The following is a 70,051-nucleotide window of genomic DNA, read 5'->3' as shown; positions in this document are numbered from 1 at the left end:
CAGGGGGCATTGCCTCTAACCACAACACCATCTCCACAATGCCATCTTTGTACACCAGCTCCACTGCCCATTGCTGAGCCAGCTATAGCAATTACAGTACTAGTGGCACCAGGGAAAGGGGCCGTTATCAGAGTCACTCAGTGCAGTCAGTGCACTCAGCAGTTTCAGTAAAGAGCTACCAGGGATGGGGGCCCATTAGCAGATAAAATTCCCCGTGCACAGAATCCATGTCACCACACTCTCCCCCCCGCCTTAAAATGAACCTGGCTGGTTTGTGCCCATGCTCTACTCAGCCGTGCAAGACGAAGGCCTCTGGTTATGGCGACTCCTCACTCACGGTTTGCTGGTGGCACTTCTGCTGCAGTCTTGTTGTACAACAAATAGACCCACCTTTCATCAGCCCTGCACCCACAACGTCAATGAATGTTAAACCAAATGGCCAAAATGGTCCCAGTGGGCAACAAACATGCAAATAAGGTCTGGCTCATTCTGTCTCTTCCTCCAGTTCACCACTAGATGGCAGCAGAGAGCCCCTCTCCTCTACATTTTAGACCAGTGGTCTCCAAACTTTTTTGATCGCGCACCCCTACAGGGCCGGCTCCAGGCACCAGCCCTCCAAGCTTATGCTTGGGGCGGCATGTGGAGGGGGGCGGCGCTCACCCAGGGAGAGCGGGGCCGCGGCCGGGCTCGCCGCCCTCCCCCGGTGCTCCGTCCGGCCGGGGAGAGTGGGGCCGCAGCTGGGCTCGCCGCCCTCCCCCCGGCGCTCTCGCTGGCTGGGGAGAGTGGAGCCGCGTCCGGGCTCACCGCCCTCCCCCCGGTGCTCCAGCCGGAAAGAGCTGGGCCGCCCTCCTGCGGCGCTTTGGCCGGCCGGGGAGAGTGGGGCCGCGGCCAGGCTCGCCGCCCTCCCCCCGGCGCTCCGGCTGGTCGGGGAGAGCGTGGCAGCAGCTGGGCTCGGCACCCTCCCCTGCCGCGCTCCCCGCCAGGGGGCGGCGGGAGGCTTTTTTGCCTGGGGCAGCAAAAAAGCCAGAGCTAGCCCTGCACCCCTATCAGTAAAAGCAATTTGAGCATGCACCCCCTGCCGCACCGCAGGGCCGGCTCTGCCATTTTTGCCGCTCCAAGCAAAAAAAAGGCAAAAAGGCGCTCAGACTCCTGCCTGAACTGCTGAAGCGGCGGTGCTCCAGCGGTGCTCCTCATGCTGCACACCCTGAAGGATCCTCTTGTGCACCCCACTTTGGAGACCACTGTTTTAGACCACCGGGCTTATTGAGGTGCCCTGTGTACATTGGACGGGGAGGGGGTTTGACTGGGTTGAGCACACAGGGCTGGTGCTGTGTTTGCTGCTTTGTTATTGCCCTAGAGGGGTTCTCACAATAAATGTTTTGGTGGCCTCAGAGTGTGGCCACCAACTCTCACTGGTGGCCGCTCTGACACTTTTCCCTAAAATACTTAATTAACTTTGGGAAAAACAATTAAATATTCACAGATTCACATCCAAATCGGTGTAATTTATATTTGTAGGGTTTTGGGCAGACTCAATAACAAAAATAATGCTGCCTCCCCTCCCCCCACCAATCCAGGGCTTAAGTGAAAAGTGATAGTTGTATATTTGTTAATATCACAGCACACTTAGTAGCTACCTGGGAGGCTATGAAAAGTGATATATGATCTTAACAAACATACAAGTATCACTTTTCATAGATTGCTAGTAAGTCTACTGTGAAAAGTGATACTTGCATGTTTGTTAATATCACTTTTCCCAGCAAGCCCCAGGACCCATTGAGCTCTGGATGTGGGGGGCCAAAGGGAAGGCAGCAGGGGCCAGAGGAAATGGTGGAATGGATGTGGGCCCGGGGCCGGGGCAATGTGGGGAATGGATGCGAGGTGAGGAAGGCAGCAGTGTCCGTGTGTGTGTGGTGGGGGTTGGATATAGGACTGTGGAAGGCAGTGGGGGCCTGGGGGCAATGTGGGGGGATGGATGTGGGGCTGTGGGAGGCAGCAAGGGCCAGGGGCGATGGGGGTGGGTGATGAGCCCCACTGTCTCATGGCCAGAGCCAGGGCCTTGTGTCTGCTGCCATGCGGCCAGGACTGGGGGGGCTCAGTACCCACAGCCAGAAGCTGCCATGAAGCCGGAGCTGTGGGTCAGCGCCTGGGGCCAGTGCCTGCTGCTGCACGGACAGAGCCCGGAGCTGGATGCTGGAGCCCAGGAGTGTGTGGCTGGAGCCAGGAGTCAGCACCTGCCTCTGCGTGGCTGGCGCTAGCACTCGCTGCTATACAACCAGGACCACGGGTCAGCATCCGGAGCCAGCTCCCACTACCACGTGGCCGTATCCTGAGAACAGAGCCGTGGGTTGGCGTCTGCTGCCGTGCAGCTGGGGCAGGGGATCAGCACCAGGGGCTGGGGCCATGTGGCTGGAGCCCAGGGCCAGTGCCTGCCACCGCCCGGCCAGAACTGGGGGCCAGAGGCTGACTGAAGCTCCGCGGCCAGAGCTGGGGGTCAGCACCTGCTGCCCTGTGGCCAGAGCAAGGGGTTGGCGCCCAAAGCCCCATGCTTGGAGCCCGCTGCCTTGCGGCTGAGGCTGGGGGTTGGTGTCTGTGGCCAGGGCCTGCCACTGCGTGACCAGAGCCCGGGACTGGAGCCGGGAGCCAGCGCCCGCTGCCACCCAGCTGGAACCAGGGGCAGGAGGCTGAAGCCCTGCAGCTGGAGGCAGGGGCGGCCCTAGACTAGCTGCCAGCAACTGGCATCCTAGGAGAACCATGCAATCGGCGCCCCAAACCCCAAGGGCAGATCTAGGCTGAGGTTTTTGGTAAACTGGGAAATATTTTGTCCCTTTTTTCCTTTTAATGTTTTTAAGCGTTTTTTTTTTTTTTTTAAACAGAGGCTTAATTATTCGGTTTGTCCATCCGTCCGTCTGTCCAACCAATGTTTCTGAGATCAGATAAAATAGAGACACGAAATTTTCAGAATAGATTTGTACATGACAGCTAGATGATATTTCAGTCCAATTTCAAATAAGAATGCATTAAAAATGTTAATTATAATTTTTATTATTACACATCCAAAATCATCCATTACGCTATACTGCTTTAACTGCCATTTCCACCACATCCAATATGGAAAGAAATAAGAAAACTCTTCAATGAACTTTAACCTGTATTTACAAAACACTCTGAATAAAAAACACTCTGTGCTCTTAAAACATGACTTTTCTTGCTTTAAGTTTTGAAAATTCAGTCACAAGTTCTTTTAGATCCAGTTTTCCAGCTATTTCATGCTCTATTGACATTGTGGCAAGTCCAACAAGTCTCTCTTGCACCATTGTTGAATGCAGATATGTTTTTATCAATTTTAACTTTGAGAAGCTACGTTCCCCACTAGCTATGTTAAAAGAATGCGTAGAGCTATAAAAATGTTTGGAAAACTGTCTGTGAGTTTATTTTCACAAACAAACTTCAGGACTTCTTCAGGAGTGGAATGTTTCTTAAGTTGTCTTGAAAAAGCCTGAAGCTCACCACACAAATCTGAGGCATCAATGTCTTTTGAATTTTCATGAGTCAATGCCGACTCCCGTTTTATACAAAATTCTCTTATCTGTTTTGCTGTTTTGTTTTGCAATCTGTGAATATCATATAGAAAGCCAAATATTGACTCTAGCTGCTGCATATGTTGAAATCTTTCGTCAACCGAGTGAACAGCAGTATCAAGGACTGCGAAGTAGAAATTCACTTTGACCTTTTGTTTTGGGTTCTGAATGGGTGTGTCTCGTCCTTCAGACAAAAACTGCTGTTTCTTTTGCCGAATACGAACTGGCTCTGGTTCAAATTCTGTCGGAAAGTCTATTTCTTCAGCAAGCTCAAGAGCATCTCCCAGTGTTCTTTTGAACCCTTCAGCACTTCTGAATAGTTTTAGTTTGCAGCAGTTTTTGAATAGCAGAATGTAGGTTCAAGTTCTTTTCCTGAATCTGCTTAGTAGTGAGGTTAATCTCGAAAAGGATGTTATACCACAAAATGGGTGAAGTCACAAATTTGAACTTGGAAAGGCCATTTGCAAGAGCTTCTGCATCTGAACGTGCCGTATTGCCAGATGATCCAGTAAAGGTAGTATCATCAGAAATTTCAATCAGGACATCAAAGAGGCTTCAAAGCATCAATGCGACTCTCCCATCTTGTCTGACTAAGTGGTTTCACAGTTAGAGAATTCACATGGCGAGTCAGAATCTCCCAACGGCATGTTGAGCCTGAGAAAAACACATAAACACATTGCACCAGGTCAAACAGCATCTAGCAGCATCCAAACAGCATCTAGCAGCATCACTGCTAACCAAATTCAGAGAGTGCTTGCCTCCAAACAGCATCTAGCAGCATCACTGCTAACCAAATTCAGAGAGTGCTCACTGCAAGGAACGAATAAGGCCCTAGGATTGATTTCCATCATTCTCCTTTGCACACCACTGTCTTTACCCTTAATATTACTCCCATTATCATAGCCTTGGCCACGTACGTTTTAAACAGATAATGTCATTGTTTCAAGCTCTTGTAGAATAATTTCAGTCATAAATGCTCCAGTCATCTCCTTCAGTGGTATGAAACCCAAAAAATGTTCCTTTATGAGCACTTCAACATTATCTTCATCTACAGACTTTTCCATATCCACAAAACGAATGATCGTCATTTGTTCAACATAACTCACATCTGGTGTACAGTCCAGTATTATTGAAAAGTATTTTGCAGAATGGGCAGCGTCTACAAGTTTCTTTTTAATGGCATTTGCTAGGATTTGAATCAGTTCATTCTGCGTATTTTTTCCTAAGTAATGAACCTCTGTTTCATGATCAGTTATTTTACATAGATGCTCCTTCATGACTGGATCAAACAAAGCTAGGTATTCAACAAATTTTAAAAAGTTTCCATTACCTGGAGTGTATAATTTTTCATTTCTACCGTGGCCGCAGAATGCTAAATTTTGCCCACCGAGAACTCTCACTAAAGCAATCTGATGCTCTAATATTTGTTGCCAATATTCTTTTTCCTTGATCACACAAATTTTCTTTGATAGTTTTCCCTTTTTTCAATCATAATTCAAGTTCTTTCCAATTTTGAAAGCATTCCAAATGTTCTGTACTTCTTTCATGTGAAGAGAGAATTGAAGATATGTTTTTCCAGTACTTTGAACCATTTTCTGTAAAGTGATGTACAAATTGCCTGATTTCTAAACAACTTGCAGCAAAAGCAAAACACAAAGTCCTTCGACACAGAATATTGTAACCAGTTTTGATGAATTTCTTCCCCATTAATGAGTTTCCTCTTGTAATGCTAAGCAGAGAATTTTCTTTTATTTCCATGCTTAGGGAAGGGAAATTCATGAACTTGTTCGGGTCCATGTTCCACAAGAATTTTCCGCACACTCTCATCACATCTGGGCCATGAAGCTGGGTCCCCATACTGTAACTTGTTTGTAACTTCCTCATCCTCTCTTCCTTCTACTTCATTTATTTCAATTTCTGCATGTCTCTCTGAAGGTGAATAAATTTTCTCCACTTCCATATCAGTCTGATGCTGTGAGCTGCCTTCATCTAGAAGTAAGTTTCCATCATCTTGAGTTTCCAAACTGCTTTTTTGTGGATGTGAGCTACCCTCATCCATAGGCGCTGACTCCATCGGTGCTCCGGGGCTGGAGCACCCAAGGGAGAAAATTAGCGGGTGCTCTGCACCCACTGGCAGCCAAGTGGCGAAGCGGATCACCAGCCTGCAGAGGGCGCGCCAAGGCTGGCAGAGCTAATTCCCATGGACGACCAGCAGGAGGTGCCGCAGGGGTGAGTCCACCCTGCTACAGGCTCTCAGCACCCCCACGATACAAACTGTCCAGCAACCCTGCCTCTAAGGGAAAAGGTGCACTCAGCCCCTGTGGCCCATTCAGCCCCTTGCTGCTCTGCAGGGGCTGTCACCGAGAGGCCCAGATACAGCCTGAGGCAACAGTGGGTTTGTGATATGGACGCTGGGGTGGAACCCCACCCCCGAAGTCTGGGGCCTCCTAGGCTTTCCCATCCACCACTTGATTTCACGAGCGTCAGTGGGGGATAAAGCCCAGAGTCTGAGCTATTCTGACTGTAGCCAGCAGGGGACAGCAGAGGGCAGCATATCCCCCGCCTCCTCATGACCACAAGGACACTGACAAGAAGATTTCGAATGGCCCCTAACTTTGGGTGCCCACGTTGAGACTCCTGGGGTCTGGATTTCAGAGGTGCTAAACACCCGCAGCTCCCAGCGGGGCTCGTGGGCACTTAGGGTGCGTCTACACTGCAGTTACGTGCCCACGGCTGGCCCGGGCCAGCTGACTTCGGCTCACAGGGCTCGAGCTGAGCAGCTGTTTACTTGCAGTGCAGATGTTCTGGCTTGGGCTGGAGCCCGAGCTCTGGGACCCTCCCACCTCGCAGGGTCCTAGAGCCGAAGCTCCAGTCTGAGCCCCAAAGGCTACACTGCAGTTAAACAGCCCCTTAGCCCGAGCCCCGGGAGCTGGAGTCAGCTGGCCCAGGCCAGCCGCGGGTGTGTAATTGAAAATCAGCCCCCAGCCATCTCTGGGTGGGCACCAAAACCTGAAGCATCCAGTGCTGGCCATTTACCCCCTACTGAATCCCTGGACCTGAACTTCATGGGCGAGGCCACCTTGCCTGGCCTGCGTTTGGCTCTAGGCTGCATCTCCTGGGAGCCTGGCAGGTCCTCTAGGTTTGATATATCCTGAGGGCAGCACATGGCTCTGGGAAGGCTCAGTAATTGGATGAGTCTGTTCAATTACAGGGATCTGCTTCTAGCCAGGCCAGCATGAGGCAGTTGGTTGCGTTTTGCTTGGGTCTGTAAAACAAAACTAAATCAAAGGGGCTGGTGGAAGCGGCGCAATGAACATTTAATAAGAATCAGTGGCAGAGCTAACGGTGGGCTGGGGGGCAACCACCCCCATCAGCAGCCATTAGATATACATGTGGTGCCTTTTCAAGCCAATAGGTATAACTGAAGGTGGAACCACCAATGACCCAGTGGCCTCCTGGTTCCACCACTGCTCAAAATGTAGCTCTGCTGATGCTAAGAATCCGGAGTCTATTGAGCAGGAACATGGGACAGACAGCACCCTTGCTTGGAGAACCCATGCTTTGCAAAATGAGACATGGACTTTCATTCACCCTGCACTGAATTGCAGCCACTTCTGGGGTGGAGCGCAGTAGCTGCATAACAACATACAGCAACACTGCACAGGGATTGCTCGCCCAGCACTGAAATGCAGACATCTCTGGATGGAGCACAGCTGATGTGCAACAGCACTCAACAACACTACGCAGGGATCACTCACCCAGCACTGAAATGATGCCACCTGTGGGGTAGGAATGCAGCAGCTGTTGAACAGCCACAGAGCGACACTACTCACAGTTTAGAGCAGAGTGTGAAGAAGACTCTCACTTCCATTCGAAAGCTCTGGGGGAGTTTACAGAAACAGAACATGCTGTTAACCTGAGCTGAACAGCAGCCAGGACACAATAGATTGGGTCTGCACTGTGGGTAACCAGACAACAGCTCTGCCAGGAGGGATTTGTTCCGATTGATGGAGGGAGGGATGGGGCAGGGAGCCAGTCAAGCCTGGGGAACAAATTCCTTTTCCGGGACACTTTGCTCCAGGATCTTGGATCCCAGGCTCTATGGCCATTAATTACTGCACCACCCAGCTGGAAGGGAAGGGCTGGGACAGGTCTCTGCGCTCCATATGTCACAAGCAGACAAGGCAGAACAAACCATGTCACAGAATAAATCAATTGCATAGCCTGGACTAGAACCCAGGAATCCTAACTGCCAGCTCTCTGCTCCAACCATTAGACCCCACTCCGCTTGCAGTCAGGATTGAACCCAGGAGTCCTGATTTCTAGGACCCCCCCCCCCCGGTTTCTCTAACCCAGTGGTTCTCCACCAGGGTTACGTGTGCCCCTGGGGGTACGCAGGGGTCTTCCAGGGGGTACATCAAGAGGCTACATAAAAAGCATTAGCAAAGTCAGTACAAACTAAAATTTCATACAGACAATGACTTGTTTATACTGCTCTATATACCATACATTGAAATGTAAGTACAGTACTTATATTCCAATCAGGGCCGACAAGGGGGGGGAAGCCGGTACAAATTACCGGGGCCTGGTGATCCGGAAGGGGGCCCGGCTTCCCCGGCTTTCCCCGCTCTCAGCCCTTGCTGTGGGATCTGAAAAAATATTTTCACCGGGGCCCGAACCAGCTGTCGGTGGCCCTGATTCCAATTGATTTATTTTATAATTATATGGTAAAAATGAGAGAAAGCAATTGTCAGTATTACTGTGCTGGGACACTTTTGTATTTTTATGTCTGATTTTGTATGTAAGTAGTTTTTAAATGAGATTAAACTTGGGGTACGCAAGATAAATCGGACTCCTGAAAGGGGTACAGTAGCCTGGAAAGGTTGAGAGCCACATCTCTAACCCACTAGACCTCCCACTGCTCCCACAGCTCCGGATAGAACTCAGGAGTCCTGACATCCAGCCCCCTGCTCTAACCATTAGACCCACTCCTTTCCTGAAGCTGGTGATAGAACCCAGGAGTCCAGACTCACACCCCTGTACGTTGTGTGCATAATAGTGATGTGACTAGAACCCAATCTCTGCAATTGGACAGAGATACTTTGCAGTGTGCAGCTTTGCTTGGCTCATGGGGCCTTAATGGAGAAATTCTGTAGCCATTGGGTGCCCTCTGGTGGCTGGAGGTAGCTCAGTGGGACTTAGACATACAGTCCGTGCTGTGATATCCAGGGCTGATGAAGGCCCTTACTCAGGCAGAGCTCACTTAGGGCAGCTGGACAGTCAGCCCCATGGTGAGCTGCGGACTCTGGCCACCGGGATTGGATGCCTGCAGGGAGATGTGACCAGAAGTTAATGGGGCTGGGAGCGACCTTAGCTCCGGCAGCATCCCCTCTCCTGCTGCCAATGAGCAGCAGCAAGGGGCAAGTCTAACGACTGTGGATCAAACATAGGCCCTTCAGCACCAGAGACCCAGGCCTCTCTCTTGAGCCAAAGGAGGAGATCCCTTGGCTGGAAATCAGTAGCAGGTTGTTATCTTAAATTGCCCACTAGGGGGACACATGCACCAAGCCAGGGCAGCTTTGGGCCAGCCCAGGGTAGAGGTCCATGTAGGATGTGCCCCAGCCAGGGCCGGCTCCAGGCACCAGCGAAGGAAGCAGGTGCTTGAGGCGGCCCATGGAAAGGGGTGGCACGTCCGGGCCTTCAGCGGCAATTCGGCGGCGAGTCCCTCAGTCCCCCTCCTCCTCTTTGAGCTGCTGCCAAAGTGTCGCTGAAGAGGAAGAGAGGGAGCGAAGGACCCGCCACCGAATTGCCGCCGAAGGATGAAGCGGCGCGATTGAGCTGACGCCGAAGTGCCGCCGATCGGCTTTATCTTTTTTTTTTTTTTTCCCCGCTTTGCTGCTTAGGGCGGCAAAAAAGCTGGAGCCGACCCTGGCCCCAGCCCCCGTAGAGTTGCATCAGCTGCTGCCATATAGCTGCCAGCTCCCAGCAACCGTGATGCCCAGCAAGGCACTGGGCAGTGCATTGCTAGTGCCCGTTGCAGCTGTTCACCAGGCTATTGGGGAGGGAGAGAAGGGTGAGGATGAGCCCCCCCACACCAGGGGAAGGGCTGGGTTGGCTGGAGGGGCCTGGCTGGCAAAGTTTTGTTTGAAATGATTGACAGTTTCAATGCTCCTGGGATTTTCTCAGATTAGAAATGATGGCCCAGGTGCCTGGAGCTTCGTTACAGGAGGTCGCACCCAGTGTGTTTCTGTAAGCCGGGCCACGCATCTGCCGGGCCCTGAGCCCCCACTCCAGAAATCACAGCACCAGGAAAGGTTGATGGGAGTGGATGTGACCAGAATCATAGAATCATAGAATATTAGAGTTGGAAGGGACCTCAAGAGGTCATCTAGTCCAACCCCCTGCTCAAAGCAGGACCAATTCCCAGCTAAATCATCCCAGCCAGGGCTTTGTCAAGCCGGGCCTTAAAACCTCCAAGGAAGGAGACTCCACCACCTCCCTAGGTAACGCATTCCAGTGTTTCACCACCCTCCTAGTGAAATAGTTTTTCCTGATATCCAACCTGGACCTCCCCCACTGCAACTTGAGACCATTGCTCCTTGTTCTGTCATCTGCCACCACTGAGAACAGCCGAGCTCCATCCTCTTTGGAACCCCCCTTCAGGTAGTTGAAGGCTGCTATCAAATCCCCCCTCATTCTTCTCTTCTGGAGACTAAACAATCCCAGTTCCCTCAGCCTCTCCTCATAGGTCATGTGCTCCAGACCCCTAATCATTTTTGTTGCCCTCCGTTGGACTCTTTCCAATTTTTCCACATCCTTCTTGTAGTGTGGGGCCCAAAACTGGACACAGTATTCCAGATGAGGCCTCACCAATGTCGAATAAAGGGGAACGATCACGTTCCTCGATCTGCTGGCAATGCCCCTACTTATACAGCCCAAAATGCCGTTAGCCTTCTTGGCAACAAGAGCACACTGTTGACTCATAGCCAGCTTCTCGTCCACTGTGACCCCTAGGTCGTTTTCTGCAGAACTGCTACCTAGCCATTCGGTCCCTAGTCTGTAGCAGTGCATGGGATTCTTCCGTCCTAAATGCAGGACTCTACACTTGTCCTTGTTGAACCTCATCAGGTTTTTTTCGGCCCAATCCTCTAATTTGTCTAGGTCCCTCTGTATCCGATCCCTACCCTCCAGTGTATCTACCACGCCTCCTAGTTTAGTGTCATCTGCAAACTTGCTGAGAGTGCAGTACACACCATCCTCCAGATCATTAATAAAGATATTAAACAAAACCGGCCCCAGGACCGACCCTTGGGGCACTCTGCTTGAAACCGGCTGCCAACTAGACATGGAGCCATTGATCACTACCCGTTGAGCCCGACGATCTAGCCAGCTTTCTATCCACCTTACAGTCCATTCATCCAGCCCATACTTCTTTAACTTGGCGGCAAGAATACTGTGGGAGACCGTATCAAAAGCTTTGCTAAAGTCAAGGAATAACACATCCACTGCTTTCCCCTCATCCACAGAGCCAGTTATCTCATCATAGAAGGCAATTAGGTTAGTCAGGCACGACTTCCCCTTTGTGAATCCATGCTGACTGTTCCTGATCACTTTCCTCTCCTCTAAATGTTTCATAATTGATTCCTTGTGGACCTGCTCCACAATTTTTCCAGGGACTGAGGTGAGGCTGACTGGCCTGTAGTTCCCCGGATCCTCCTTCTTCCCTTTTTTAAAGATGGGCACTACATTAGCCTTTTTCCAGTCATCTGGGACCTCCCCCGATCGCCATGAGTTTTCAAAAATAATGGCTAATGGCTCTGCAATCTCACCCGCCAACTCCTTTAGCACCCTCGGATGTAGCGCATCCGGCCCCATGGACTTGTGCACGTCCAGTTTTTCTAAATAGTCCCGAACCACTTCTTTCTCCACAGAGGGTTGGTCACCTTCTCCCCATGCTGTACTGCCCAGTGCAGCAATCTGGGAGCTGACCTTGTGCGTGTAGACAGAGGCAAAAAAATCATTGAGTACATTAGCTTTTTCCACATCCTCGGTCACTAGGTTGCCTCCCTCATTCAGTAAGGGGCCCACACTCTCCTTGATTTTCTTCTTGTTGCTAACATACCTGAAGAAACCCTTCTTGTTACTCTTAACATCTCTTGCTAACTGCAACTCCAAGTGTGATTTGGCCTTCCTGATTTCACTCCTGCATGCCTGAGCAATATTTTTATACACCTCCCTGGTCATTTGTCCAATCTTCCACTTCTTGTAAGCTTCTTTTTTGCGTTTAAGATCAGCAAGGATTTCACTGTTTAGCCAAGCTGGTCGCCTGCCATATTTACTATTCTTTCTACACATCGGGATGGTTTGTTCCTGCAATCTCAATAAGGATTCTTTAAAATACAGCCAGCTCTCCTGGACCCCTTTGCCCTTCATGTTATTCTCCCAGGGGATCCTGCCCATCTGTTCCCTGAGGGAGTCAAAGTCTGCTTTTCTGAAGTCCAGGGTCCGTATTCTGCTGCTCTCCTTTCTTCCTTGTGTCAGGATCCTGAACTCGACCATCTCATGGTCACTGCCTCCCAGGTTCCCATCCACTTTTGCTTCCCCTACTAGTTCTTCCCTGTTTGTGAGCAACAGGTCAAGAAAAGCTTTGCCCCTAGTTGGTTCCTCCAGCACTTGCACCAGGAAATTGGCCCCTACACTTTCCAAAAATTTCCTGGATTGCCTGTGCACCGCTGTATTGCTCTCCCAGCAGATATCAGGGTGATTAAAGTCTCCCATGAGAACCAGGGCCTGCGATCTAGCAACTTCTGCTAGTTGCCAGAAGAAAGCCTCGTCCACCTCATCCCCCTGGTCTGGTGGTCTATAGCAGACTCCAACCACGACATCACCCTTGTTGCTCCCACTTCTCAACTTTATCCAGAGACTCTCAGGTTTTTCTGCAGTTTCATACCGGAGCTCTGAGCAGTCATACTCCTCTCTTACATACAACGCAACTCCCCCACCTTTTCTGCCCTGCCTGTCCTTCCTGAACAGTTTATATCCATCCATGACAGTACTCCAGTCATGTGAGTTATCCCACCAAGTCTCTGTTATTCCAATCACATCATAGTTCCCTGACTGTGCCAGGACTTCCAGTTCTCCCTGCTTGTTTCCCAGGCTTCTTGCATTTGTGTATAGGCACTTAAGATAACTCATCGATCGTCCCTCTTTCTCAGCATGAGACAGGAGTCCTCCCCTCTTGCGCTCTCCTGCTTGTGCTTCCTCCCAGGATCCCATTTCCCCACTTACCTCAGGGCTTTGGTCTCCTTCCCCCGGTGAACCTAGTTTAAAGCCCTCCTCACTAGGTTAGCCAGCCTGCTGGCGAAGATGCTCTTCCCTCTCTTCCTTAGGTGGAGCCCGTCTCTGCCTAGCACTCCTCCTTCTTGGAACACCATCCCATGGTCGAAGAATCCAAAGCCTTCTCTCCGACACCACCTGCGTAGCCATTCGTTGACTTCCACGATTCGACGGTCTCTACCCCGGCCTTTTCCTTGCACAGGGAGGATGGACGAGAACACCACTTGCACCTCAAACTCCTTTATCCTTCTTCCCAGAGCCACGAAGTCTGCAGTGATCCGCTCAAGGTCATTCTTGGCAGTATCATTGGTGCCCACGTGGAGAAGCAGGAAGGGGTAGCGATCCGAGGGCTTGATGAGTCTCGGTAGTCTCTCCGTCACATCGTGTATCCTAGCTCCTGGCAAGCAGCAGACCTCTCGGTTTTCCCGGTCAGGGCGGCAGATAGATGACTCAGTCCCCCTGAGGAGGGAGTCCCCGACCACCACCACCCTCCTGCTCCTCTTGGGAGTGGTGGTCGTGGATCCCTAGGACAGTGCATCTTTTGCCTTCCAATCAGTGGAGTCTCCTTCTGATCCCTTCCCTCAGATGGGTCATCTAGTCCACTCTCCGCATTAGCACCTGTAGAGAGAACATGGAAACGATTGCTCCCCTGTATCTCCATTGCTGGTGCATGGACGCTCCTCTTTCTTCTTCTGGAGGTCACATGCTGCCAAACCTCCTCACAATCCTTCTGTCCCTGCTGCGCCTGCTCTGAATCTTCAGAACATTGTGGCCGTAGAAGCATCTCCTGACGTCTGTCCAGGAAATCTTCATTTTCCCTTATGCAACGCAGAGTCGACACTCGTTTCTCCAGCCCTCGAACCTTCTCTTCCAACATGGAGACCAGCTTGCACTTTGTGCAGACAAAGTCGCTTCTGTCCTGCGGAAGAAAGACAAACATGGCACAACCTGTGCAGGTTACAACAGCTGATCGCTCACCTTCCATATCACCGTCCTCTTAAGAGCTTCCTCAACTGTTGCAGGAACTACTCAGAGAAACCTGCAGATGAAAGCCTCAGTGCGCTCTCCCCAAGCGAACTCCCAGGCAGACTCCCGCTGTTAGCCTCTGCTGTTCGCCGCTCAGCTGGTTCGCTGCTGACTGCCCTTATATACCAGTCAGGCCCACTCAAGGCCCAGCTGGAACAAAGCACTCCCAATTCACACTTTTCAAACAAACAAGCAAGCAATCAAGCACACGGTCAAACTGACCAACAGTCCCAGCAGCAGACACTCCGATACTCACCAACACAGCCCCCTTAATGCAGCACTTCACAGAGCTCTGATCAGAGTGAGGGTAGCAAGGGCCCTGGCTTGGGGGCGGGAGTTGGAGGGTGAGCAGCCCGGGGATAGGGAGCTAGTTGGAGTTGGGGATGAGGGGCCTGGCGGTGGCAGTAGGGGTTGGCTGGAAAGGGGGGGGGGGCAAGAGACCTGGGTAGGGTCTGCTGGTTAGAGTTGTGGGGGTGAGGGGCCCGGGAAGGGGGCAAGGGGCCCAGCGAGGGTGTGGGGAGGCTGGGTGGAGGTGTGGGGCAAGGGGGGCCAGCTGAAGGGAGAAGACTGGTTGGAGTGGGGTGAGGGGCCTGGCTGAGGGGGCTGGGTGGAGGTGGGGGGTGAGGAGTCTGGCTGAGGGGGGAGGCTGGATGGAGGCAGGCAAGAGGCCTGACTGGGGGGAGGGGGGGGTTGGTAGAGGTCGGGGGCAAGGGACACTGCTGAGGGGGGGGCACTGGTTGGAGGTGGGACTTGCATCCCAGTGGGGGGCCTGACCGCAGTGTGCTGAGGCCCCACTACCCCAACCCTGTCCTCGCTTTAACCCTGCCTGAGGCCCCCGCCTCCTGCATGACTAGGTGGGGGTTCAGTGGAGACCTGCATGGCCCTGTCACCAGGTGCCTGCCCACTGGTACCCAGGCCTGGCCCCCCATAGCCCCAGAAGTGGGGGGCTGCAGCGTTCGGCCGTCATCAGCCTTGCAGACATCGACCCACCAGCACCCCAATTGCTTTATACTAAAATCAGTCACTGAGGGGGCTGGGCCCCTCCATCAGTGACACTAGGGGGGACTGGGCCCCTCCATCAGTGTCACTAGGGGCCGTCGCCCAGTGTCACAGACACTCCCCAGAGCACGGCAGGGAGAAGCCAGGGCGCGCACAAGGGCAGGGGCAGAACCCAGGAGTCCTGACTCCAGCCCTGCCCCGCACACAGCTGAGTCCCACTTCCATCCACAGGGCTCGAGGGGGCGTGGCCCCGGGCTCGGCGGGAGGGGCTCAGAGGGAGTGTGGCGTCACACTCAGTGGGCGGGGCGAGTTCCTTGCCCCCGCCCCGCGCTCAGACCCGGAAGCGGCAGCGGCCCCGGGACAGCAGGAGGCAGAGATGGCCCCGTCCGGGCTGAAGGCGGTGGTGGGCGAGAGTGAGTGCGGGGCCGGGGGGTCTGAGCCCGGTCGGGGGCAGGGTCCGGTCGGGTGTGGGTCGGGGGGGCCAGGGGCCAGTTGGGGGGCCCTGGGAGGGCGGGGCGGGGCGCTCTAGGAGTCAGTCGGAGCAGAGAGCTCCCCACCCCCGCCTGCCTGTCACACACCAGGAGGGGGAGGAGGGTGTCTGCCCCACCACCAAGGGCCGCCCACTTTCTGTCGGGGTGACTCCTGCCCTCACATTTCCCTGGCACCCCGACTGCATCTCTGCCCCGTCACCCCGCCTGGCTGCGCAGCCTCTGACAGAGGACTCCCTAGTGGCCAATGCTGCCTGATGCCCTGTGTGTGTGAGGGCTGTTTGTGGTTTCCCCCCACCTCTGCACCCCAAAGGATGATCGGGAGCCCCCCCAATGACCCCCAGCCAAGTATTGGGTGAAAGCTGCCCCAGCGCAAAGCCGAGTTGCCAGAGATCCTTGAGCAGTGCCCAGGCTTTGCGTCCTCGCTCCTGGAGGGGCACTTCCTGCTTCAGAGCTCGCTTTAAGTCAGCTTCTTAAACTCTCTGGCCTGTCCCAGGACAGGTCAAGCTGCTGAGCTGGAGGGATCTCCGCAATAGCTAGGCAGGATCCGGGGACTGAAATCTGCTTCTGTGCACTGTTGGGTTCTTTGATCCAGGCCTCTGTGTCTTAGATTGATGGCTGGCCCCCATTGCTGTGGTATTAGCCTCACCATCTCCCGGCTATTATCCCCTTTGTGCAGAGGGGCAGTTGAGGCACAGAGAGACTCAGCAACTTGCCCAGGGTCACACAGGGAGCAGAGAATTGTGGCAGAGCAGAGAATTGAATCCATGGTGTCTCAGATCCAAAGCTCGCACTCTCAAATCCTCACCCCTGGGCCATCCTTCTTCTCTTGCAGCTGCCTCAATCCTGTCTGTTCTGTGTGGATGTTAAATGTCCTGCTGCGCTTTGTGAGGTTTTGTCCTGGTGTTCTGTGTGGAGGTCGTTGTGCTGAGCCCCAGAAGTGGCTGCATTTTACATAGTTCATAAAGAAATATAGCAATGTTTATAATTATTATTAAAGTCTCAGTCGCACCAGGCCAAGAGATTAGGCAAGCGAGCCGTGGGCTCCGAGTTGTGTATTGCTCAAGGCCGCACACAGGCAGCCACTAAACTCTGTGCCAATTTCCCCATCGCTGAAGAGGAGGTGACAATTACCCTTTCGGGTGGTGGTGGAAATTTAATCCCCTGCTGCTTCAGTCTGTATAGCGTATTCGACATGCAGGGCACTTTACAAGTGCTGGTGGTTGTTGCTTTCACCACCACTTTCTAGTGCCTGTCCATGATGGATCATCCAGGAGTGGTTTCCCATTGATGTAACATCCAGGATACAGGAGGGATAAGGATCTGTCCTCCTTATGCCATCTCCTTAAGCTCCCCTGCAAACCGTGCCCTGCTTGGGTTTGGACTGGGGAAGCACCCCAAGGCTCAAGACACAGGTAGAGGGAGACATCTGGTGATTTTTCAGGTTTTGACCCAGTTTAAGCACCACGTGGGGGGGAAGAGGAGAAACTGGCAAGAAGTTATAGGCTAGCACTGATCCCATAGTCGGTCATACAACAGATGCCTGGACAACTCATTCGTTCATCTGACACCCCTGTGAGGGAGGTGGATAGAGATTAGAGCTATGCTGGGCAGAGAAACCACCAGGTGAAGTTAGGATTTGTGAGATATTGGAAGCTGTGTGAGGCAGGGACTGTCTCTTTTGTTCTGTGTATCCAGCGTCTAGCACAGTGGGGGCCTGAGCCAGCTCTGGGGCTCCTGAGTTAGGTGCTACTGCAATGCGTATAGTAGGTATACCAGGCAAGGGAGCTCCACTGCCAGGTCTCTTCCAGAGAGCGGATTCTGACATAGCTGTGCAGGCCTCTTTCCAAAGGCTTTGCACTGCGGTCGCCTTGTCTTTCCTCTGGAAAGATCCAGTAAGATCAGCGCCTGATGCTCCAGTTAAACAGCCATCTGGGGAATGCTTGAAGGCAGAGCATTGCCGTCTTGCGTGCTTTATCACTGACATCAAATCCAGAGGCCTCTCCTTGCGTCTCAGTAGAGACTGAATACTGAGCAGCTGAGATTAGGTGCCCTACGTTGATGTAGAGAGGTGTCATGCCACTAAGGCCTTGTCTGTGTTTGGGATTTAGTTCAGCAACCAGGAGCTGGTGTGGTGGTCCTGGTATGAAACCCACAAATGAGGAGGAAAGCTGTGATTTGCACTGCTTGAAATGCAGGTATAGCACAGTTTGCTCCCATGCAAATTTTCTTGGCTATTTTTGTCTGTTACACCGTTTTCCCTTTACCAGCTGTCTTGTCTCCTTAGACTGTCAGCTCTCTGGAGCAGGGACTGGCTGCTCCTCTGTCTGTACAGTGCCTAGCACAGCACCAGTTCTTGGCTGGTCCCCAGGCACTACAGTACCCATGATCCCTAGCTCTCATCTAGTGCTTTTCGTGAGTAGAGTGCAAAGCACTTTGTAGAGGAGGTCAGTATCATTGTCTGCCTGTTACTGATGGGGAAACTGAGGCAGAGAAAGGGGACGTGACCTGCCCTGGGTCACCCAGCAGGCTAGTGACAGAGACAGGAATAGAACCTGTGTTTCCTGAATCGCATCCTGTGCTTTCTTTCCTTGACCATACAGCCTACACTTGGTCTTTACACCTGTTGCTAGTCACCAACGGCTGAATCCCAAGGATAAACCAGGCCTAAAATTTGATCTTCCCAAAATATCACACAGAGCATTTACTGACCTCTTTCCCCCCCCCCCCTCCCCGATTGGTTGAAATAAGCAAAGAGTAAATTATGGGATGCTGTATGGGCTTCAACTGTAGGGTCTCTGTAATGTTGATCTCGTGCAGTGTAACAATTACGCATGGTGCAATTTGCTTCTTGTTTGTAACCGGTTAAGGAGAAATGGGTCACACTTTGTTTTAGGACTCGGTTTTGAAAGGGTTATAAATAAGATATTTGAATGAATGGGTAACCAGTTACAGAGTCTACTGGAGTCTACAGAGTGTACTTTCACTGGGGCGCTTAGCCATCTGACACATGCTACTCACGTCTAACATGCTTATAACTTCTGTTAACCTGTTGTATGTAGAACCTTAAAATCCAGGCTGTCTGAAAGGGGATTATTTGCAGTTAGCTGTTATGTCCTTCTTGGTTTTGCTCTAACTACTTTCCTGTAGAAGAAAGAAGGGCTTAGTCAGAAGCATTAACATTAAGTGACGTCGGCTGCTAAGAGGCAGAATTCAGCTGGAGAAAAATGAGTAAGCAGCAGACAAAGTAATCCACATAGCTTAGGTTCCTGAATAACAAGAATGGACTGTAACTTTACATTCTCTCTGTTGGGGAAGGCGCGGCAGTTCTTGGAGAGCTGGGGAAAATATCTTTGTTTTTTCAGTTGTTTGTTCCCTTTGGAAAATTCCATAACTTGCGAACACTGCTGTGTTTGCTTGCAGCAGCTGTTATCAGAACCAGGTCACAAAGGGAACGAGGGGAATGGAGGGAGAGTTTGGAGCGAATGTTCCTTCCAGTCCTGTGGCTAGCAAGCAGCGAGCCTGCGGGATTCCTAGCAGTGCTAGACCCAGGAGTGAGGAGCCCGGGCTGGGTATCTGCACAGGGAAGAACATTTGTAGCCAGATGCTGGCAGAGGACGATGTGACTTCACTTAACAGGATGTCAGCAGACTGGTGCCGGAGTTCCCCTTGTCCACACAGCAAAGCATTGCACACTTGGCCAGGCGCAGCAGAGCCTGATGCACTTGCCACTGCTGGAGCTGGGAGACCCCAGGAGCTCAGGTTCTGTTGTGGGCTGGAAGGTTCGAGGATCGGCGTGAGTCAGATGCCAGGCTAGCTCTAGACTGACTGAATAAAGCAGCCTTTGAGTTCAGTGCAAGGCAGCCTTAGGGAGAGGAGAGAGTGATCCAGCGCGGTCAAACCTCACTGCAATAGGGAAGTACTAATGCCTTTGTCCGAGGCACTGGTGAGGCCTCATCTGGAGCACTGTGTCCAGTTCCAGTCACCTGTGTTCCAGGGAGATGAATTCCAGCTGGAGCAGGTGCAGAGAAGGGCTACTAGGATGCTCAAAGGAATAGAGGAGCCTGAAGGAGCCTGGCTTGTTTAGCTTAGCACAGTGCAGGTTGAGGGGGATCCCTCTCAAAATACACTGGGGGGGGGGGGGGGGGGGATGGATGCCAGGGACAGGCAGAGCTAGTGAAGCTGATGGACCGTGTTGGCCCAAGAACTAATGGGGATAAACTGGCCAGGAGTAAACTGGCTGAGCTTCCACCAGGCCCTGGAGAGGCCAGGCTGCAGCCTGCTCCATCTAACGTGGAGGACAGCCCATTTCTCCTGCTATGTGGTGGCAGCAGCACAACCCAGCTTCGCCAGGTGCCACAATCCCCCAGCAACCAGACGCCATGGCCTCATGGCATACTACTGCCTTTCTGCAGGGCGGCAGGCAGAGAAACCTGAACTCTCCTCAGCCCAGACTGTAGCGCTGTAATCACCATATGCTAGTCCCAGACTGCCTTTCCCTGGAGCTGGAGACAGAGCCTGACCGGCAGCATCTGAGCTCAGATCAAATCCTACGTCGTGACACAATACAAACAGACCGGACCTGGCTCCTCCAAGCCCTGAATTTGGGTGGAAAGAGATCTCCAGACTCTCACTCAGTTCCCCTTCTCCCGTTTGTGACAGCCACTCTGAGCAAACTCACAGAACCCCAGAGAGGTTCCCCCTTTGCTAATTACACAGGAACATCAGAGAGGCAGGAGCCGCCTGGCTCCATGAGTCCAGTACCGGCTATTGCAGGCTGCCCTATCATCCAATCCTCTTCAGAAACTGATCATGCTCCATCGCCAAGCTAGCTAGGTTCTCTCTCCCCATTGCACCTATTGGGACGCTGTTCAAGCCATCAAACCCTTAAAAATTGGGAAAGCTCCTCGCAAGGATAACTTGAATGCAGAATTGTTCAAGGTAAATCCTAAATTAGCAGCATCTATCCTGGCCTCTCTATTTACATCAGTCTGGGAAAGGGAAAAAGTGCCAGATGAGTGGACCAATGGGGTTATAGTGAAGATACCAAAGAAAGGAATCATAGAACATTAGGGTTGGAAGAGACCTCAGGAGGTCATCTAGTCCAACCCCCTGCTCAAAGCAGGACCAATTCCCAACTAAATCATCCCAGCCAGGGCTTTGTCAAGCCGGGCCTTAAAAACCTTTAAGGATGGAGATTCCACCAGTTCCTAGGTAACCCATTCCAGTGCTTCACCACCCTCCTAGTGAAATAGTGTTTCCTAATATCCAACCTAGACCTCCCCCACTGCAACTTGAGATCATTACTCCTTGTTTACTGAGAACAGCCGAGCTCCATCCTCTTTGGAACCCCCACCCCTTCAGGTAGTTGAAGGCTGCTATCAAATCCCCCCTCACTCTTCTCTTCTGCAGACTAAATAACCCCAGTTCCCTCAGCCTCTCCTCATAAGTCATGTGCCCCAGCCCCCTAATCATTTTTGTTGCCCTCCACTGGACTCTCTCCAATTTGTCCACATCCCTTCTGTAGTGGGGGGACCAAAACTGGACGCAATACTCCAGGTGTGGCCTCATCAGTGCCGAATAGAGGGGAATAATCACTTCCCTCGATCTGCTGGCAATGCTCCTACTAATGCAGCCCAATATGCCATTAGCCTTCTTGGCAACAAGGACACACTGCTGACTCATATCCAGCTTCTCATCCACTGTAATCCCCAGGTCCTTTTCTGCAGTACTGCTGCTTAGCCAGTTGGTCCCCAGCCTGTAGCGGTGCATGGGATTCTTTCTTCCTAAGTGCAGGACTCTGCACTTGTCCTTGTTGAACCTCATCAGATTTTTTTTGGTTCAATCCTCCAATTTGTCTAGGTCACTCTGGACCTGATCCCTACCCCCCAGCATATCTACCTCTCCCACCAACTTAGTGTCATCTGTGAACTTGCTGAGGGTGCAATTCATCCCATCATCCAGATAATTAATAAAGATGTTGAACAAAACTGAGCCCTGGGGCACTCCGCTTGATACCGGCTGCCAACTAGACATCGAGCTGTTGATCACTACCCGTTGAGCCCGACAATCTAGCCAGCTTTCTATCTATCTTATAGTCCATTCATCCAATCCATACTTCTTCAACTTGCTGGCAAGAATACAGTGGGAGACCATATCAAAAGCTTTTCTAAAGTCAAGATATATCACATCTACCGCTTTCCCCATATCCACAGAGCCAGTTATCTCATCATACTCTCAGTGATTGTAATAACTGTTGTGGTATCACACTTTTATCAATGCCAAGCAAAGTATTGTATAAGATCATAGTCCAACGTATATCCGAGGCAGTTGATCGTGTTCTCAGAAAAGAGCAAGCTGGTTTTCGGAAAGGGCATGGCTGTACAGATCAGATCTTCACTGTATGAAACATAATAGAACAGTGCTTAGAATGGCAGTGGCATGCAACTCTACATAAATTTCATAGACTTTAAGAAGGCTTTTGATAGCATTCACAGGACCAGCCTGTGATGGGTTGGGTCACAGAGATCCCTCTGGGACTGTCACCTGATGTGCTGAAATTACCTCCGAGCCTGTTTTCCCTGCCAGCTTGGGAGTCCAGAACCCTGCCTTGTTGAGCCAGACACGCTAGTGTTGTTCCCCACCCCCGCCTCATCAATAGAAAAGTACAAGGATTAAGATGGATTCCAGTAGCATGTGACATGGTCACATGTCACTGTAAGACCCCTAGTTTCCATTCTTCCTGGGTTGGCCCACAAGTACACAAGAAGGTTTAATGGTAAATAAACCATTTACAATCAATTGTCCTAGTTGATGGGAGCCATCAAGATTCTAAACCACCATTAATGGCCCACACTTTGCATAATTACAATAGGACCTCAGAGTTTTACTTCATATTTCTAGCTTCAGGTACAAGAATCATACATGCATACAAATAGGAGCAATATAGTCAATAGGTTATAACCTTTGTTATGATACCTTACAGAAGACCTTTTGCATAAAGCATGTTCTAGTTGCATCATATTCATTTTCATAAGCATATTTCCATAAACATATGGAGTGCAATGTCACACAGCCTGTTGCGCATTCTGCGGGCATATGGAATTCCTTTCTGTATAATCATCATCAAAAGCTTCTATTTCAACTTTTCATGCAGTGTTGATCACAGCGATCTCAGTTTTGAAGTCAAAACAGGAGTACCTCAGGGGTATGTCATTGCCATTGACTGGGTAATGCGATGTACAACAGAAGACATGCCAAGAGGCATTAAATGGATACTCTTCTCATCCCTTGAAGACCTGGACTTTGCAGATGATGTCGCTCTCCTATCACATACCCAACACCATATACAAGAAAGAACTACTCTATGCAGCACATTCAGCCAGCAAATTGGACTGAAAATCAATCGCAATAAGACAGATATCCTGACCTTTAATATTACCTCACCATCACCAGTATGGATAGAGGATTATATTCTCACCAATGTAGAAGCAGTCACATACTTGGGCAGCACCATCAGCCAGGATGGTGGAACAAGCCAGGACATCTGGAACAAAATCAGTAAAGCCAGGAAATCCTTCAGGAGCTTAAATACAGTCTGGAAATCGTCAAAATACAACACCAAAACCAAACTCAAGATTGATCAGAGCTGCTCTATAGTGCAAAATGCTGGGGAATGAGAAAGTATGACATGTCCAAACTGTCTTCATTCCATACAACTTACCTCAGAAAAATCCTCCATATCTTTTGGCTCAGAACAATCTCAAACCAAGATCTATTGACCCAGTGCAGCTAAGAGGATCTGAGCACCATCATTGCCAGGAGGCGTTGGAGACGGATGGGTCATGTGCTTCGGATGGAAACTGATTCCATCACCAGAGTAGCAATAAGATGGACACCTGAAGGCAAGCGAAAACGAGGCCGCCCGAAAACAACATGACACAGAGCTGTGGAAGCTGAGCTGAAAAACCTGGGGCACAGCTGGGGAACCATTGAAAGACTTGCCAGAAACAGACAGGAGTGTGAAGGAGCTTGGTCACTGCCCTAAATGCCAGAGGCGTAATAGGAACATGATGATGATGATGATGATGACATGCTACCAGTGTGATGCGGTGGCAGGAGGCCAGTGCTGTGTGTGCAGAGGCAGCACATTGCAGAGCAAGAGGGGGCAAGTTCTCTCTGTCTGCAGCTAGCCTTGGTGTGGCCACTCTGGGAACGCCACAGGCAGTTTTCTGGGACCCAGGTGCAAGGGGGCTCTTGGCAAACTGGCAGAGGAGAGCTAACCAAATGGCACTGATGGAACTTCCTCAGGGGCTGGTCCCAGACTGGGGAACTGCCTGCCACATGAACTAGGGACTATCCCAAACCTCCCTACCTCATGCTCCAAATGCCAGGCACCCTCCTCCGGATGGTCTTCTCCAATATAAACACACAGCCAGAACCCTACCAAAACAAACCCCTCCTTGGTACACTCAGTTCTCCCCTGGGGAGGGAGGGAGAGAACGAACCACACGTGACAGTTGTTAGTCGCAGCTCATGCAGTGCTGTGGTGATGAGGATGGGATAAGAGCCTGAATAGAACAAAGGCGCGTGAGGTTCTGGAGTGGAGCTGGCCTGTGGTATCACTAAGGGCTGATGCTGATGGCTGTTCACCAGCTCGCTCCCCAGGACAAAGCTGGGGAGATCATTATGTACGTTGCAGTCGGAATGAGAGCTGAGAAGGGCCTGCTCAAAGGACAAAGGCAGCTGTGTTCCAGTAGCCGGAAGAGAGCTATTAGATGGGCTAGTTCCTGGAGATGGAAATTGTTCAATTATACCTGTTGTGGTGCAGGGGGGAGGGGATTGCAGTGCCCACCAGCCCCTTGTGCGCAACATTCTGAGCTGCTAGTGAGCGAGGGAGAAACGAGGGACAGTTCTGGGTCTCTCTCCGCCAAGCTGCCTAGCGTTTGGGATGGGTACCTTTGTAAACTCCCATTCCCCTGGCCCTGCTTTGATGGGAACCCTCGATAGCATCATTAGTAGGAGGGTGGGGCCCGGAGGCAGTGCCCTAGAGGGAAGCCAAGCCCTACTGCTGCCCTGGAAGCAGGAGGGCGCTAGGATTTATGTGGAAGCCTGGCAGATCAGCGGCTGATACGTTTGAGGATCCAGTCTCCTGCTCCACAGCCACTGGGAGGCAGAGGGAATGTTCAGAGGGCTCTGCTGCATCTGTCTTCCCCTGGAAACAGCCCTGGGTGCAGGGGTGTGAAACTGACCGGGTCTGTGATGGTCTCCCTGATTCCCACAGGCTGCCTAATAGAAGGAGTAAAACTGGAATCCACCTGCAGTGTAGCAAAGCCCTGAGCAGCTGTGGAGAGCTGTCTCTGCAGACTCAGGAAGATGACGCTGCCTCAGAATCGGTGTTTGGGATGGGACATTTTTATCACTGTGAGAGCACAACCTGCAAGGCTACAGAAATTCATGGCTCAGGCCCCAGGTTTTCTAGGGAAAGTGTCCCCTCCCCTGCTGGAGAAGGGGGGTTTTCAGTCTCTGCCTTAGACACTGATCAGGCCCTGGCTGTGATGATAATCAGACACCAGTATCATTATCCCCATTTTACAGATGGGGGGGAAACTGAAGCACAGAGAGGGGATGCACAAGGTCACCCACCAGACCAACAGAGGAGCTGGGACTAGAACCTGGATCTCCCAAGTCCTAGTCAAGCGCTGTATCCACTAGGTCATGCTGGACTGGCAGTTTCCTGAAAATGTCCCGCTGGAGGGGGTGCTAGTGCAGGTTGGCCACTGACATTTCACCACAGTGCTGCACAGACCTGCTCTGAGCAGGAGAAATGCAGCTGCCGGTTACGCTCATACTCCCGCTATCAGTGCTCCCGTTAAGATGCCTTCAGAAGATCAGCAGGGCAGGCAGAGCCTGCATCACGCAACTCACGATGGGGCTCACAGGGGCCCTGTGACCTAATGCTCACGTCCCATCTCCAGTGCGACCGTGCCTTGGCAGGGCTTACAGAAGGGCAGCAGTTCAGGGAGGCTGATAGCTCCAGGGACGAGGGGTGCAGAACGTTGCAGTTAGTTCAGCAAGTCTCCCACGTAAACAGCTCTTGGATTTAGAAATGATGTACCACCTGCGTGACGAGCCTGCCTGTGCTCCTTTAACTCGCCTTCGGGAGCGGAGCAAGGCTATTGAGCGGGCTAATGCATACGATCAGAGGACAGCTGCTCTCCTGAGTGTTGCGAAGGGACCCAAGCCCTGGCTTCCCTTCCCGCAGAGCCTGGCCAGCCTGGTGATTAAGGCTGGAGCTGAGAGAACGGCGCTCTGGAGTTCGAGCAGCAGGATGTTGTTTTTCCCCCATTATTGACGTGGCCGCTCAGGACGACGTGGGCGCGACACCTGCCTGCTCGCTCGGCGCAGGGGACTGTCTTGCACACGCTGCTTGGATGACTTCCCTGGAGGCCCCATGAAGGGACGAAGGCGGCTGCTTTAGAGACTATGAAGGTGCGATTCGAACTCGAGCCCCTGACCAGGACAGGGGCAAATTGTTCCTCCCATTAGAGCTGCTCACTGGAGCCAGCCTGTGCTAGCATGAGGAGACACTGTCCTATGATAACTCTGCTTGCGTTAATTGCTGGGTCCACCCTGTGTTCCAGCCGAGTGGTGCTCAGGACACCTGGGATCTATTCCTGGTTTTGCCACCAACCTGCCGTGTGACCCTGGGCAAGCCCCTTCCTTGCTCTGTGCCTTAGTTTCCTCTCCCGCCCTTTGGATGTTTGGCCTGTGAGCTCTTTGGAGAGACGTTGTCTCATTGTGTGTAGGTAGGGAAACTAGTGCAGCTGGACCCTCCATCTGAAGTGGGTCTTCGGGGGCTACCGTAAAACTACTAATAGCTGCCTTGTAGGAGACACTCTTTAGCTGATCCTGCCCACACTGTGAGGGCAGAGGGGTTCCTGTGCAGAATGACCCGGCTCAGATATGATAGTGAGGATTCCCCTGTCATGAGCTATGTGATGCTGCTTCACTCCCGCCCCTGCCCATGCCCGACACATGTCGTTGTTTGTAAAGGCCACAGGATAGCAGAAGAGTCCCCTGGCGGGCGCCATGGGGCCAACACATGGTTGCTCCTCCTAGGCACGTGTGCAGGGCTTGGTCCCATAACCGACGAGCAGGTCCCATTTCCATCTCCGCCTCGGGCAGCGATGGGGATGCCTAAGGGAGAGCTGGGACTAGAACAGAACCCAGGAGTCTGGACTCCCAGGCTGGTGTTCATCCCTCTGGGGGCTGCTTTGCAGCCTGCTGGATCTGAGTGGGAAGTTCGGGATCTGATGCGAACCCTGTTGCTCCTTCTGATTGGCTATTTCCTCCTGCTGCTTTGTCTCCTTAGCATTTTCCCATTGCCCTGGAGCATTCTTTGAGCTGGGCTGTGCAGAGCCAGTCATTCCATCTGCTAGGAGATGAGTTTGCTGGGGCTCAGGCCAGTCCACAGTGGAGAGGGGGGTCACGTGGCATGTCCTGTTCTCATCCCTGTGGTATTTCAGCATCTCCCAGTCATGGAGCTTAGTGAACAACTAACCTCTGACTCATGAGGTTCATTCTTTCATCCTCTCCCTCCGGGGAGAATTGTGTGTGCTGTGGAGGGGTTTGCTTTGTTTAACTGTCTGCACTGCTCCATGTTTCTATCGGAGAAGGCCAGTTGGAGGAGGGCACCTGGCACTTGGAGCAGGAAATGGGGAGGTTTGGGATGGTCTTTAGCTCGTGTGACTGGTACTTCCACTGTCTGGAACTGGCCCCTAGGGAAGCCCTGGCTCTTGCACAGCTTCACCCTCATGGCAGAAAGCGCCCTGGGGCCTGACAAGCAGCGTTGTCGACTGTGGTCCCCATCCTGGGCTCTATTGGGCATCCTGGGCCGAGGCTATGGAGCGCCTTGGAGAGAAGGACCAATCGCTGGACCTTGACTCGATTAACCCCACAGCTGTTTGCTGTGCTGGCGTTCTCAGCAGAGGCGATGATGAGAGCAAACTCCACTTCCCTGCCAGGTCCAGGTTGGGACACAGCAGGGCGCTGTGTGTGCACACGTGTTCCCGTGTCGCTGCCCATGCCATATCTGTGCTGTGGGGAGATGGAGACCTCAGTCTCAGCACGGTCCGCAGAGTCCCTTTCGCCAGCCCTGGTGCCCACGACAAACCCCCGAACCCCGGAGCACGGTGCCGCCCAGCTCACTCGGTGCTGTCCTGCAGTGGATCCAGGCAGCTCCGAGAGCCATCTGTTCTCCAGGAGCAGCGGCACTTTGGCTTGTTGACACTATGCTTGTGCCCAGGGCACTGGAAGCATGGTTCCCCCCAGCTCTGGGCAAATGGGTTAGCAATGCAAGTCTCTCCACATGGCACAGGAGCCCCCCGGGCTGGGCGTGCCATTCTCGGTTGCTTGGTGTTCCAGTGCTGGCTCGTGGCGGCGTGCTGTATGGTGCTCTGCTAGGTTGGCAGGGTTATGGTCTTTGTTCGGTGAATCACGCCTGTCCGCAGCACCTGCTATCTCCCAGAGTGCCACGGTACATCAGGGACTCCATGCATCCCAGCCCCGCTGAAATGCAGCCACCTCTGGGGTGGAGAGCAATAGCCTGGAGGACAGTCAGTGCAGTGCAAGGAGAGGAGATTCAGGCTGACTGCTACCAGTACTCCTGCATAGGTGCCCACGCCGTGGGTGCTCCACGGCTCGAGCACCCATGCAAAAAAATACAATGGGAGCTCAGAACCCACCAGCCACAGCTGTTCAGCAGCATGCCAATCAGCTATTTGGTGGCCGGGGGAGAGGCTTGGGGGAGGGCAGGGGCCTCGGGGAAGGGCAGGGTGGGAAGAGGCGGGGCATGGGTGGGGCATTGGGGGAGGGGCAGAGTGGGGGGGGGCTATGGTACTCTGGGACTTCTGGTGTCCATGCAGAATGGACAGGGTGTCAGGGTCTAATCCAGGAGATGCTGTCGGTGGCAAGGAACTCAGTGTCCATAACTGCAACGTTCCTGATTGCGAATCAGGATGTTGGTTACAAATCTTCAAAATTCCACAAGTGATTTAGGAGCCTAAATCTCATGGGCTGAGGCTCCTAAATGACTTAGGCTCTGCGGTCACTAAGTGCTTTTAAGATGTGTGCCCCTCCTGGTCATGCTGGTCTCTGTGAGCTGGGGGCCTGGCTGGCCCAGGGTGGTGGGACGGGAGGCAGAGAGCTGTGGAGAGGAGTCTGAACCCAGGCGGGGGTGGCAGTGCCTGGGAGTTTTCCCTGCCCATGGCTCTTGGCTGGCCTGGATGAATGCATTGGCGGGTGCAGTTCAGTGGCTCTCAGACAGGCACCTGCCTCAGGAACAGCCTCTGGTTAGCAGCCCTGTTGGGATCCAGTCCGCACTTGGCCTGAATGCCCCTCGAAGGGAGGGTGGAGGCACCGCAGCTGAGTGGGCTGAGGGCACTGCCCATGCTACACTTGCTCAGTGGATAGCAGCCTCCAGGGCTGGCACTCTGACCTTCCGCTGCAACTTACCGAGGCTGCAGAAAGTGGATTCACCGTGCCAGCTCCATCGTATGGGGAAGGGCAGGTTGGCCATGAGTCCAGCCAGGGGATCTGGGCCACCCCTTGGCCTCCCTCCGGGTGTCACAGCCCAGGGGTGTCCACTCCAGCTGTGAGTGGTCAGCGAGAGATCCAGGGAGGTCAGGCTAATTGATGGGGACACGCTTCGGTGAGGCTGAGGCACCAGATTCTCGGCAGCAAGTACAGGCCTAGGCGAGCCAAAGGCGGTGAGCCAGGGTTTTCCTGTCAGATGATGGGGCGGCTGGAAGGAACAGTAGGGCTGGTCTCTAATCCCCTGGCCCAGCCCTGTGCCAAGGCCATTAATGCATTAGCAGCTTTGCTCTTTTGTACACAGCATCTGTGTGGCATGATGCGTGTTCTGGCCTTGGCACCAGCACTTGGCATGCCCCAAGTGCCAGGTGCTCCAGGGACTCGCTGAGAATGAACCCGTTCAGCGGACAGCTTTGGGGCAACGCTCTGGAGACCAGCAACAGTGTGTTCTTCCAAAATCTCTCCTTCCTGTGCTGTCATACTGTGCAGCTAGCTGGCAGCTGCTCTCCTCCCCAGAGGTGGCCGCATTTTGATCATGCAGAGAGTGCACTCTGGGATCTGAGTGGCTATAGACAGGGATGTTGGGGGATAGCAAATGATTGTCTGTCTGTGTGTATTCACGGGCTTCTCCCACGAGCATGGGGACCAAAGGGAAGTAGAAGCTGATCTCTGTGCATCATGGTGGCGACTTTTGGCAGGGTGGTCATTATCCTGGAGCTCGTGGTTAAGTCTCTGTTTTCATGTGTCCCCTCTGGGCTGTGGCGAGGATTGTGCCAGTCCCATGCCCATCTTGGGAAGTGTCTGAGAGCACATCCGCTTCTAGCGGGTGGTGGGGGCCTGGCTGGCTCGGAGGGGCAGGACTGGCCAGCAATCACTCAATCTAGGCTAGTTGTTGTTAGTGAGTTCTGTCTTCCCATCGACAGCACCTTCTCTTGGGAGCTCCCTGGAGATCTGGGGAGCATGGGCGGGGGCAGCAAATGGTCTCAGTGGGTGCCTGAGTATAGCCAGAATGGTTACACTGCATCGTTGTGTGACCTCAGTGAGTCCCCACCCCGTGCCTCAGTTTCCCTATCTGGAAAAATGAGTTATACCTCCTTCCCAAGGGCTGGGTGAGACATTCTCTGAGCGCCCCCCCCCCCCTCTCCCTGCTCTCCATTCTTGTGCTGAGGGATTCAGGCTGAGCTGAAAACACAGGGAAGGGAATGGGCCCCTACACTAGGTAGCATCAGGGTTCTGGGAAGTCCATCTGGATCCCACGGGAGCACTGAGCATGGCCCCTGCCATCCCGGGTGTGTATGTGTGGGGCGGGGAGTTGCAGCTCTGGGACACTCCAGCAGCATCCATGGAGCATGCAATGCTGGCCCCTCTCCTCTGCCTAGTGGTGCTGCCCCCTGCTGTTGGTCTGGGTCTGTTCTGTGACCGATCTCCCACCACCTCAGTGCTGCAGCAACCGGTTGCTGATTGGCAAGATGCTGACGTGCCTGGGCTTACAGGGCTGATCCATCTGCCCCCTTCCTGGGCCCTTCCCCAGAGGCCTGGCATGGTTGCAGAGCCAGGGGGCAGCTTGTTAGATTTTAGCTTCATACGATTCTGGAAACCACGGCCATAGGCAGTTGCCCCGCTGCCTTTATCTCTGCTCTGCCCGGCCGCGAGTCGCCCCCGCGCAGGAAGTGACTTGCTGATACAAACGTGGGTTGTGCTGCAAAGATAATTTGTTCCCTGGACGGGTGCAGTTCTATAGCCACAGGCCAGTCCTGCGAGCGCTGGTGGCTCCAGCGCCGAGGCTGCCTCTGCCGTGCTGCCTGCTTGGATATATTCATAGATTATAGGACTGGAAGGGACCTCGAGAGGTCATAGAGTCCAGTCCCCTGCCCGCATGGCAGGACCAAATACTGCCTAGACCATCCCTAATAGACATTTATCTAACCTACTCTTAAATATCTCCAGAGACGGAGATTCCACAACCTCCCTAGGCAATTTGTTCCAGTGTTTAACCACCCTGACAGTTAGGAACTTTTTCCTAATGTCCAATCTAGACCTCCCTTGCTGCAGTTTAAACCCATTGTTTCTGGTTCTATCCTTAGAGGCTAAGGTAAACAAGTTCTCTCCCTCCTCCTTATGACACCCTTTTATATACCTGAAAACTGCTATCATGTCCCCTCTCAGTCTTTTCTTTTCCAAACTAAACAAACCCAATTCTTTCAGCCTTCCTTCATAGGTCATGTTCTCAAGACCTTTAATCATTCTTGTTGCTCTTCTTTGGACCCTTTCCAATTTCTCCACATCTTTTTTAAAATGCGGCGCCCAGAACTGGACACAATACTCCAGCTGAGGCCTAACCAGAGCAGAGTAGAGCGGAAGAATGACTTCTCGTGTCTTGCTCACAACACACCTGTTAATGCATCCCAGAATCATGTTTGCTTTTTTTGCAACAGCATCACACTGTTGACTCATATTTAGCTTGTGGTCCACTATAACCCCTAGATCCCTTTCTGCCGTACTCCTTCCTAGACAGTCTTTTCCCATTCTGTATGTGTGAAATTGATTTTTCCTTCCTAAGTGGAGCACTTTGCATTTGTCTTTGTTAAACTTCATCCTGTTTAACTCAGACCATTTCTCCAATTTGTCCAGATCATTTTGAATTATGACCCTGTCCTCCAAAGTAGTTGCAATCCCTCCCAGTTTGGTATCATCCGCAAACTTAATAAGCGTACTTTCTATGCCAATATCTAAGTCGTTGATGAAGATATTGAACAGAGCCGGTCCCAAAACAGACCCCTGCGGTACCCCACTCGTTACGCCTTTCTAGCAGGATTGGGAACCATTAATAACAACTCTCTGAGTACGATTATCCAGCCAGTTATGCACCCACCTTATAGTAGCCCCATCTAATTTGTATTTGCCTAGTTTATCGATAAGAATATCATGCGAGACCGTATCAAATGCCTTACTAAAGTCTAGGTATACCACATCCACCGCTTCACCCTTATCCACAAGGCTCGTTATCCTATCAAAGAAAGCTATCAGATTGGTTTGACATGATTTGTTCTTCACAAATCCATGCTGGCTATTCCCTATCACCTTACCACCTTCCAAGTGTTGGCAGATGATTTCCTTAATTACTTGCTCCATTATCTTCCCTGGCACAGAAGTTAAACTAACTGGTCTGTAGTTACCTGGGTTGTTTTTATTTCCCTTTTTATAGATGGGCACTATATTTGCCCTTTTCCAGTCTTCTGGAATCTCTCCCGTCTCCCATGACTTTCCAAAGATAATAGCTAGAGGCTCAGATACCTCCTCTATTAGCTCCTTGAGTATTCTAGGATGCATTTCATCAGGCCCGGGTGACTTGCAGGCATCTAACTTTTCTAAGTGATGTTTAACTTGTTCTTTTTTTATTTTATCCGCTAAACCTACCCCCTTCCCATTAGCATTCACTATGTTAGGCATTCCTTCAGACTTCTCGGTGAAGACCGAAACAAAGAAGTCATTAAGCATCTCTGCCATTTCCAAGTTTCCTGTTACTGTTTCTCCCTCTTCACTAAGCAGTGGGCCTACCCTGTCTTTGGTCTTCCTCTTGCTTCTAATGTATTGATAAAAAGTCGTCTTGTTTCCTTTTATTCCTGTAGCTAGTTTGAGCTCATTTTGTGCCTTTGCCTTTCTAATCTTGCCCCTGCATTCCTGTGTTGTTTGCCTATATTCATCCTTTGTAATCTGTCCTAGTTTCCATTTTTTATATGACTCCTTTTTATTTTTTAGATCGTGCAAGATCTCGTGGTTAAGCCAAGGTGGTCTTTTGCCACATTTTCTATCTTTCCTAACCAGCGGAATAGCTTGCTTTTGGGCCCTTAATAGTGTCCCTTTGAAAAACTGCCAACTCTCCTCAGTTGTTTTTCCCCTCAGTCTTGATTCCCATGGGACCTTACCTATCAGCTCTCTGAGCTTCCCAAAATCTGCCTTCCTGAAATCCATTGTCTCTATTTTGCTGTTCTCCCTTCTACCCTTCCTTAGAATTGCAAAGTCTATGATTTCATGATCACTTTCACCCAGGCTGCCTTCTACTTTCACATTCTCAACGAGTTCCTCCCTATTTGTTAAAATCAAGTCTAGAACAGCTTCCCCCCTAGTAGCTTTTTCAACCTTCTGAAATAAAAAGTTGTCTCCAATGCAGTCCAAGAATTTGTTGGATAGTCTGTTCCCTGCTGTGTTATTTTCCCAACATATATCCGGATAGTTGAAGTCCCCCATCACCACCAAATCTTGGGCTTTGGATGATTTTGTTAGTTGCTTGAAAAAAGCCTCATCCACCTCTTCCACCTGGTTAGGTGGCCTGTAGTAGACGCCTAGCATGACAATTATTAAGGAGAGCAAACCCAGTCCGCTCGTGTCCTCAAGCGGAACAGGCCGGAAGCCCAGTCCAGGAGTGGCTGCTGCTCCTTTGGGGCTTACCCTTGCTCAGTATGGCCTCCGCTGCCTTGTGAATGCTGGACTCTGAGGGGTTAGTTGCTATGTGTTAGTCATTGTCTTCAGGCAACACCCTGCCCCGCTGTGTGGGCTGTGTTACTTCAGAAGCCCAAGCCACTGCTGAATCTCCAGCCCCAGCTGCAGTGGATGGGGCCTGTGGCTAAATCCAGACCACAGACGTGGTGTTTAAAAGACCTTTGGAAAGTGGATTCAGTTCAGATGTTCCATGGTTGCCCCCAGAACTGGGATAGAGCAAAAGTGGTCCACAGCTCAGGACGGCCAGTGGTGCTAATAACCCTTAGCTCTTCTCTTAGTTTTTCCTCAGTAAATCGCACACTTAGGAGGGCCGGACACATGACTTTTGAATACTTGGGCTGGGCCATACTGCCCTGGTTCAAGAGGGGTCTCTGAACAGGAATAGCAGGGGGCTGCAGCTCAGGAATGAGGGGCATCTGCAGAGCCGTGAGGGGTTGAACCCAGGACTGGAATAGCTGCGGGTCAGGAGTGAGGGGCACTGGCACAGTTGGTGGGGGCAGCCCAGGGCTGGCGTGGGGGGCCGTAGCTGCAGTTCAGGGCCAAAATACCTGGGCAGAGTTGCGTGGAGAAAGCAGGTTCGTGTCTGCCTTCGCCATGTCTGGATCCAGTCATGCTGCCAGCCCCTTACCTTGCACTAGAGCCCCACGTGCCCTGATGAACGGGGTGTCTGTGTGCCGCAAGTGTAAAGGAACTGCGGGAAAGGAGCCGGGAGGCCAGCGCGTCCTGGTGCAGAATAGCCCCTGGAGCCTCATTAGGGCCGAGCTGCCAAGTCCTGGTGGGATAGAGATGGGGTAGGGAGAGGCATTGCTTGAATTATGGGGGAAACATAGTGTGTTGGGCAGTGCGCTCACGCACACCCGCTACTGGGAGTGAGAGTGAGAGCACAGGTCAGGGTCTCAAGGCTATTGGGTCCTATTCCCAGCTTTGCTATGGACTCACTGTCTAACCTGGGTGAAAGGACTTCTGGTCCCCAGGCCTCCGTTTCCTTACTCTAACATGGGGATAATGCCCACCGCTGGGGGGGCTGAGGCTCACTCTGTTAACACTTGCATAGCCCTTGGCAGTGTTACTGCATCCGTACCTATGTCCTGACACCTTCCTTCATTGGGGCAGCTGCTTCTGGGGTGTGTTGACCTCTGTGTCGCAGCTCGAGAACAAGGCCCCACTTGGGGAGCTTGCAGGGTGGTTTAGCTGTGGCGAGCCAAGGCCAGGGCTCTGTGTCCATTTCCTCTCAACCCCCCCCCCCCCGGCTGTGGGGGGAGGTAGGATCCTCCCCCGTGGCTCTGTGTCCCTCCCCTGGCCACGGGAGGTGGGGAGGGAGAGGTGGACTCCTTCACCTCTAATGTCCTGCAGCATCTCTGTCTGCAGAGGGATCTCCCAGGGTCGGGACCCTGCAATAGGGCCCTAACTGCGGCTTCTGGCTGCTCTGTAATGATCTGGGCTGTGGGCACTGGGCCATGTGGCCAGAGCTCCAGATGTTTCTGCTTCAATGCACCATGTTGTGGACGGACACTTCCTGCAGCCCCATTTGAAGCACTTCGTCTGGAAGATCTCCCCGGCGTGGCAGCAATTGGAGAAGCATAGTGTAGGTGCGGGAGGCACCAAGCTCTTACTGCCACGTTGGTCCTGTCCCACTCAGAGCAACCTCCATGCCGTGGCATTAGTCGCGCCAAGAGCCCAGCGGAATTACCATCACTTTCTTTTGTCCCCTGAATGTTGGCAGAGATGCCCCCTGCTTTCTGAGCTGCCCTTCCCCCATCCTGCTGCTCCAGTGTCACTGTGCTGCTGCTGCTGGTTGCTTAGCCCGGCCTGCTCCTTCTCCAGTGCCTGGCCTCCCCCACGCCCCCAGCACTGTGGCCGTAGCCTTTCAAACTGATCAGACCGGTTTTTGCAAGGCTTTCTCGCTATCCACATTAGCATGGTCACATGTGCTGGAGGCCAGGCTGACTGTGGTGTTGCTGATTCGGGCATTCTTTAATGTGCCGCTAATTGGCAAAGCCCCAGCATCTCTGGGCTTGTCTCCACATTCCACCCCAGTGCAGCTGTGCCGCGGTAGCGCTGTAGTGAATACGCCTCTGTTGGCGTGGTTAAGCCACATCCGCGAGAGGCGGTAGCTATACTGACGGGAGAAGCCCTCCTGTCGACGTAGCACTGTCTACACCAGGGGCTAGGTCGGTCTAACTGCGTCACTTGGGGGGCAGGATGTGTGTGGATTTTTCACACTCTGGAGGGACGTAGTTATCCCAGTATAAGGCTGTAGTGTAGACTTGGCCTAATGAACCTGTCCTGCCCAAGTGAAAGGCTGTGATCTGTATAGCCAGCCCCTCCTGTGGAGTGGTCCTACAGAGGTGCAAGGAGGTGGATTTTACCCCAGTATATGACATCAGAGAGACTGAGACTGGCACGCTGCATCCAGTTCTGGTGTGCACATTTTAAAAAAACTGGGAGCAGCTTGGAGACGGTGCGGGGAGGAGCCACAGAACTGATCCAAGAGCTGGAGCAAAGGCGAGCTGGGGAGAGGCCTAGAGCTCAGTCTCCTTAGCACCTCAGGGAGAAGAGACTTGATTTCAGTGTCTGAGTCCTTTCCAGGGGAGAAGAATACTGGGTGCCAATGAGCTTTTCAATCTAGTGGGGAAGGCAGAGCAAGAACTACTGGCTGGAAGTTAGAGCCAGACCAGATCAGACTCGAAATAAGGCACCAATTTTGCAGTGGGAGGGTGATTGATGCCCCCCGGCGAAGGGTGGATTCGCCATCTCTGGGCAGTTTCAGAGCCAGCCTTTGCGGAAGAGGCTTTAGCCAAACACAGGTAATTGGCTAAGTGCAGGGAGACCTGGGGGAAGTTCTCTGGCCTGTCGAACAGGACGTCGGCCTGGATGATTTGATGGTTCCGTCTGGCCTTACGCTCACTTCCACCTGTCTCTTCTTTTCGCTGCCAGTTGTTGCATTTTTAACATCCCAAATCCAGATTAGCGGCAGGCAGGGAAGGAAGAAGGCGGATTGTCTGGTTTCATTCCCAGCAATTGAATTAATTTGGTATTAGGTCCGGATTTGGAAGGACTCATTCAACGGCACTGGTTGAAGAGGCTGGTTCTAAGTGGCACATGGCTGCGTCGCATGGAGAGCTTTTGGTTTGGCTGCAGGGAAAGTTGAACGGCTTGTCAGAGTTTGGGGGCAGTGTGGTCTAGGAGTCAGGACTCCTGGGTTCTACCCTTGCCTCTGGGAGGGGAGTGGGGTCTAGTGGTTAGAGCTGGGAATGAAGACTGTGGGAGGGGAGCGTTTTCTAGTGCAGCGATTCTCAAACTATGGGGCAGGTCTCCCAAGGGAGGCCTGAGGGTGTGTCATGGGAGGCGTGAGCTGTGTGCTTTTTAAGAGCACTGGCTGTCGGCCCCCGGTGGCAGGGGCTCGTACAGAAGGGCTGTGTCCGCCCGGGAGGCGGGAATAAAGGGGACAGCCAGAGCCCCACCACCAGGCTCGGGCTCTCCATCCCCCTGTCTCAATCCCTGTCTGGGGTGGCGGTGGGGTTCCAGCTGTCAGCCCCAGGGTGGCAGCAGCAGTGCAGAAGTAAGGGTGGCGTTGGGGTGCTAAGTCTGCTGTGAAAAGTGATATTGACGAATATCATTTTTTCACATCGCTGTTCTTATTTCTGTGCAGCCGCTGCTCTCCACTCCGCCTTCAGAGCGGGGGAGGGTATATGTACTTGAGGGGGGTGGGGGCGTGAACAATCGCAGACACAAAGAGAGGAGGCCCAATGAAATGCATGTGAGAACTACTAGTGGTTAGGGCAGGGGTGAGGGCTGGTAGTCAGGACTCCTGGGTCGTATCCCAGGCTCTGTCACTGCCATACTGGCTTCTCCTCAACCAGCGGCCTTAGGGACTGCAGGTAACACCAATATCAGCTGATGTGGTACTCAGCTGTTACCACTCTGTGCCTCGGTTTACCTGCCTTTAAAATGGGATGACCCATCTCACTGGGAGGCTGAGCGCTTCTGTTGTGGGGCACAGATAGCCTTTGAAAATCCCTTGAGGAGCACATGGTCGCTGTCCTAGCGCCCCGTCCAGTCAGGGTCATAGCCCAGTCCAAGCGGTGGCACAATGTTAATTACCCAAGAGCTATAACCCTGTTCTCTGCGCCACTCTCCTCCGGCCCCACCGCTGTGATTTGTCTGTATGTTGTATCTCCTCCCTTCACGTCTCTAGGCTGTGAGCCTGTCAGGGCAGGGATCGGCTCTGATCCATGTCTGCACAGCACCCTGCCCGTTCATCATAGGGACTTTCACAGCCCCTGTTACCGCAGTGGTTGTGTGCTGAGGCATGGCCAGGCTTTTATACCTATTGCACAGAGACCGGTGGCAGACTAGAAATGGAACCTGGGTCTCCCACGGCTCAAGCTCTTGTCACTCACCACAGGGCCAGCCTTCTCTGATGGGCGGCTGCCTGCAGAACCAGTATGCCCTTTGCTGAAACTGGGCCATTGTAAGTGCCTGTTGCTCACACCCTCTATGGCCCCAGAAAGCCAGCCTGAACTCCTGTTCCAGAGAGGTCTCGTCTGCCTCCAACCCGGCGCTGGCTGCCCTGCTATTGTCCCTTGTGTGCTGTGCACATGATCCTGCAGGAAGAAGGTGCTCCCGGCACTGGCTTTGAATTTGGGAAGGGAGTTTTGCCAAAGAGAACGGCGTTTAGGGGCTGTAGGTAACACCACGAGCAGCTGGTGTGTGACCACTGCTCACCCTGAACCATGCCCTACCGGGCCAGCCAGAATCCAGTGCTTCATAGGGGTAAAACAAACAGATGGCTCCTGGGTGCTACCATAATACCTAGTCATGGACCCCCATTTTGCAAGGCTTTGTACATTATTCATTAGGTGTATTACGGTAGCGCCCAGGAGTGCCACTCATGGGTCAGGGTACCATTCTGCTGGGCATAACAAAAAGATGGTGCTTGGCCCGAAGAGCTGACTATCTAATTGCTTAGCTTGGCCGTGGAAGGTGCCCAGGAGACAGGCCGGCAGTTCCCTGAGCGGGGCATGCCTTGGAGGGGTTCTTTGTGCAACACTCAGGATTTGAAGTCTTTGTCGTGTTGTCGTCCCCCACACACAGTAGAGGGTCCCTGGATCCCCTCCAGTCAAGAGGTGCTGGACAAGATCTGTTCTCTTGCTGCACGGGGCCAAATCCTTAGTTCAGCTGCGCTCGTATCCAGCCTGGCAGAAAGGAAGGGGGATCAGAGCCATGGCCCATCTAGCCTGCCACCCCACTACGATCGCTGACTGGGGCTCTGCTAGGAGCACATCGCTAGCTGGCCTGAGAGCAGCCTCTGAGCCACTTCCCCGAGGGGTCCTTCCACCAGCCAGTGGGTCCTGGCTCAGGGCACAGCCGTCCCATCCGATCCCCACCACTAATCCCCATCTCTTTCCCTCGCAGAGATCCTCAGCGGCGTCATTCGCAGTGTGAAGAAGGAAGGAGAATGGAAGGTAAGCAGGCCAGGCCTGCTGCCCTGGTGTTCCCCTGGGGATATGCTGTATCCATATATCGTGCTCCTTCCCCTCCAGCTTCTTGGGATTCATTAGGACCCTGAGGTTTTCCAGGCTGGATCAGATGCCTGCTGTGTCTCTAGCCCATCATCTGTCCCCAGCTAGGCTTGGGTCTGTCTGCCTTCCCGCTGTGCTGGATCAGACCCAGCTTATCCAGCTAGCCCCATATCTTCTCTCTCCCCCCCCCCCCCCCCCCCCCCCCCCCCCGGGAATGGCCGGGTGTCCCAGGTTTGTCTCCTACATCTCGTATCAGCCACTACTCGGAGCCACTCTCCCTGTAGCTCCTCACGCAGTCCTTAGCACGGTCAGCTCAGCCAAGTGCAGGCTTGGTAACGGCCCTGCCGCTCTGCTGTGGAAGGGCTGGGCCAGGAGCCGTCGGCTCTGCCGTTAGCAGTCGCTCTGCTCCCTTGGTTGTGCCTTGGATGATGATGGTGGGTGGCTGGGCTCAGGGCAGTGACTAGCTCATCTGAAGCGGCGCGCTCCCCTCTCGCTACCCCAGGTGCTGATCATGGACCACCCGAGCATGCGCATCCTCTCATCGTGCTGCAAGATGTCCGACATCCTGGCCGAAGGCATCACGAGTGAGTGGCCTTGGACGGCGTCCCTCCCTCCTGTCTGCTCCCAGGACTATGTCCCCACCCGCCAGGGCTCCCCTCCCCCTTGGATACACCTCACAGTCGGGGAGTTGACTTGTCTACATTCACGTTTGCATCTAGTTTCCCCCCTTTGCAGCCCCCTAGATGCCCTCCTTGCTATTGGTACCTTCCCAGCCAGATCTAGTTCCCTTAGCCTGGCGCTTTCAGCCCCTGGAGCCTCTTCACCATTTTTCCCACACTCCTGTTAACTCCTCGCTGGTCCTCCCCCATGCTGCGGGCAGGGTCCTGGCAGGAGAGGGGGAATGCTGGCTCCCTGCTCCAGGGTGGAGGAGCCCTGGGGTTGAGGGGCACAGAGCTGAGCCAGCGCTCTAGGGGGCTGTCCCCAGCACAGTACAGAGGGACGTTTCCTCCCTGCTCCGTACTGGGGCAGCATCGCAGCCCATGGCCCCACATCAAAGCGGCTGCTGCATTGTAGCCTGTGGAACCCCTCAGCCTGCTGCCAGCGAACATCCCTGTTCCCCTTGGCTTCCCCTCCCCGCATCCCGGTGGAGAGCGGCTGGGGCGGGTGGCTAGGACACACTGACCTGCGCCCAATGTCTGCTCTCTCCTAGTCGTGGAAGATATTAACAAGCGCCGGGAGCCAATCCCCAGCCTGGAGGCCATCTATCTGCTCAGCCCTGTGGAGAAGGTAGGAGTTCGGCCCTGCGGCAGCTGGATGGGGAGCAGGGGAGACCCCGGGGCAGCACCTAGTGCAGCCTGGAGGTGACGCTGTCCGGGGGGATGCGCAGCACAAGGTCAGGATGGGAATGGGGCCAGTAGGGGCTCCCCAAGAGGCTGTTTCCCCGGAGCTGGGCTTCGTGTTCTTTGCCACGTGAGGCACAGACTGTCCCCCAGACCTCTCCGCAGTGCAGTCCCGTGGGGGTTGGATGGGAAGGTGCAGCAGTCGGAGAGAGGCAACCTCGGCTAGGCTGACCAGATAGTAAGTGTGAAAAACCGGGACAGGTGTTGGGGGGTAACAGGAGCCTATAGAAGGGAAAAAACTAAACATTGTGACTGTCCCTATAAAATCGGGACATCTGGTCACCCTAAGTCCTCAGCTGAGACTCAAAGGGAAGGAGAATGGCTGAGGCAGAGGCTCAGGTGGCAGGGGCTGTGGGGGAGGAGGCTCCTGCGTCTGCAGCCCAGAGGCGAGTGGAGGGAGACCAGGGGCAGGGGGTGCTGGTAGAGCGAAGGGGAGCAGGGTGAAGCCCAGTACCCACAGGGGCTGCCCGCAGAGGGGGCGCTGTAGGAGAGGACTCCAAGCCGGGGCCTGGGGATCAGGACAGGGCAGCCAGGTCCTCACAGTTGCTTTCAAGTACCTGGAAGGGGGTTCCAAAGAGGATGGATCTAGACTGTTCTCAGTGGTACCTGATGACAGAACAAGGAGTAATGGTCTCAAGTTGCAGTGGGGGAGGTCTAGGTTGGATATTAGGAGGGTGGTGAAGCACTGGAATGGGTTACCTAGGGAGGTGGTGGAATCTCCTTCCTTAGAGGTTTTTAAGGCCCAGCTTGACAAAGCCCTGGCTGGGATGGTTTAGTTGAGGTTGGTCCTGCTTTGAGCAGGGGGTTGGACTAGATGACCTCCTGAGGTCCCTTCCAACCCTGATCTTCTATGATTCTACCTGTCACAATGGCCAGTTGCGGGGTCCGAACAGCTTCCAAACCCACAGCCAGCCCGTTCGGTGCCTGCTCCTCCACCCTGCCTGGCTAGCTGGGGTGGTGAAGCTCCAGGTGCCCAGCGTGGCACCTGGGGAGGGCTCGGGCCCTGATGGCGGCTGCCTGGGATTGCTGCTCGGCCGGCTGTTCCCTGGGCACTGCTCAGAGCCCACTTAGTACAGCTTCAAGGCCAATGCCAGGCCCCATGTGTGGCCGGGAACCAACACTTGTGTGCCAGTGAGAGACATGGCTGGGCCCTGAGGATGTCCTGGACATGGGCACTTGCTCCAGCAAGGAGGGAGCCCAGAGCCAGGGGGGTGAAAACCAGCCCACATCCCGATGGCATTATGCTGGGCATGGGCTGGGCCCTTCGGGCAGCAGGGAGGGGCCTCGGCTGGTGCTGACAACCCCCCTCTCTCCCCTTTGCAGTCGGTGCAGGCTCTGATCAGTGACTTCCGGGGCACCCCCACCTTCAACTACAAGGCAGCTCACGTCTTCTTCATCGACAGTGAGTATTGGGGGGCGGGGGATCCCCCAGCTGGGAGCCTGACCCATGGCACACTGGGGCTAGGGGGTCTCTCTCTGCTGGGAGGCCAGTGTGCAGCACCCTGATTACACTCTGCCCTCCTGCAGGGGAATGGAGCCCCAGCAGGCCAGACCAAACAACCCCACCTATCCCTTCCCCCACTTCTCCCCCACGGGCCTGGCTTCAGCTGGCTCACAGACACCTGCAGCGTGTGCCTAGAGAGGCAGCCTCTGGCTACCATTCCCAGCATGCATTGCTCCATCAGTCCCAACTGGGGTGGTGGGATGGGACACCACCAGAATACCCAGCGTGTCAGGGTCACATCTGCTTCTCCCCATTACAGCGGCAGCGGAGCCCAAGTCCCTGTTCCTCCTTGTGCATCATCCGGAGTTGTACACTCCAGTCACTTCCCCCTGTGGCGGGGGGGCTGAGGGCAGGGTGTGAGACGGGTTAGGTAGGAGAGATTGTGGCCACCCCTTGCTGCTGATGCTGCAGAAGCCGAGAACCCGGCGTGACTCTGGTTTAGGGGGGCTGAACTCATCGTTGACTCCTGTGTGGCCCTGCTGGCTTGCCCAGGTTCCCCACAGGTGTGCAGCACTACTGCCCCTGCTGTGCCCATCCTGACCCCATCCGTGGGGGCTGGCGCTGTGCTGGGGGTCCTCAGCCCTGTGTGTTGTACTTAAAGTATTGCCCGGGATCTTTTCAGGGAGAATAAGGCAAAACGTCACATTTATTAGTAATACATGTATTCATTAACACTGTATCATATATTTCTCTCTCTCTCTCTCACACACACACACACACACACACACACACACTCTCTCTCTCTCTCTCTCTCTCCCCCCCCCGGTCTTGTTGTTACCAAATAGTTGCTCCCCTTAACTGCACTGTCCAGGTGAGTTAGATGGGGGAGGGGGTGGAGCTGGGCTTCTGCAGATCTGGATCGATTCTCCCATGTTGACAAGATGAGACCTGGCATCCTCTGCAAGACACCTCACTTTTATAGCAGCTTCCCTCTCATGCAAATCTATACCAGATTCAAACTCTGTGTCTGTGTCCATTGGTCCTTTGTGCTGCTCTCTTTTGAGTGTTGTCCCAATGCTGCAAAGAGGGTGTTTCCAAAAGAAGGTGCTGGCTCCTAACCTCCCTCCCCACCGAGGCCCTCAGTATGTCTGCTTGTCTTTAATGAGCCCACTTGACACGTTTTATTGTCCTTGGGTCTGGCTCCCAGCCCCTCTCCAATGGTTGAGGCTGTCTGGAGGTGCTGCCTTCCATGCCTTGCTCATCCACACCTCATTCATTCAACAGGACAATTGATTAAGAGTGGGGTGGGAGGAGATCTTGTTCTACTGCTAGCAAAAAGACACTTTTCTTCTATCTTATTCTATCCTTAGGGGCTATAACATTATACCAAGGGCAATGCGAAGTTTCTACATGAGGCTTTGATACAAAGTTTCATGAAAACAGAGGTCACACATGGGTAGACCCACCCACCACAAGATTATATGAAGAGGCACAATGTAAAGTCATATGAAAATTATCAGAGAATTATCTACATGTGCCTGTCACTCCCACCCACTGCCTTTGCCTTGCAGCCTGTCCTGAGCCTCTGTTCAACGAGCTGAGCAAGTCACGGATTACCAAGGCCATAAAAACCCTCAAGGAGATCAACGTGGCCTTCCTGCCCTACGAGAGCCAGGTGAGGGGTGGCCGGGCTTTGGAGGAGCAGGGCCGCGGGGCGAACGGTGACATATGACACCCCACCTGAAGTGTTTGACGTGGCTCAGAGGGGGAACCTTTCCCTTCTAGGGCCCTGGGTTTGACACCAGCACAGGGCAGCAGGAACTAGCCGGCTGCTCACACCCTGTGAGAGGTGGAATCTCTGGCTTGGATGTATGGGGAGGAGGGCGCTGCCTCCCTGGCTTTACCAGCTCTTACTGATGGTTTATAACAGGCCTGCAAGACAGCCCGATACTCCACATACCTGCCCTTTGCCCAACCGCCCAATCCTTTCCTTGTGTCATCAGTGGATTTTCCCCCTCACGCCCCTGAGGGGCAGGGCTCTGTTGTCAGCCCCACTGTATTGATGGGGAAACTGAGGCACAGACATGTGCCTGGTCTACACACAAAAGCTTCGTTGGTACGGGTTTGTTACGGGGACATGAGAGAGAACATCCCCCCTGTAACTGATGCAGCTGTGCTGGCAGAGCCCCTGAGTAGAGGCCGTTACGCTGGCAAAGCAGTCCTTTCGCCACTGTAGCTTATTTCATCTGGGGCACCGGTGCCAGCTGTGCCAAGAGAAGCTTTGGCTGGTATAAGCTGAGTGTGCGTCAGGAGGCTTTGCTGGCTCACCCGTCCCGTTGCACCAGCAAACCCTTCGTGGGCCGATACTGTTTTATTGGTGTCCAAGCACGTTTTCCCCAATGGCTCGTTCTCTTCGTCCAGTGAAATAAGCGACAGTGGCAGATGCACGTTGATGCCGGGTTTGCCCGTGGCTACGCTGGGGCTTTCGCCAGACTAGCAGCATGGCCAAGCCCCCTCCCCCAACATTGACTTCTCCAGGGCAGAGTCACACCCCTGAGGGCACCCTTACTGCAGTCAAGTAAGGACCTGAACCCGGGGTGTCTTCCTCCCAGGCTGGTGCATGAATCTCTGGGCCGCTGTCCCTCTACCACAACAGTAGTGGCACTGGCAAAGGGATCTCCCTCACTAGGGACTCGCTATGGCTCCACCAGGCCACTGAGCAAGTGAGGGGAAATTCTGATGGGGCGGGGGGGGAGGGGATGGCATGCCTGGCAGGGCTAGCACCATGGGGAGCAGGGTCGGAGCTGTGCCATCATTCAGGAGCAGTCAGGCCAGGAGGAGCATATCTAGGGTGAAGACTGCTTTCCGCTGCCCATGGTCCCTCCCTGGCACCCAAGGGGCTGGAGGTTATGGGGGGAAGTTAGCTTGAGTGTACGGGGAACGTGTAGGGATATTAAAGAAGGTCCTAACAGTGATTCCCCCTAGTGACAGTGACACCCCCATAACTTGTCCCCCACACTTCAAAATCCAACAGTTTCACCAAGTACAAAAATCTCTTGGGTCTTCTGTTAAAACTTGTAAGCTACTGTCTGTATCATAGAATCATAGAATATCAGGGTTGGAAGGGACCTTAGGAGGTCATCTAGTCCAACCCCCTGCTCAAAGCAGGACCAGTCCCCAACTAAATCATCCCAGCCAGGGCTTTGTCAAGCCTGACCTTAAAAACCTCTAAGGAAGGAGATTCCACCACCTCCCTAGGTAACCCATTCCAGTGCTTCACCACCCTCCCAGTGAAAAAGTTTTTCCTAATATCCAACCTAAACCTCCCCCACTGCAACTTGAGACCATTACTCCTTGTTCTGTCATCAGGTACCACTGAGAACAGTCTAGATCCATCCTCTTTGGAACCCCCTTTCAGGTAGTTGAAAGCAGCTATCAAATCCCCCCTCATTCTTCTCTTCTGCAGACTAAATAACCCCAGTTCCCTCAGCCTCTCCTCATAAGTCATGTGCCCCAGCCCCCTAATCATTTTTGTTGCCCTCCGCTGGACTCTCTTTCCAATTTTTCCACATCCTTCTTGTAGTGTGGGGCCCAAAACTGGACACAGTATTCCAGATGAGGCCTCACCAATGTCGAATAAAGGGGAACGATCACGTTCCTCGATCTGCTGGCAATGCCCCTACTTATACAGCCCAAAATGCTGTTAGCCTTCTTGGCAATAAGGGCACACTGTTGACTCATATCTAGCTTCTCGTCCACTATGACCCCTAGGTCCTTTTCTGCAGAACTGCTTCCTAGCCATTCGGTCCCTAGTCAGTAACAGTGCATGGGATTCTTCCGTCCTAAGTGCAGGACTCTGCACTTGTCCTTGTTGAACCTCATCAGGTTTCTTTTGGCCCAATCCTCTAATTTGTCTAGGTCCCTCTGTATCCTATCCCTACCTTCCAACGTATCTACTACTCCCAGTTTAGTGTCATCTGCAAACTTGCTGAGAGTGCAGTCCACGCCATCCTCCAGATCATTAATGAAGATATTGAACAAAACCGGCCCCAGGTCCGATCCCTGGGGCACTCCACTTGAAACCCGCTGCTAGCTAGACATGGAGCTGTTGATCACTACCCGTTGAGCCCGACGATCTAGCCAGCTTTCTATCCACCTTACAGTCCATTCATTCATCCCATACTTCCTTAACTTGGTGGCAAGAATACTGTGGGAGACCGTATCAAAAGCTTTGCTAAAGTCAAGGAATAACACATCCACTGCTTTCCCCTCATCCACAGAGCCAGTTATCTCCTCATAGAAGGCAATTAGGTTAGTCAGGCATGACTTGCCTTTGGTGAATCCATGCTGACTGTTCCTGATCACTTTCCTCTCCTCTAAGTAGAAACCATTGATTGTATCTGTCCAGTGAAAGATACTTTATTACTATGTAAAACTTACAAACAAGTTAATTGACTTTGTTCTTGAAGTGAACGCTGTTACGACCCCTGCTGTGAGCCTTAAGCCGTTAATTGACTCTGTGCTCTTCAGGCAGTTTATTCTGTAATTGATGCAATGTAAACAAACGCTATAAGCCGTTAAGTGACTTTCACTTCATTGTAACAGCAAAGGCTCCTAGGACAGACCCCCACCCTCTGTGATTAAAGGGCCGGGAGTCTCAAATGAATTAGCACAGACCCCGAAAGTGGTGGAGACAGTAAATTAAAATATGGTTAAGGTATGGAATGTATGTTGATGAATGCTTGATGTACATGTATGGTTAGGGAGGTGCCAGCCTAGAAAGGGAGTATCCATCTGCCGAAGAACGTGTCAAGTGGACTTATATTTACAACAATAAATGTGGCATCTTTGCCTTATCCCTCTTAATAAGATCCTGCTGGTTTTTATTCTATTGGTATAACAAACGCAAGGCGCCAGGGTCTGATCTCTGCCCCCCACCCCCCAGGTGTACTCCCTGGACAGGCCACAGACCTTCCACAACTGCTTCAGCTCCCACCGCTCCTTGGACAAGAACAAGCAGCTGGAGATGCTGGCAGAGCAGATTGCCACATTGTGTGAAACCCTGAAGGAGTACCCAGCCATCCGCTACAGGAAGTGAGTGTGCCCGGGGGGAGGGGTACCTGGCCATCCACTACAGGAAGTGAGTGTGCCCGGGGGGAGGGGTACCTGGCCATCCACTACAGGAAGTGAGTGTGCCCGGGGGGAGGGGTACCCGGCCATCCACTACAGGAAGTGAGTGTGCCCGGGGGGAGGGGTACCCAGCCATCCGCTACAGGAAGTGAGTGTGCTCGGGGGGAGGGGTACCTGGCCATCCACTACAGGAAGTGAGTGTGCCTGGGCAGAGGGGTACCCGGCCATCCGCTATAGGAAGTGTGTATGCCCCTGTGGGAGGAGCTGTTTCTGACCCACAGGGTTGTCTTGCAGAGACCATGAAGATAACTTCCTCCTGGCGCACGCTGTGCTGGCCAAACTCAATGCGTTCAAGGCAGACAACCCCAGCATGGGAGAGGTGAGTGAGCTGTTCCAGCCACCCCCTTGCCATGGGACAGAGCCACTGGGTGAGGGGAAGCACATGAGAAGTAAAAGGAAGGAGGAGTGATTTAGAACCTGCTCAGAGATCCTGGTGGGGGCAGGAGAGGATCTAGAACCTCCTTGGAGATCCTGAGGGCTCGGGAGAACAATAGCATTCCCTGTGTGGTTGGACTAATGGCCCCAGCCCTTTTCTAACACTGGCCGTGGGCAGATCGCAAAGTGCTCTACAAAGGCCAGTGTCCTTATCCTCTCTGTACAGATGAGGAAACCGAGGCACGGACTGGGGAAGTGTGTGCCCAGCACAATCTCTCTGTTTATAAACCGGGCAGTTCGGTCACAGAACTAAGCTTCACACACACAGTCTCTTCCACACCTGGGCACTCCTGTCTGTGTGTGCTCCTACACGCATCCCCATGGTATCGGAACCTCACTAATGAATTCAGCCTCCCAGGGGAGGCAGGGTGGCCTGTGTTACAGATGGGAAACTGAGGCATGCAGGGAGTCTGTCAGAGCAGGAATAGAACCCAGCTCTCCCGAGTCTTAGCCACAAGTCAGCCCTGGCCTGTGGGCTTCCCCCAGCTCCTGCCGTCCCCATCCCACCCCCAGCAGAGGGGAGCTGCAAACCCACCCTGCCCTGGATTCTCGCATGGGAAACCCAGTGGCTCCTGTCCCCCTAGGAGAAGCAGTGATGTAAAATCCAAGGCCTGCCCAGATCTCTCCCTCCTGTTGCTTCTGCTCTTGCTTCCAGCCTTTGCCGAGCTGCTGGGAGACTGTGCACCTGTGACCAACTGGGAATGTTTGTAATATCTTTTATGAATCCGATGTGTGCCTCAGTTTCCCCTATGTTTCATGGCTTCTCTGGCAGGAGGTTGGGGGGGGGGAAGGACTCTCAGGGAAGGTAAGAGCCATGCGGGGGCGGTGTCACTTCCCTGTCTTGGTGAAATGAAGAGAATCCAACCCAGATCAGCCTGGGGGCCAAAAGACCATGACATCTCCAATGGCTCCTGGCTGGACGCTCCCAGCAGGGAATCGGAGCAGGGCCCCCAGCTCGAGAACACAGGGTTGGGAAGGTTTGAGCTGGGGGATAAGTGGGGGAAGCTGGGAGCTCTCGCCTGAGAACTGACTAAGGTCAGACTGAGGCCTGGTCTACAGGAGGCAATTGCCTCGCTCGGGGGTATGAGAAAGGTGGCGTCACTGAAGCGGCGCAGCTGCAGGGGTTTACATGTAGACAGGTCCTGAGCGAGAGACCCGGAGCCTGAAAACAGGTCTCGCTGCAGCTCGGCCGGGCTCTGAGCTGACCAGAACGGCCTCTTGCTTTAACCTTCAGTGGGCTGGGCTGCCCGGGCTGGGGTCCAGGTGCCTAAGAAACCCGACTGTTCTGACAACGCTGGGGGAGTGGCCCTGTCACCCGGGCTGAGGGGCATCGGGCCCTGCGCAGTGGACGGGTCTGTCCCAGGGTCTGTCTCAGCTGGACTCGCTGGGCAGGGCTCACGGGGTGAAGCCCAGCGGTTCGGTCTCTGGAGGTGGGAGGCCGTACGGCTTGTCCTGGAGGAAGAGAGAGATCTGTTGGGGTCTGGCACAGCAAAGGGCTTCCTCCCAGAGACTTCCCCAGCTGAGGCCCTGGCACCGACCCTGCGGATCCATGAGCGCACCTCTCCTCTCTACTTTCCCATCCACCGAGGCAGTGTTGCCTAGTTGATAGAGCTCTGGAGACCCGAGACCCGGGTTCTATCCCAGCTGGGTGACCTTGAGCAAGTCACCTCCCCTATTTGTGCCTCCATTTCTCCATGTGTAAAATGGGGATAATGATACCAGTCTCGGGCAGGGGGGCCCCTCTGGGATAGCTGGCTGCCATGACACAGAGGCTCTGTAACTCACAGCTGGCAGCACAGGCCTGCCTCCAGCGGGGAGCCTGGCACACACCTGGCTGCCCAAACCATCTACCCAGGGAAGGGATTGACAGCATGCTTGTTAACCACCGGAGCTACTTGCTGCAGCAGAGCTGGCTCCAGCCTGCAGCCCCCGTCTGATCTGTGCTATTCTCAGGAGCTGAGAGCGGCGCTGGGGAGGGCAAAGTCCTTCTCCGTGCACACCCTGCTCCTCTGAGCCCCCCCCAGGGATATTCCTGAGACTCTTGCCAAGCCTCCCTGTCACAGGTGTCAGCACTGCCCCTATGTTACACGGTGGAAACTGAGGCAAGGAGCAGCGTGCCCCGAATAGGTGGCAGAGGCAGGAATAGGAGCCAGGAGTCCTGACTGCCCAGCCCCCTTCAATAGAATCCAGACAGCACGCCCACCGCAGAGCCGGGAGTGCTGACTGAAGCCCCTGCTCTCAATGCAGTGCTGGCTCCATGCAGCACAATCCTGGCTGGCTAGTCCAGTGTGCCCCCTCCTTGCCAGCTGGCACAGAACCCCAGGGTCTCTGGAGACCTGACTGCTAGAGGCCATGCTACAAAAGCCACCCAGCCCACGGTCACAGCGCCCTGGGGCCTTGTCTGCACTAGTCCCTCTTGCCTTGATGTTTCCCAGCTGCCAGCCCTGAGGGGTAGCTGGCCCAGGCAGTGCTGTGGCACTCACCAGTGCACTAAGTGCCCCTCTGCTCTGGGCAGGGTGGGGTGACCCGGTGGTTATGCCAGCCCCCATCTGCACTCGGGATCCCTCCAGATCCCTTGGCAAAGGTGTGAGCAGAGTCCGGGGGGGGACGTTGGGCATAGCAATCGACCCAGGCTGGGTAGAGGAAGGATGGCCCTGGGAGTTGGGAGCCCTGGGTTCATGTCCCTGCTCTGCCACAGACTCCGTGTGTGACCTTGGGTGAGTCACCCAGCCTCTCTGGGCCTCCATCCCCCTCAGCTCCACGTGCATGGGGGGGCGGTGGGGGGCAGGATGCAGCAGTGATAGTGAGGTGTCCTGATGCTACAGTGGTGGGGGGCCAGATACTCCCCCGGGAGAGGCGCTCCCCTGTCAGCCTCAACCCATTTACCCAGAGGCTGTGGAGAACTGCCAGGTGAGTGGGTGGTGGCTGGTCCGACTGTCTGCTCTGGCCATGTACTGAGGTGGGACAGTTGTGGAAGTATCAGGGGCTGTACGTCCACAGCCCCCCGGCTGTCTGTGCTACCAGTGAAGGGCAGATGCAGCCTCTTGCCGAGGTGCTCTTGGGTGGGCTTGGGTTCCACTGGAGCTGCTGGAGCCGGTTTCAGAGCTGTCTGCCATGGGAGCGCAGGGCTGGTCTCCTATCGCCACCTGCTGCCCAAAGAGGGCAGTGCATGCTGATCAGGCAGGGAGCAGGAACTGGGCCAGCCCCCCCATGCTGTGGGTCTGAGATGCTGACCATTTGAGTGGTCTCTGTCCAGCTGGATGCTGGGGGGGCCACCCAGGCTGGGAGTGGGGAGCTAAAGCCTCATATGGGGTCCCAGCTCAGATGCAAGGTGGGGCATAACGTCCCATTGTCCCCCTCTGGGACTTTGTATCGAAGTCTTTGGTGTTAGTTAATGATAGACTAGCCAAGGTCTTCTGGTCTAGTGTATCCCCACCCCCCTCGCGGCATATGGGGCAGGGCGCAGTCGGGGGGCTGCCTTGTAAGGGGCATGCTCCCGTTGGTGGAGAGGCACGAGCAGAGAGCGTGTTTGGGGGAGGGGGGCATTGCTATTTGCACCAGGGGCAGGTGGTCCGTCCCTGCAGGGGGCGTTGCAGCGCAGCTGGGTGGGGAGCTCTCCCTGCTGATCAGGGTGGGACCCCAGGGCACGTCTCAGATAGCTTGGGGGGTGTCTCTTGGCTTCCCCCTAGGGTTGGGGGCTGGGCCGCAGAGAGGGCGGGTGGTGAAGTTTCAGGCCCACCAGGGCCCATTGGATTGTGTCGTGTAAGCCAGGCCAGGACCCCTCCGCCGGAGCAGGGGATGACGGGTCTCTCTCTCCTTTGCCCCAGGGCCCTGACAAAGCCCGCTCTCAGCTGCTGATCGTGGACCGGAGCTTCGACCTGGTGTCCCCACTGCTGCATGAGCTCACCTTCCAGGCCATGGCCTACGACCTGCTCAGCATCGAGAACGACACCTACAAGTAGGGCCTGGCTGCCAGCAGGGGGCGCCCCGCACTCGTCCTCAGGCGGGCTGGGGGGGTGGGACCCAGGCACCTGCACTGCTCCGCAGCCCCCATGCTCGGAGGAGGGGTGTCACAGCCTGACCCCGTCTCCCCTCCCCTGCAGGTATGAGACGACGGGCATCAGCGACTCGCGGGAGAAAGAGGCGCTGCTGGACGAAGACGACGAACTCTGGGTGCAGCTACGCCACATGCACATCGCTGACGTCTCCAAGTGAGCGCGCTCAGCCCCGCCCCTGACACGCCCATCCGTGCCCCGCCCATCCCCCCTGGACACACACCCTCCATGCCCTGCCCAGGGCTAGAACCCACCTCCTTCCCCCAGCCAACACACCACTCTGTGCCTGCCTAGTACTGGGACCCGCTACCCCCCCTTCTGCACACCTCTCCCCTCGGACACACCTCTCTCACCCAGTGCCAGGACCCTCCACTCCGTTGACACATCCCTTACCTTCTTTTCCAGTTCCAGGAATTCCCCCATCTTCCCCTTCGGACACACCCCTCCCCTTCCCACCCACTGGAACCCCACTCCCCCTTGGATACACTCCTCTCCCACCCAGTGCTGGGGCCCGTCCCTCAGACATGCTCTTCTCTGAGTGCTGAGACCCCCTGGACCCAGCCCCTCTCCCCAAAGAACCCCTGAGCGCTCCCTTCCAGAGCAACTGTCTGCATCGCCTCTCGGGGATCCCCCTGGACACTGTCTTCCCCCGATCCCAGGATCTCCCCATGCACCTCACAGCCCCCTTGAGTGAGTCCCTCACCGACCTCCTGCTGGGCCTGCCACTGCCCCCAGACCCCCCCAGCAGGGCGCCAGGAGCCTCCAGGGGTGCACTGAACTCTCTGCCTTGGGGTAACTTGGGAAGAGGTGCCCACCCTGCCCCGTCTGAGGCTCTCGAGGCAGAGAACCCTGGTGCCTGTGGGGCTGGGACTCTGTCCCCTGTAGCATAGGACAGGGCACCCTCTACCTCCAAGGCAGTGCCTGGCTCCGGCCTGACCCCTCTCCCTGCTGCAGGAAGGTGACGGAGCTGCTGCGCACCTTCTGTGAGAGCAAGAGGCTGACCACGGACAAGGTGCGACAGGGGCTGGGGTGGGAGCGAGTGGGAAATCCAGCCCAGAGGGATGGGGGGGGCCCATCCCACGGCCACTGATGGGGAGGGGAGGCTGCCCAGCTGCCCTAGGAGGGGTTGGCTGGGGGTGGGGAGAGGCTGTCCCATTGCTCCCAGGGTTTGCCTGTAAAGGGCTAAGAGGTGGGGTCAGACAGCAGGATCGGGGCCGCCCAGGGAGAGCTGCAGGGAGCCAACGCTGGCATCTCCCTGGCCCGCTGCCGCTTTACACCCGGGGGGGCGCTTGGGTTGCGGGGCTCCCGGCTTGTTCCAGCTGGCCTGGGAAGAGCAGGTCTAACCCAAGCCGCGGCCACACTGGGCCTGTGCCACCCAATTTTGAACATGGCCTGAGTGACCTGCCCTGGCCCTGGCACACGTGGCTGGACTGCTGCGGCTGTCCCCGGGCGAGGACTCTGCCCTGAAGTGGGCGTCGGGCGCTGGGAGGGGCCGGGATCTCACCACCCGCCTCCCCGCAGGCCAACATCAAGGACCTGTCCCAGATCCTGAAGAAGATGCCCCAGTACCAGAAAGAGCTGAACAAGGTAACAGGAATGGGGCTGTTGGTGGGTGGGGAGCAGGGCATTCAGTGGGGCTGATGGGGGAGGAAGGGTAGGGTGCTCTGTGGGGTTGGTGAAGGACAGTAGGGACTCTCTGGGGGGCAGGGCACTCTGGGGCACTCCCCTTTACTGCCTGATGAGAGCTGCTGACCTGTCCCGTCGGGCAGAGCCATTTTCCCCCCCAGGTGCTGTGTGGCACCATGGGCAGCAGCCTGCCCGTCAGTGCCCAGAGCTGCCACGTTAGCCCCAGCAATGGCAGCCCTGGGGTAACGCCCACGCCTTGCTGCTGCAGCTCTCAGGAGAGGGCCTTGGTGGGCTTCCAAACCAGCCCGTTGGAGCCACTCCTGGTGCCACTGGGCCACATGCCAACAGAAAGCTCCTGGCCACTGGCACAGGTATCCCAACACCTGCTGGTCTCCAAGTCCCCGACTTCATGATGACTAACAGAGAAGCCGTGAGCTGTTTTAGAAGCTGCTTCCTCCTCCTGATCCTCCCCTCCAGCTGCCCCACTCCATCCCAGAGGTGGCTGCACTTCAGTGCTGGGCAAAACAATCCCTATATACTCGGCTGACACAGCCGATTGGGGCTGCTCCTCTGGCCGAGGGGCCCTCCTTGGGGGTTGGGGGGGGCGCAGGTGCTCTGGATCAACCGGTGATGCGGTAAACTCCCCCGTGCCCGGTCTCTCCCCGCAGTACTCTACGCACCTGAACCTGGCCGAGCACTGCATGCGGCACTTCAAAGGGACGGTGGAGAAGCTGTGCAGCGTGGAGCAGGTGGGTCTGTGGGCAGAGCCTGTCTGGGGGCAGAGTCTGGCTCATGGACTCAGCCCAGAGAGAGGGGTCTTAGACCCTCAGGCTTGCTGGAGCCAGGGCCAGCCCCCCCATGTAGCACCGCGGGTGCAGAAGGGGGATATGGGGCTTGTGTTACTCCCTGGGGGCCTGTTGCTTACCCCAGGGGGAGCTGACCCCAGGGAGGAGGGGGCCCTGGCACAGGGGGTAGGCGACCTGTGGGTCGTGGGGCCATTGCGTCTCCCATCCTGCTGCGGGGCAGGAGGAAGCGGAGCAGCCTGACCTGGGCCTTATGTGTGCACCCCTCTCCCCCCCAGGACCTGGCCATGGGGACGGACGTGGACGGGGAGAAGATCAAGGACCCCATGAAGATCATCGTGCCCGTCCTGCTGGACCCCAGCGTGCAGGCCTACGACAAGATCCGCATCATCCTGCTCTACATCTTCCTGAAGAACGGTAACGCCACAGGCCTGCAGGGCGCAGCACTGGGAGGCCTGCTGCTGCAGGGGGCGCTCCTGGAGGCAGGGCCCAGGCCTGTGGGGCTGGGGGGGAATAGCACCGCTCAACTGGCACGTCCCCCAGCCATGCAGGACGCCTCCCAGCCAGCTGCTTCCCGGGGCCTATGTCCAGCCTGGCTCTACGGCCCTGTCTCCCCTCTGCCTACCTCTCGGTGCCTGCGAGCCAGCCAGTGTGCTGCGCCCACACTCCGCACTAACCCCTGGGGTCGGACCTGGCGGCCTTTGCTCCCTGCTGCTGCCTTCCGAGCAGTGTCCGCCCTCCACGGTCCCCCCAGCCCGTTCTCTGCAGGGAGCGGGGATGGAGACACACACCCGGAGCGGCTCCCAAGCCCGTTCTCTGCAGGGAGGGGGGAAGGAGACGCATGTCCCGAGCAGCCTCACGGCGCATTCTCCACAGGTAGGGGGGGCATCCCTCCCTTCCTGCCGGCTGTTCAGATACCATGTTCTGTCTCTGAGCCCCCTGGGACCACTTCCCTGCCAACCCCTTGTGTCATCCCTGTACCAGCTCCCTGCTTCTTGCTGCATCCAGCCCCTTTTTCCAGCTCTCCAAGGCCTGGGGAACCTCCCTCACCCTGACACTTGGCACAGTCCCTCTTCCCCCATCGGTTCCTGCCCCATGCTGGCTCGGTGGGGCAGGGCCCTGCTCCGGGGCCCTTCCTGTAACCCTGCTCAGGCACTGCCCCTGCGCCCATTGCCCAGGCCAGGGTGCCCTCATGTGGCTCCTCTGGCTGTCTGGCTGCCCAGTTTCCTGGCCAGGGGGGCGCTGTGGAGTTGCCAGGCCTCCCCGTCAGCGCTAAGCAGCAGTAAATGGTTTCCAGGTTTGCTCTCCCTCCAGCTCAAGGCCTCACAGCCTTAAAGAACCAGGTCTCGGCTCTGACGCTGCACTGACTGGCCACAGGAGGCGGAGCCCAGATCATGGGGGGGGGGGGGGGGGGGACTCCCACTGCACTGCCAGGGGAAGCTAGAGAGACCCCAGCGTCCGAGAGAATCTGTGGCGGGAGGAGCAGCAAGAACCTAAATTCAACCATTAACTACATGGGGTCCAGTGGGTTAGAGCTGGGGAGCCAGGACCTCTGGGTTCTACCCCCAGCTCTGGGAGGGGCGGGAAGAGCAGGATCTCAGGGTTTGATCGGGGAACTAGGACTCCTGGGCCACGGACTGAATGTGCCTGGGCTGTGGGTGCGTCCCAGGGGTGCTGGCGCTGACCTGTCTCTCCCCATGCAGGTGTGGGCGAGGAGAACCTCACCAAGCTGATCCAGCATGCCAACATCCAGCAGCAGAGCAACATCATCCACAACATGCAGTTCCTGGGCACCTCCCTCACGCCTGGGGTAAGGGACTGGGGCCAGGGGCCAGCAGCTGTACCCATGGCTGGGGAGCCCAGGCCAACCTGGGGGTGCCCCCCATGGCAGTGACCTACTCCCAGCACAGAGGTGGCCTTTGCCCCTGTATAGTGGGGTGATGCCCTCCCCATATGGGGGTGACCCCCAAGATACTCCTCATCTGGGGTGACCTGTTCTGCCCCTCAGATCACCAGGGGCTGGAGCTGGTGACCACTGCATGGGGTGGCCCTTCCAGCCTGAGCGTCTGCAGCAAATGGGGGGGGAAACAGTTCTGTTCTCCCATCAGTCTCTGTCCCCTCCTCTCTCTCTCTCGCTCAGTGATCCATTCTGTTCTTTTCTCTGCCTCTCCCCTGCCAGCCCGGCTGGAGCGACTCAGGTAGGCCGCGCTCTCCCTGTCTGCCCTCATTCCCATCCTGCACCCCCTCCCTGCTGCCTCTCACCCCCTCTCCCTTCCTCCCCCAGAGTGGGCAGCTGCGACCCGAGAGGAAGCTGCGGCTGGAGTCCACCTACCAGCTCTCCCGCTGGACCCCCAGGCTCAAAGACGTCATGGAGGTACCAGGCCGTCTGCTTCCTGGCCTTGGGGTGGGGGGGTCACACCTGGCAGGCTGGGCCCAAGCGGAAGGGGTTGTTTTGGCTGACCATGTGTAGAGCCCTGCAAATCTGTTTCTGCGGATAGTGGATCGGCTGCAGATACAACTGTGCAGGGCTCTACTCCCCAGCAGCGCCTGGCCCACGGGGCCCGGCTCAGGCAGCCCGGGGGACACAGCGCGCTCGGGGCCAGTGGTTGGGTGACAGGTCGGAGTCGGCGCAGTCCGGCACCCACTCCCCGTTGCTGCGCTGCTTCCTGTCCAGCAGCTTGAGCAGCACCAGCGTCCCCACCAGCTCCTGGGCAGCAGGATTTGGGATTGGGGCGGGTGGGGCCCCGGCGCCCCACCCCTCCACCCCACAGTGATGCAACATGCTCTGCTGCTACCATGTGCTGTCGCTCGTGACCCCCCAGGAGCAGCACATGATGGGACACCCCTTCCCCACAGCCCCTGCCCCTTACCCCAAGTCCCCATCCTCGCGCTGCCTCTTCCCTGCAAGTCCCCTTCCCCCCTCGCTAGCCCTTGTGAGGGCTTATTGCTGAGGGTGAGGATGCGGATACAGGTAAAAGACGGCTAGTGGAACGCGGGTTGACGCACAACCACATTTTTGTATCCTTGCAGGGCTCTAGCCATGTGAGAGGCTCATCAGAAAGTCCTCTTCTGCTGCCATCCTTAGGGGTCTTAAATCATAGACACGAGTGCAGGGCAGTTGTCTTACCCGGTGCTGAGATGCTGCCACCTCTGGGGTGGAGCACGGGTGGTTTATACAGGGGTCCGTCACCGGGGCTGAATTCTTCCTGAGGAGCGGCAGACAGCTGTTAACAGCCACACAGCGGCACTGCCCGAGAGTCTAGGGCAGGAGGTGATCAGTGTGCGGGGCTGGAAGTGCAGGGGATCCAGGCAGCCCACTGTCATGACTGGCACTGGAATCTGAATGGCCGGTAGGGTCCTTGGCCTAACTTCCAGTGAGGAACAGCTGTTTGACAATCATCTGAAGGAGGAATTGGTCATTGACTGCCAGGGGAGAGCTCCCCCTGCTGAGATCTCCACCTGCTCCCTGCAGTACAGCGCCCCCTAGTGCCGCACTGGGGTTATAGAGCACCCTCTGCTGACTCACTAGCACCCTCCCCAGCGGCTTATCCTTAGAGGTCTCCCATCCAAGTACTGCCTGGGCCCAAACCTGCTTAGCCTGTGAGAGGTGACATGGTCACTTCTTCCCCCCCCATCCTTGCTGGGGGCTAAGCCCCCCACTGGGGCACTCCTCAAGGTGAAGGTGGGGGGTGAGGGAGGGATGGAGGAGGACACTTAGTTGCCTTCAACCTACTGGCTTGGGGCTCCTCCAGGCTGACAGACACACACACAGACACCCCGTCCCTGGCAGATCACAGGCAGGGGCTCCCAGACCCCTGCTCCAGCGCTGTGATGGTTCCTACGGTGGGATTTTGGGGCAGGCAGTTGTGGTAGCCTCATTCCAGTGCCTAATCCAATCAGGGGCGCCCCACCTCTGCGCCAACCGCAGCTCGGCAGGCCTTAAGCTTCCCTGTACAAGTCAACGCAGCAGATTAATGTAAAAGCCCCTATTATGTGGCATTAGGATGTATCATAGCCTGTGCCCCTGTGTGGCTGGGACACACCTCATGGGGCAAGAGGCAGGGCCTGGATCTGCCCGCAGCAGGGAGGGGCACTGAGGGCAGCCCCCTGCCTCCCCTCTCCCTCCCTCCCTCCCCCCCCTCCAAGTGAGGGGCCCTGGATCCGGCTTCAGGAGGTCTCTGCCCTCCCCATAACGGTGGATGGATGGGGAGCTCACAGCAGGGCATTAAGCAGCTGAGGGGGATGTGGGGGAGCATCACAGGAGGAGTCAGCATGCTCTTTGCTGGCTCCCCATGCCCCACCCTGGAAAGGGGGCCCCAGGCTGCTCCCCCCAGGGACTGTCAATCATTCAGTAAGGAGCCTTCCCAGCCCCTCCCCACCAATGGGGCCTGGCTTGGCTCCCACATCCGAGGTTCCTGCTGCTTGGCCCCTGCTGACCTGTTCCCCACCACCCCCAGGATACCATTGAGGACAAATTGGACAAGAAGCTGTGGCCCTTCGTGTCAGACCCGGTCCCTGCCGCCAGCCCCCAGGCTGTTGTCAGGTAAGGCAGAGCCTGGCTGGGCTGTGGGGGGCAGAGCCCTGACACACACACACCAGGGTGTAGGAGCCTCTGTGCGTGGCCAGGACCCGGCCCTCTATGGTGTGGGGGGGTGCCCAACAGCCTGGAGCCCTTGGCCCCCTCTCACCATGTCCCCCACACCCCATCAGTCCCTCAGCACACCAGGGCCCAGGCTGGAGGAAAGGGACTCGCTGGGCTCTAGACGCCGCCACCACCCCCAGCCCAGGGCAGGTGCCACCCTGCCCTACTCCCTCTTGCCTGCTTTGGGTCTCCTATCCCACTGCCTTGGGCAGGGCCTGCCCCCCAGCCTCTTCCAGGCCCTGTCCCTCCACCTGGCATTCCCTCAGTGAGCCCCTGGTATCCACACTGCCCCTCTCTCCCCGCAGCGCCCGCTTCGGGCATTGGCACAAGAACAAGCCAGCGGCCGAGTACCGGACGGGCCCGCGCCTCATCATCTACGTGCTGGGTGGGGTGACCATGTCTGAGATGCGCTGTGCCTACGAAGTGACCCAGGCTACGGAGGGCAAGTGGGAGGTGGTGATCGGTGAGTGGGGCGAGTCCTGGGGGGATGGTGGCTGGAATGTCCAGGTCAGGGACAGTCGGGACCCCCCTGGGAGGGGGAGACCCTAGAACTGCCTGCCTAGCACCCACAGGGCGCTCATGCCACCCTCTGTCCTCCCGCACCCGGGGGCCTGGGAACAGATGCGCTTGCCCCACCTGCTCACAGCCCCACATGGCTTGTGTCTGGCCACCTGATCTCCTGGCCTCTGGCTCACCAGGCCCCTCCTTGCCCAGGGACCATGTAGGGGGGCCCAGTCAGACACCCCCAGTAACACCATAGGGATATGGCTCACCCCCTGCACACACCTCTCTGAGACCCAAGGGTGAGGAACGCTATCAGTGGGTGGAGTGGATTCTTGCCTGGATGTGTAGGGTACAGTAGCACAAGGGGTGTGGTGCCAGGATGGGGGAGACGGGGGGCAGGAGACAGCCCCTCCCCCTCTGCACTAGAGCAGGGTCCAGCTGCAAGGATGGGGGAGATGGTGATGCCAGCCTCATGCCTGCCCTACTGTGCCCACCACTGCCAACCACTTTTCTCCCCCCCAGGTTCCAGTCACATCCTGACCCCCAAGCGCTTCCTGGATGACGTCCAAGCCCTCGACCAGGCAGCCCCCGCAGAGGCCTAGAATCAGCCTCCACTCCCCAGAGACTCTGCTCCCCACAGCTCGCTGCCCCCAACTCCACCTGCTCTTCTCAACAAGGCACCTTCCCTCCCTACGCCTGGCAGCGGTATTGGTTCTTGAGGAAGTCGGGGGGAAGGGACCCCCAGGCTGCTTGGCTGTTGGGGCAGTGGGCAGGCTAGGCTCCCTCCCTCTGGCACAGGGTCCTAGGGCTGCCACCCTCTGTGCCCTGTGGCCACCCTGCACCCGGTGGGGGAGAGTCAGGCTTTGTTATCTACGAGCCTCAGCCATTCCTACCTACCCTGCCTGGGACCCAAAGGACAGCCACTCCCCCAGCTGCCAGTGGTGGGGGGGCGTGCAGAGGCTGCTACCAGCATCTGGCTTGGGGGGAGGGGGGGATGATCCAGCCACTGAGCCCTAGGCTGTGTCTGTCCAGTCTGCAAAGGGTTAAAGAGAACCTCCCCTTCTGCCCCCATCTCATCCCCCTTCACCCAGCCCTGGCTCCCTGCACCCTGGCCTCTCGGCCCTGTCCCCTCACTGGGGACCTTGGTTCCAGAAGGGGGGTGGGGCCCTAGTAGGAGTTGCAGCCAGCTGGGCCCGTTACCTGGACAGGGCCACCCGTGAACACCTGAGATACCTCCGTAACGGAGGGTGGTGCCAGGACTGCATAGAAGGCACGTCCAGGGTGTTGGGCAGCAGTGGGGCAGAGCTGGGCTGCACCTACGGCTCCACAAGACGCAGGCTGGGCTCACTGCCCCGTCAGGCCTGGATAAATGCCCCTGCCCAGTGGCAGACACCTCCCCAGTGCCTTTCCCTGGGTATCAGTCACCCCCTGGGCACCTGGAGCCCCAGCTCCATGTGGGGCACCCAGCTCCAGCCCCCGTGGGTCTGACCAAGCCCTGAGCCAAGCCTCACCCCCTGCATCCCCCGGCCCCTAGAGGTCCCCTCCCTCTTGCCCGCCAGCCGGGCTGTGCTGAGGCAAGCGTTGGCAGGAGTGACCCCAGGTAAAAGCGATGACCTCATTTACCGGGAGTGACCTCCCAGAGCTATTAAAGAGGTGTGTATTTTCCGTGCTGGCCCTGCCCCCAGGCTACTGCCCTGCTGGGCATGTGTCTGGGCCAATAAAGTGTGATGCCAAAGACTGGCCAGGTCTCTGCTGCTCTTCACAGGCGGGGGAAGGGAGGGGACAGGGTGCAGTGTGTGGCCGAGGGCCTGCTCAGACCCTGCTGCAGGTTCCAGGCATCCTGGCTCTGAGTCACCTGGCCAGTGCTACCCACCCCCCCAAGGAGGGTGGGGCAGTGGCTGCTCCTTTCGCTGTTGGAGTAGGGCCTGTGGGCAGCTCTGCTCTGGCCAGCGGCTGCCTCCTGCTGGTGCAGTGCTGGCTTACCCAGCCGTGCCCCAGAACCTACACATTTCTCTGTGTCCCAATACCCCTATGCCCTTGTTCTGCCTCTCTGGTCCGTGTGCCAGAGGGACCAGCAGGGAGCCCCAGGAGTCCCCCCAAGCCAGCTATAGGGTCCCCATCAAGTGTGGGGTTGGGGCAGGCACTGAATGAGCACCAGGGCCCAGCCCCCAGGCTGGAGTCTAACCTCACCCCCACAGGGAACTGCACCCACCCAGCCCCCTGACTCCCAGCCCCTGCTCTAACCACTAGCCCCCACTCAGATCTGGGACAAAACACCTGCCTCCTTGCTCCCCCTCTAGGGCCTGGCCCTTGCCCCAACCCCCACCTCCTCCATCCTCCTGTGCCTGGAGCTGCCCAGGGTCCCGCTACCCCGGCTGCTGCTGGCCCCCAGCCCTTGGGGCCCTGTTCCTGCACTGGCACCTGCATTGTGTGAGCAGCTGCTGTAGGCTCATCCCGCCAGCCAGGCCTCCCCTCTGGCACCCTCTAGCCTGTGCCAGAAGCTGAGGGTGCAGTGGCAGTTTCTCCAGCCCCTTCCCCCCCCATTGGAAGATGAAAGGAGACAAGGAGGGGCTGTGCGAGAGCCCCATTCTCTACTCTTTCTGCACCCTGCTCTCCAGGCTCAGCACGGAGATGTGCCCTGCCTGAGTAGTCACTGGGCATGGGGGTTAGCGTCATCAGCAGCCCCACCCCACCCCCCACCAGCTGGAGGCAGTGAGAGACCAGTGCCAGGTCAAGGAGAGTACCATATGGGGGCTCAGGGCCCAGACCAGGGATGCCCGGGGTGGGGGATCAGACCCCTCAGTCATGAGGGGAGGGGGTTGAGGCTTCAACCTTTGGCCATGCATGTCCTCAACCTTCTCCTTAACTTCTTCTCTCAACCTGCTCGCGAGCCGTGGCCCCTCCTGCCCTCTCCTAGCCCATCCCCTGCTCCCTTGGTGGCCAGGGGGCACACCGCCAGCCACAGGTGATTGCGCACCCCATGAGTTGGGAGGGAAGCTCCAGGCCTGTGAGTTGTGCTGTTCCAAGGACCTGCCTCTACCCAGGTACTGGGAGATCTTGGTGATGCACAGAGTCACTGAGTGGCCCTGCTTGCCTGTGATCCCTTCCCTGACCTGCAGTGTCCCAGCCAGGCCACCGTGTGGGGGAGGGCAACACTGCTATTGCAGGCAGGAGGGGATGGGACAGGAGGGCACTGACTTGGCCATGCTGCCATGGGGCTGGGGTGGCGCCTGGACTGAGCCAGGTTTGGCGCAGGGATGGCCTGGCTGGGCGCACCCTCTTTATGATCATCTGGGCCTGGCCTAGGCCATGTTAGGCTAGAACCCCTTCAAGCCCAGTGCCCCGGACGGGGCGAGAGACCCTGGCATCTCTGATGTGCTGCTTGGGCCCAGCTCCAATCTGCTCTGCTGCGGAGCCCTCCCTCCCTGATCCCCATGGGGAATTATCAGCTGCAATTAACAGCCATTTGGATAATTGCTGCGCAGATGCCAGGCGGGTGGGCGGCCGATTGGGGGCATGGAATTAAAACGCTCCCGCAGAGACACCTGCCCAACTGTGGGCTCACCAGCTCCCACCATGGCTGCCCTTACAGCTGGGCTGCCACTGGGGCTCCATGTGCATGCCAGGCTTGCACCTTGAGCAAGGGGGACCCCAGCCACACACGCTGTACCCCTCAGCCCTGCCCCCAGCAGCATGAGGGTGGTGCAGGCCTGAGACAGCCGGCCATGGGCCTGGTCGGTGCTAGGCAGGAGGGTGGATCTGGCAAACAGGCCCAGCCTCCAGGTTCTCCCAGGGCAGAGGGCAGGATGCTGCCCTGGCTCTGCCACGCTCTGCCCCAGGCCCTGGTGAGGGCAGCTGGAGAGGGTTACGTTCATCAGCCCATGCAGTAGGTCTGGGGGAGCTGATCACTGTGCTGGTCCCAGCCCTGGGGGCTGGTGGGAATGGGCTGCCAAGATGCCCCCTGCCTCCCAGTGCCAGCTGTGCCAGGGCCCCCAAGACCTTTGGGCCTGGACTGGGTGGATCATAACTAGGGCGGAGCTGGGACCCAGGGCCAGGCATGGGGGCGACAGCCTAGGTGAGGCTGCACCAGGTTTGCAGAAGAGCTCAGCTTGCAGAGACCTGCATCCAGACCCTGCTGAAGGGAGAGTGGGGCAGAGCGGGGTGACTTGGGGGGTTTATAGCAGGGCTGGGGGGACGCAGTGGGGGTAGCAGGGAGGGGGAAAGGTTTATAGTAACTGCAAGTGGTATACAGTGCATAGGGTGGGGGAGGTCAGGGGGTGATTTGGCGTGGGGCAGTGGGAGGCAGGAGGTGGGGATGGGTGACACCCCCAGGCAGTGGCAGTGCCTCCTGTAGGCAGCACTGGTGCATCCAATGGGTCCTAGAGCAAATATTGTCTAAAGATCGGAGTTAACCAAACCCAGGCTGAGCCAGCCCTGCCCCCGCAACCTGCCCATCCCTTGTGGGTGTGGACTGCAGCCCGGTGCCCCCTGCCCTGGGCCTGGCCACGCGGGGGGCTGAGCGATCCCAGAATGATGCCCAGCGCACACCCCTTTTCCCGGGCAGGGACCCAGCACCTTGTCCCCCAACCCTTCCCAGAATCGGCCCCCAACCCCCCAGGGCTGGGCGGGGGATGGCGAAGGTGACTGGCCTGAGCCAAGTTCACAATTCTGCAACCAGCCCATGTTACACTGCTTATCATCTTACCACGCAGCCCAAAGCCGGCTCACCCGCCACTTTAGTGGCATTTCATTGCCCAAAATTAAATCTCATTACTGGGTGGGCACTAGCTGCTGTGCAGGGCTGGGCTGGGCTTTGAGAAGGGGGGCATAGTGTGATCAGCATCAGTTACACAGACAGCCTGTTGGAGAGAACCCCCACAAAGCTCAAGACCCCCCTCACCACAGCCAGACCCCCAGGCTGCAGCTAAGGAGGTCCACTCACCTCCCTCTGCCCTGCGGGAAACTCACCCTGGCTGCTTCCTAAACAGAGCAAGGACAGATCCATGGGTCCATCCAGCCCAGTATCCCCTCTCCCTGCTACGCTGGCTCTGACTAGTGTAGGGTGACCAGACAGCAAGTGTGAAAAATCGGGACAGGGGGTGGGGGGTAATAGGAGCCTATATAAGAAAAAGACCCCCAAATCAGGACTGTCCCTATAAAATTGGGACATCTGGTCACCCTAAGTGTCAGGTGGTGTGGAGCAGCTCACAATGTGGGTGCCAACCTCAGGGCAGCCCCGAAACTGGCTGGGTGTTCTCAAAAGAGCTCACACCAACCAGGTACCGGGTGTGAATTCCTCCAGCCCTGCAACAGCCACAGACAGTCCCCTGGGGCACCCTGGTCTAGCAAACCAGCCTTAGTGATAGACAGGCCCAGGTTTAGGTTCCAAAAGGCAATAGAAGCTGCTGTAACATCCAAGCTCTGTTTGTCCTTCCAGGTTAATCCAAGCTGAGCTGCTTGGGGATCCCTTGCTTATGCTTAGAAATCTTGCCCTCCCCAAGTGCCAAGCTCAGCAGTGCTACAGCTCCTTCTGGCCAGGCATTTTATTCCTTTCCCCAGAGTTCAAACTGATGGAACGAGTGTCGGCGCCTGGCTCCCATTCAAGGACGTGGGGGCTGTAGTAGGAAGAGAGCCTAAAATATAAGCCCTTGTATTAAAGGCCTGGTACAAGGCCTAAACTGAAGTAGTAGCAAGCTTTGCTAATATAAAGCAAACATCAGGCTGTGAGCAAACGTCAGACTCTGCCCGCTTGCACATTCACAGAATCGGGCAAGCACAGCATTGGTATTGCAGAGACACATTCCTAGAACATGCGAGGCACAAAGTACTCACACAAACACATTCCAGAAGTGTGGTACAAAAAACACAATATCAAGAATGGCACAAAAACATTCCTCAAGGGTAACAGGAACACACTGAGCTCTCCTAAAAGATAAGGTCAAATAACAATGTAATAAATAAAAATGTTTTAATCAAACCAACATGTACCAAACAGTGGATAATAACTAGTCAGGTGAGAGGGCAGTATCTATGTCAGAGGGGCAGTTTGTATCAGGGTATCTCAGAGAGTGTCTTGGTCCAGCCAAGGGGGAAATGGAAAGTCCTGCCATTCACTGAGCTGTGTCCATTGTCACAGGTATACATATTTTAGTATCCTCGTAGAGTCTGCCAGGTGCTATTACCATGCCTTGTCAACAATAAACCTGGTCGGGTGCCTTCATCCCTTAACGGATCTTGTGGTCATTGGGCTGTTCACTCAAGGTCTGCTGTGTTGTCTGTCTGCCCAGAGCTGGGGCAGCACACAGAGAGAACACACACACACACACACACACACACACACACACACACAGCGAAATATCTAACAACAGAGGCAATCAGTAAGGTCTTTCATGTTTCACAATGGCTCATTTGGTTTCAGTGGACAGGCCCAGCACTTTACACTAATTCATGCTTCTTCCCTGTTGGGGGAATTACACAGGCCATGGCTACACTACAAAATCAAATTGCCCTGCATGCAATCGCCACAGTAGTTACAGTGCTTGTGTGTGTGTACACCTGGCTCCTTGTGTCGGTGGTGCGTGGTATCGATTGTACTGTCAGTTTGGGGCAGTGTGGGACAGTTGATGTAAGCAACGCAGTATCTACACTGATGCTGCATTGACCTAACTACATTGACTGTGATGCTAGGCACAGTCAATGACATGGGGAGGTGGCGTGATTAAGTCGGCATAGCAGGCGAGTTACATCAGTGGGGGCCAAATTTTAGTGTAGACACAGTGTTAGACCGACGTAAGCTGTCTTGCAAACTCAGTGGTGTAGAGCAGGCCACAGTTACAGAGGTTTACGATGCAAACACTCATTCTAACTTTATACCACAGGCTACAGAGGTTATGGGAGAGATCAATCCTGCAAGCAATTCCACAAGTCGAAACACTCCACATGCTTATCAGCTGTTTTAACACGGCTAACACACAAGCTGGGTCAAGCTCTGCATTTGTCAGCGTTCAGTGAGGCCTAAGGGCCTGGGCATGAGCTGGCACCTGGTCTGCTAGTGTCACAGGACCCATCTAGCCCAGTATCCCGCCCTCTCCCTGCTGCCTCCTTCCCCCAATCAGATCAAAGGGGCCGGCCACCCCAGCACCAGCTACTTCAGAGGAAGGTGCAAGAACCCCCTCCTAGTGGCTAATGATGACATAATCAGTGAGAGGGGGGGGCATATCCCCCTCGTCCTGATAGTCAGCAGAGGGCTTGTGCCCCTAGTTTCTAATTTCTGTTCTGACACCCTTGCCCCCATCCCCCTGCCATCCTTGTCTGAATCCTGCCAGGTTCGCAACGTCAGTGACATCTAGTGACATCTAGTGGCAGTGAGTCCCCTGGCTAATTATGTAACTTCCCTTGACATTCGCTTTCACAGAGCAGCCCATTAGATGTTTAGCACTGTCTTTCCCAAGTGTGGGGAGACACGTCCCACCCTGGGTCCCACACAGGTGCCTCTGTCCAGATAGCACGAAGGCCGAGCAGGCCCATCAGCTTTGGTGCCCCTCTTGCCCCCCAACATTCAGAAGTCACGAGTCAGGCCTCAAAAGCATGAGATTTACTTAAAAAATCACAAGATTTTAATATTCGTTTGCAGGCGGTGCATCCAGGAGCAAGAAGGAAAAAGGGGGCAGGGCCGAGGCTTGGCCCCCCACCCCCACCCCCCCATCACTGCCTAGGAGGCTGTTGTGGCCACATTTGAGAAACGTTGCCCTAGAGTACAAGGCAGAATATACTGCTCTGTTCCTGTCAATGTGGGGCTCTGTATGATGGGTTGTTATTGTAGGGTCACACAGGAGTGCTGGGGATTGCATACACTTGTTATTATAGGGTTGCTCAGGAGAGCAAGGGGCTGCACATAGGTTTGTTATTGCAGGGTTGTTCCTGAGTGCAAGGGGCTGCACATAGGTTTGTTATTGTAGGGTTGTTGGAGCTTTGCAGCATGGTCTGACAGCAGCTTAGCAGAGGGGCTGAAGGAGCTCAAGGTTTAACTGAGCAGAGCCTGGCACAGCTTGTGCTGCTGGGAGACAAATCATCGGCTTCTCCAGCCAGCGCAGCCCCAGTGCCCACAGAGCGACCTTCTGCCCAGCAGGGACAGCAGCTGCCTATCAAGCTATAATCTGCTCAACCCCCACCTCACCCCACCCCAGGGCTTTGGCATGGGGGGGGGGGGAAAGGGTACTGGAGTCACAGCACTCTGCCAAGCAAAGGCAGCCCCATCTCCTGCCCTGGAGAAATGCCCACTAGGCCAAGGTGCTGGAGCTAGGGGTGCTGGGGGTGCAGCAGCACCCCCTGGCTGAAGTGGTTTCCATCCTATACGGGGTTTACAGTCTGGTTCAACAGCTCTCAGCACCCTCATGATACAAACTGTCCAGCAGCCCTGCCTCTAGGGGAAAAGGTGCGCTCAGCCCCTGTGGCCCATTCAGCCCCTTGCTGCTCTGTGGGGGCTGTCACCGAGGGGCCCAGATACAGCCTGAGGCAACAGTGAGTTTGTGATATGGACGCTGGGGTGGAACCCCACCCCCGAAGTCTGGGGTCTCCCATCCGCCACTTGATTTCATGAGCGTCAGTGGGGGATAAAGCCCAGAGTCTGAGCTATTCTGACTGTAGCCAGCAGGGGACAGCAGAGGACAGCATATCCCCCCGCCTCCTCATGACCATAGGGACACTGGCAAGAAGATTTCGAATGGCCCCTAACTTTGGGTGCCCACGTTGAGACTCCTGGGGTCTGGATTTCAGAGGTGCTAAACACCCGCAGCTCCCAGCGGGGCTCGTGGGTACTTAGGGTGCGTCTACACTGCAGTTATGTGCCCACGGTTAGCCCGGGCCAGCTGACTCCGGCTCATGGGGCTTGAGCTGAGCAGCTGCTTACTTGCAGTGCAGATGTTCTGGCTTGGGCTGGAGCCCGAGCTCTGGGACCCTCCCACCTCGCTGGGTCCTAGAGCCAAAGCTCCAGTCTGAGCCCCAAAGGCTACACCGCAGTTAAACAGCCCCTTAGCCTGAGCCCCGGGAGCTGGAGTCAGCTGGCCCGGGCCAGCCGCAGGTGTGTAATTGAAAATCAGCCCCCAGCCATCTCTGGGTGGGCACCAAAACCTGAAGCATCCAGTGCTGGCCATTTACTCCCTACCAAATCCCTGGACCTGAACTCCATGGGCGAGGCCACCTTGCCTGGCCTGCGTTTGACTCTAGGCTGCATCTCCTGGGAGCCTAGCAGGTCCTCTAGGTTTGATGTATCATGAGGGCAGCACATGGCTCTGGGAAGGCTCAATAATTGGATGAGTCTGTTCAATTACAGGGATCTGCTTCTAGCCAGGCCAGCATGAGGTGGTTGGTTGCGTTTTGCTTGGGTCTGTAAAACAAAACTAAATCAAAGGGGCTGGTGGAAGCAGCGCAATGAACATTCAATAAGAATCAGTGGCAGAGGTAATAGTGGGCCAGGGCAACCGCGCCCCTCGACAGCCATTAGGTATATGTGTTGTGCCTTTTCAAGCCAATAGGTATAACTGAAGGTGGAACCACCAATGACCCAGCTGCCTCTGCTCAAAATGTCGCTCCGCTGATGCTAAGAATCCGGAGTCTATTGAGCAGGAACATGGGACAGACAGCACCCTTGCTTGGAGAACCCATTCTTTGCAAAATGAGACATGGATTTTCATTCACCCTGCACTGAATTGCAGCCACTTCTGGGGTGGAGCGCAGTAGCTGCATAACAACATACAGCAACACTATTCAGGGATCACTCGCCCAGCACTGAAATGCAGACATCTCTGGATGGACCACAGCTGATGTGCAACAGCACTCAACAACACTACACAGGGATCACTCACCCAACACTGAAATGATGCCACCTGTGGGGGGTAGGAATGCAGCAGCTGTTGAACAGCCACAGAGAGACACTACTCACAGTTTAGAGCAGGGTGTGAAGAAGACTCTCACTTCCTTTCGAAAGCTCTGGGCGAGTTTAGAGAAACAGAACATGCTGTTAACCTGAGCGGAACAACAGCCAGGACACAATAGATTGGGTCTGCACTGTGAGTAATCAGACAACAGCTCTGCCAGGAGGGATTTGTTCTGATTGATGGAGGGAGGGATGGGGCAGGGAGCCAGTCAAGCCTGGGGAAAAAGTTCCTTCTCCAGGACGCTTTGCTCCAGGACCTTGGAGCCCAGGCTCTATGGCCATTAATTACTGCACCACCCAGCCGGAAGGGAAAGGCTGGGACAGTTCTCTGCGCTCCACATGTCACAAGCAGACAAGGCAGAACGAACCATGTCACAGAATGAATCAATTGCATAGCCTGGACTAGAACCCAGGAATCCTAACTGCCAGCTCTCTGCTCTAACCATTAGCCCCCACTCTGCTTGCAGTCAGGATTGAACCCAGGAGTCCTGATTCCTAGACCCCCCCATTTCTCTAACCCAGTGGTTCTCAACCAGGGTTACGTGTGCCCCTGGGGGTACGCAGGGGTCTTCCAGGGGGTACATCAACAGGCTACATAAAAAGCATTAGCGAAGTCAGTACAAACTAAAATTTCATACAGACAATGACTTGTTTATACTGCTCTATATACTGCTGGGTGTGTTTTGTTATAGGATTATAGTCTGTTAAAATATGTGTAGATTAAATTCAATGTGTAGTTTGTAAAGCTATAGCAGCAATCCAAGATGGAGTCTGAACTGCCATCTTGTGACCGCCATCTTGTTGTTTACTGTTATCATGGCCCAGTCATAACTGGATCCAACTGGTTTTTCCCGCCATTGGCCACTTCAAGGACAATTTTATCTCAGACTGTTTTCCACCCTTGCTGGGGACTGTACCATATTTTCCCTCCACTAAATGCAGAAAGGGACTGAGCTCCCTGCCGAGTGGT

The 70,051-nt window shown here is 55.4% G+C and overlaps 1 protein-coding gene across 1 annotated transcript; it reads left to right on the top strand.

Moving 5' to 3' along the window:
• The first annotated feature begins 15,273 nt into the window (after window positions 1–15,273).
• Window positions 15,274–60,887, top strand: LOC128828175 (syntaxin-binding protein 2-like). Its single transcript, XM_054012606.1, has 19 exons — window positions 15,274–15,355; window positions 38,942–38,991; window positions 39,551–39,632; window positions 40,259–40,335; window positions 41,772–41,850; window positions 43,464–43,567; window positions 46,838–46,986; window positions 47,317–47,401; window positions 51,345–51,475; window positions 51,621–51,728; window positions 52,527–52,584; window positions 53,094–53,159; window positions 53,867–53,947; window positions 54,280–54,418; window positions 55,705–55,811; window positions 56,286–56,375; window positions 58,459–58,544; window positions 58,949–59,106; window positions 59,670–60,887. The coding sequence occupies exons 1-19, from the start codon at window positions 15,319–15,321 to the stop codon at window positions 59,747–59,749; spliced, it is 1,767 nt and encodes a 588-aa protein (XP_053868581.1). The 5' UTR covers window positions 15,274–15,318; the 3' UTR covers window positions 59,750–60,887.
• Window positions 60,888–70,051: the final 9,164 nt, after the last annotated feature.

Source organism: Malaclemys terrapin, chromosome 23, assembly GCF_027887155.1.
Source record: "Malaclemys terrapin pileata isolate rMalTer1 chromosome 23, rMalTer1.hap1, whole genome shotgun sequence".
NCBI lineage: Eukaryota > Metazoa > Chordata > Testudines > Emydidae > Malaclemys > Malaclemys terrapin.
This window is presented reverse-complemented; position numbering and strand designations above follow the sequence as displayed.

Excerpts from the sequence above, each read along its gene's own strand:
- LOC128828175 (XM_054012606.1), top strand. The coding sequence starts at position 15,319 with ATGGCCCCGTCCGGGCTGAAGGCGGTGGTGGGCGAGA. Across the intron at positions 39,633-40,258 it reads CCTGGCCGAAGGCATCACGA|TCGTGGAAGATATTAACAAG; the intron begins GTGAGTGGCCTT and ends GCTCTCTCCTAG. Across the intron at positions 54,419-55,704 it reads CTACATCTTCCTGAAGAACG|GTGTGGGCGAGGAGAACCTC; the intron begins GTAACGCCACAG and ends CTCCCCATGCAG.